Consider the following 72,089-nt stretch of genomic DNA (forward strand, 5'->3'; position numbering starts at 1 on the left):
ACCAAAAATCCACTTGGCGGGAGCTGCGATCGCACTAGAGGTAAGCGATCTACCCTGAGCTTTCATGGTTCCACCACCGTCCAGTTGTGTAACTGCAATTTATATATATATATATATATATATAAAGGGGCGGATCCAAGGGAGGCTAAGGGGCTATAGCCCCGCCCTTGGCGCTCAGGTTTACACTGAATCAAATGGGCTTCAATCCTGCTTTACACTGGATAAAACGGCAAACTATGGTTTAGCCCCTCTCTTGATCATATCCTGGATCTGCGACTGTATATATATATATATATATATATATATATATATATCACGAAGACTACGCAAAAGACCAGTTTGTTTTCGGAAAGGGAATTTGGCTACGGGCATATAATTTGAAGTATTCACCAACTACCTCTATAAAAATTGTTGCAAAAGTACCGCAGGATTCTGAAACATCGATATTTGGATAAGGTACATACTAGTTTTTAAGTAAAGTCTTGACCCGACTACCTTAGGTCCCATAGTTTTGGAACTATGCATCTTTAAAGCTCATATTTTACATGTTTTCAGAAGCCTATAATTCCGGAAGGTAGCATTTGTCCACTCAAGTTGGTCTATACGCTTTGTCTTTTATTTTGGTTCAGGAATAACATCCCAAAGGTTGTGGGTGAGTCAAAATAGGTGTTACAAGCCAATATCTCGCGAACTATACATCATATAAAAAAATATTAAGAGACAATGTACAATACAGAGGGGCCTAAGAAATGAGTCAAACATTAGAGTTCCCCCGCCCCCCATTTTGAGGGGAGGGGGTGAACGTGAAATTTTCAAATGGGAACATAGGTCGAGTGATACCAAGTTCGAAAGAGATTGAAAAATTGAACAATTTTTGTAGGAAACAATTTTTTATATGGGGCACCGTTTTCAAGATAGACCCCAAAATTGGTCCTGTAGCAGATAAAATTTCCAGTACTTATAAATCGGAAACGTATGAGTAGGAAAGGATTAAGCAAAAAATGAAAAACGAAAACATCATAGGCAATGTGGAATGATGGTGGTCCCCGGGACCAATTTCAAAAGGTAATATAGGTTGAGTGATACCTTGTTTGATAGATCGTGGAAAGTCAAACAGCTTCGTACAAATTGTTTTCATTTTGGGCAAGCCTGTTTCAAAATGGCCGCCAAAAATGGTTCCACATTCAGATAGAAAGTGCAGTGTTCAAATTGAGTATTACACGCCAATATCAAGCGAACTACGCATCAAATAAGAAAAGTGTTAAGAGTCAATGTACAATACAGACAAGCCTAAAAATATGTCGAACACGAGGTTCCATCATCATACTGTAAGTGAATAACAAGTAAAATGTTCGGGGGCAAAATCGACCTATAAGGGTTAACGTAATAATAATAATAATAATAATAAGAAGAAGAAGAAGGATACTACTACGAAAAATAATAATAATAATAATATGTATGAAAATAATAAGACAATAAATAATACTAGTACGTATGCGCAAAGAGACGTCGTTCCTCAATCACTGCAATCCTATGAGAAAGGGATAGGAAGGTACCTATTAGGCTCTACTTGTAGGCAACATCTCAACATGTGCCCAGTTAGATTAAGGAAAGCCCGTCAACGTCATTGCCTGGGGAATGGAACCGATGGCCTTCGGAACATAGTACAACGATAACGTGTCAATAGAGCCGATCACACAGGGGACGAGGAATGTGATTTTCATTGTTCTACTGAGAACATTTGAATGTACCTGTGTGTTGTTTGTTCATGCAGTGTGAATAGTATGGTATTATTTTTTTTCTTGTTGAGTAGTAGTGTTCAACGTAAAATCATAATTGATGTTACATTGCCTAGCTGTTCGTGAGAGTGTTAGTGACTTAAAGGGAAGTGGCAGTGTGGATATTGTAGGTAGGGGCTGTAGTTGTGTGTTGAACGGTTCAAAAGCGTAGAAAGAACGGGATATCAACTTTGGTGATAAGTTTTCCGTAGAAGGAAACAAACACTATCGCATTAATATTATTAGTTTGGGTAGCGTTTGAATAGAGCAATGGCGGTGTTTGATCATTGTGTAGATATGTTGCTGGTGTTGGGCGAATGTAGAAGAAACTATCGTAACGCGGCGCGAATGTATGAAATGCGGTATCCCCAACGCCAACAAACATCTCACATGGCATTTCTGAGATTGGAGAGACGTTTGCGGCAACATGGTAGTCTTGTCCGGGGACGACGTAAGGGTCGTTACCGCTCTGCAACCAATGAAGAACGTGCAACAGGAATATTGGCAGCAGTGCATGTAGACCCACATGTTACCACGAGACACCTCGCTCAGGCCAGTGGAGTTAGCCAAAGATCTGTAGTGCGTATTTTGCACGAGTACATGTTTCATCCGTATCATATCATCTTACATCAGGAACTATCTGGCAATGATTTTCATGCCAGATTGCAATTTTGTCTATGGTTGGAAGATATGGAAAACAGACAGCGCAACTTCATATCCACCATCTTGTTTAGCGATGAAGCTACATTTACAAACACAGGACACGTAAACCGACATAATATGCATTATTGGGCTAGGGAAAATTCACTATGGCAGAGACAAGTTGCTCATCAGCATCGGTGGTCTCTTAATGTATAGTATGGCATCCTTGGTAACCATATCATTGGGCCATATTTTTTTGATGGACGTCTTACTGGTGATACCAATGCCGCATTTATCAGTGATGTACTATACCCGGAGTTGTTAGAGAATATTCCTTTCGCTGAACGTATAAGAATGTGGTATCAACATGATGGTGCTCCAGCACACAACGCACGCCAGGTCAGAGCCTTATTGGACCACCGTATGGCGAATAAATGGATTGGGCGTCGAGGTCCTATTCACTGGCCTCCACGATCTCCTGACCTAACCCCACTTCATTTTTTTCCTCTGGGGTTATGTTAAGGATCGGGTAATGTCCAACGTACCAACAACTACTGATGATATGAAGGCGCGTATCCAAGGTGTGTGTGCATCTATCACTCCAGAGATGCTACATGATATACGAACATCCCTATGCCGCCGCTTACGGAGGCGTGTGGAGCAGGATGGAGGACATATCGAGCATCATTTGTAACATGGTAAGTGTTGAAATTATTTGCTTTACAGTGATTGAAATTACAATTTTTAACATCGCACATACCCGTAGAATTACTAAACGTTATTCTACTACTTTACAGGATATTAGGTTGTGGTAATGCTGTTGTGACAGGCTTGCCTGAAATCAAAACAACTTTTGTAGTAAGCTGTTTGGTATTTTACGATATATCAAAGAGGTATCACTCACCCCATGTTGCGATTTGAAAATTCCATGTACACCCCTCCATACAAAAGCAGGGCGAGGGAACTTCTTAAACACAAATGTCAGGCTTTCTGTATTGTACATTCACTCTTAACACTTTTCTTATTTGATGCGTAGTTCGCTTGATATTGGCGTGTAATACTCAATTTGAACATTGCACTTTCTATCTGAATGTGGAACCATTTTTGGCGGCCATTTTGAAACAGGCTTGCCCAAAATGAAAACAATTTGTACGAAGCTGTTTGGCTTTCCACGATCTATCAAACAAGGTATCACTCAACCTATATTACCTTTTGAAATTGGTCCCGGGGACCACCATCATTTCACATTGCCTATGATGTTTTCGTTTTTCATTTTTTGCTTAATCCTTTCCTACTCATACGTTTCCGATTTATAAGTACTGGACATTTTATCTTACAACGATATATTCTTATTATAATGGTATTGTCAATCTGTACCCGTTTATGTCAATATGATCAGAGGCGCAATAATCAAACATATACATATAGTTGAAAAGAGAAAACATTCTTATTGACATGTTGTCATGGAAAAGATTATTATAGAGATGATACATAAAATGGACGGATATAAATGCAAAATGTGTGTACAAACAGAAGAATAAATTATCAAATCCGGACACAATTCATGTTTATGGTCAGTAGTCATTAGTTGATATGTTTAATGTTATAATCTAATGATTTAAATATATATGGTAACGAATTAGGGCTAAAGTGAGTATATTATTCGCTTTATCTGGTGCCGTAGACCCGGGACTATACTGAAAACCTTTAGTTCCGAAGGATAGTAAGAACTGAGTTTATGTGTGTATATATATGAGTTTCACTACTTTGAGAAGTGGGAAGAAAATCCAAAGAATTGGCAATATGCAGGATTCCGAGATTGAAGAAGTACCCAGTATTTTAAATGAAACCATATCTGGAAATGCCGTAACTGTGTCCGAACGTTCTAATCTTATTGATATGATTAGTCAACTACTAGATGCTAAATTTGATCAACAGCAAAAATTGAACGATGAAAAGCTAGAACAGTTACTAGAGCAACATAAATCTCTTGCAGATAAAGTACAAAGTGTACAAGAAAATTTTGATCGCTTGCAACACAATTTGAAAGAAAATTTGCAAGTATTAGCTGATGAAGTCACCATCAAAATTACAAATGATATGACGCGAGAAGTTGATACCAGATTCCAACAATTCAGTAACAAATGGCAAGGTAGACAGGATCAACTAACTCTAGAAACTGAATCGATAAAGAAAGTCGTTGAAGCCATGGAATCGACTACAGCCCAACAAAAAATTCAGATAGCAAATATCACTGCCCAGGCCAACTCACATAGCATACTGATATCTAACATACAAGAGGAAATCAGATCGTTACAAGAAAGGGAATGTGACTACAATAATCCTATGTATAAGGAAGCTTTGGATACTCCCAATCAACAGGAAACATCGCATCACTGCCCGAGAACTCCATTAATAGAAACAGACGGGATATCTTCTTCTGAGAGTTCTACTGATGATGATTTAGTTACAGAAAACCACAGAAGACGATTCAAAAGTCGTGATCGCAAAAGGAAAAAGGAGATAAATAAGCAGGAAAGGGGTCCAGACCATTATCAACGCCAACGAAACCACAACGATAGCAAAATGAATGTCAAGGTCAGCGAAATCAAGGCCATGACAAAATTCAGCGGTAAGTGTGACGAAACCGCAAGCTCGTTTTTAGAAAAATTCGAAGCAGAGTGTGAAATTATGGGCATAGCTCAGTCTAAATTTATGAAGTTGTTGCCACATCTGTTACTTCCCCCTTGTTCCTTGTGGTTTAAAGCTATTCGCGACCATATAAAATCCTACGAAGAATTCAAACGGGCCCTGTTGGCTAATTACGAAAATGATTTCTTGTTAGCTAACCGCGATGCGATGGTGCGAACCCGACACTATTCACCTCGGGTCGATAAATCCCTTACGGATTTTACAATCAATGCATATAATGAACTCAAACTCGTCAATCCGTTTCAGCCCGAATCCAGAACAATCGCTTCCGTACGCATTTTATTGCCGTATAAATTACAACAAATTCTGTTGTCAGCTCAATGCGTAAACTTCAATCATCTCATAATCTTAGTTCAAAACTTTGAGAATCAATTCCCGAACCCTAGCGGAAGTAACCGTAATCCGCCTAATCCGATTCCCGTCAGAAACCTGAATATAACTAATGAGAATACCGAAAATCTTCGCAGCGATGAGAGATCACGTGATAATACTGGCATTGGAATTAGTGAAAGATTTGTTATGCGTACTGGAACTGGAAATAATGGGAGATTTAAAACCAGCGGTAGAAACGAGACGAATCATGGCAATACAAGGAATAGTTGGGTTAACAGAAGAAACTTCCGAGGAAGACGCAATTTCGATAACAATGTGATGCATGCCAATGTGACTCAAAACAGATTTAATTGGAGATCTCGAGATGGCAGGAACTGTCGAAATAGGACCGAAGTAATAAATGACACAGGAAATGGATCAAGAGAGAATAACCAAGATTGTGGTGTTCAATGCACTCTAATGGATCCGTTTGTTAACCCTAATTTAAACTAAAACCTGCTGGTATGGTTGGGGTTAATCCCATATCAGCTGAAGATTCTCGTAATTGTTTGTCCCGAGATTCATCTAATAATTTATTTGAGAACGATAGTAATTTAATTGAGGATAACAATTCTTAATTTATTCTCTCGGATGTTACGAGTTGTGTTATAAGTACTTCATTTGGACTTTATATTTGTGCAACATGTTATGATGTGATTAATTTATTTTACCTTTGTACTAACTTTGAGTGTTATGTTTATCTTTATTTTACCTTACGTGTTGAAAAAAGATTTGATTGTGTCAAATTGAAATTCATGACATTGATCTCAAATTGAAGTTTCTAAATGTAATTATTGCCTTCTGATCTTGTCGACATTTGATATGATAACGATCTTAATTATAAATAATGTTATTTGTATATGAATGTTATCCCTCGATATAAAAAAGGAACAATTAACTAGTAACTCTGCGTGGATCATCAGTTAGTTATAATTTTGAATAGACCCATAAACAATATTTTTAATGACTCGACGTTTTTTCTCTGATATGTGATTTGTAATGAAATAAAATGTTGTTATGAATGAATTAATATATAAATATATATATGGAGAAGGGAAAGAGAAGAAAAATACTTATATTGATGTAATAATGATTAATACGAGGATTGATGTAATAATAATTAATACGAGGGCTATTCAAAAAGTGAATGTTTTGAAAATATCCAGGGTTCTTTCCTTCACCGTAATACTGTTACGGAATTCCCGTTCTGGGCGACATTTTATACAACGATATATTCTTATTATAATGGTATTGTCAATCTGTACCCGTTTATGTCAATATGATCAGAGGCGCAATAATCAAACATATACATATAGTTGAAAAGAGAAAACATTCTTATTGACATGTTGTCATGGAAAAGATTATTATAGAGATGATACATAAAATGGACGGATATAAATGCAAAATGTTTGTACAAACAGAAGAATAAATTATCAAATCCGGACACAATTCATGTTTATGGTCAGTAGTCATTAGTTGATATGTTTAATGTTATAATCTAATGATTTAAATATATATGGTAACGAATTAGGGCTAAAGTGAGTATATTATTCGCTTTAATCTGCTACAGGACCAATTTTGGGGTCTATCTTGAAAACGGTGTCCCATATAAAAAATTGTTTCCTACAAAAATTGTTCAATTTTTCAATCTCTTTCGAACGAGGTATCACTCGACCTATGCTCCCATTTGAAAATTTCACGTTCACCCCCCTCCCCCCAAAATGGGGTGGGGGTGGGGAAAACTAATGTTTGACTCATTTCTTAGGCCCCTCTGTATTGTACATTGTCTCTAAATATTTTTCTTATATGATGTATAGTTCGCGAGATATTGGCCTGTAACACTTATTTTGACTTACCCTATATATATATGGGTAATTCCTTATTATTTTTTAACATCTGAGTCTCTTGAAAATTTTGAGAAGTATATGAAGCGTATGTTTTTGATTCTTTTTTTCCTGGATGGGATATATGGTTACCTACAAAACACATGGTAAGTAATCGTATTTAAAATAGATTTTGGTATTTTAATGAAAGGCAAGACATTCATATATCATGACCCTTCCCTGTCTCTTGCGTTAATTTTCAAGTACAAGTGTTTCCTGTACAACAATCCTTGAGTTCGCAAAGAAGATGTATTCTTTATAAATACTGGTTTAAGTTGCTTGTTTATTTTTTACTTCCAGTCTTGAATAATTTTCTTATAGTTGAGCTTTGGTTATCAGTTGTTTTTTGTCACCAAAAAATTGTCAAAAGCGTCCCTTTATTTACTGTTTATTTCATTTTCCGCCGTAAGAACTTAGCGTTCATGGCTTCAAGAGATACAGTTACTATTACAATTAATAATAATAATAATTACAAGAGAAACGCTACAATTAATAATACAATTATTTAAAATATATATATATATAATACAATATATAATAATAATAATAATAATAATAATAATAATAATAATAATAATAATAATAAAAATATATACGTAACAATAAAACTTAAACTAAAAGTGTATTTTTAGAGAAAATATAAATTGTATCTTGTTTTATATATATTTCAAAATTCAAATAAATCTTGGAATATTTACATTACAAAGAAAGATCACACTGAAGATATTCATCTAAACCATAGAAAAGATGTTTAAGTAACAGTAATTGAGGTGTCTTTTAAACTGCAAGAATGGCATTCGTTTGACACGATCTGGTAATTTATTATAAAGTTTTGTTCCCATGTGGTGTAACGAATTTTGAGTTCTTGTTAGATGGAAATTTTTTATATGAATATGATTGGTTGTTCTTGTGTTGTATTGGTGTAGGTCCGAATTGAGTTGAAAGTTTCTTTTATTCATATGTATGAATGATGTTTCGAGAATGTATATACACGGCAATGGGAATATTTTAAGTTTCTGAAACAGTGGCCTAGTTGGTGTATGAAACGGAACTGATAACATTATTCGTAACATTTTCTTCTGCATTGTAAATACTTTCTTCGCATAACAGGTATTACCCCAGAAAATGATTCCATACGATAGAATTGACTGGATCAACCCGAAATAAATTGTTTTCAAGGTTCCTGTAGTTAGAATCTTACTAACTTTACGTATAAGATATATTTTCGCGCTTAGTTTCCTCAACAAATCATTCACGTGATCATCCCATGTTAGAGTCTAATTTTAACCCTAAAAATTTACAAGTGTCAGATACCTGTATGAGTTCCCCGTCTATACGTATTTGATGTAGGTGCTGATAGCAGTGCAGGTAGGAGCACATCATGTGAGAAGCTAAGGTGGCAGCGTGTAAGGTGCACATGTAAATTTGTGTGAAAGAAGTGGCTCTTTTCAGGTAAGTAAAAAAACTTATGTTGGAAATTTCATGCATGTTTTTATTGCTGTCAAGACCGTTTTAAGTGTTTTCAAAATAAAATTTAGTACGCTTATGCAGTTTTTTTTCCCTCGTGAAATTGTTCTTTGTAGTGGTAGCTATTGGCGTAGTAAAAACGAAAGTTTGAACTGAAATATATAAGACAGTTTTATGCCAAAATGGAAGTTTTGTCACGGCCGTCCTCATCAAGACCTTCCACTCTTCTGACAAGCAATGATGGTGACGGTCGTAATTAGTACTGAACGGTCTTGACCAAGAAATATAAGGCACCAATATAAAGGTGAAATTAAGATGAAAACACGCGTAACAATGTTCATTTATTTCCAATTGTAGCAATAGATACATTTCGTAGTACTTACTTCCAATTATTAGGATGTGTTCGGGGTTCCAGTTTTATTTCCCAGTGGGGGAGTATTTGAACGATTACAGTGGTTCAGGCTCCGGAAGTCCACGTCTCATATAGCCTCGTTGCTGAAAGAGACGCTAAAGTCTAATCCGGCCAAAATTTATGACCAAGTGCGTAGATTCAAAGGCAGATAAAAAGTGACTTGGATAATCATACAATTATGTGGTTCCGCCTATTAGTTTGGCATGCCACTCTTTAAACAAGTCCTGAGTTTCATGCAGTAAAATGATGTAACAAACGGTCCAGATTGATGTTTACATTAAACAACGTACTTAATTAGTATTTTTCGCATCTCACTGGAAATAACTAATCTTTAAATCTTCGTCTGACTTTTGACTGAAAATCACATGACAATTTGAAATATTCTTTGATACCGAGAGGGTTCCTTTTCACTATTTTTCAGGTATCTAATTGAAGAACAAATCTTGCATTGGTAGGCTATTAGATTAAATGAACTGTCCATAGCATGTGCTTATAATCATCAAGGCTGACAAAAGTGATTCAAATGTGGAAAATGTGAAAGAGAATCATATTATCAATTGTAAATTGGAACAACTGTCCGACAAAGAAAAAAGCCTGCGACGCGAGAAAGAATGCACAAAGAAAAGATCAAACAAAATCCACCAGAAAGTACAGCTCAAAGACAATATGAAAGAAAACGAAGTGCGTGTAGAAGGGAAACTGGAAAATTGAAGAAGATAAGTGATACGACAGAACGGGAAGCAAGAATCCAAAGGAAGAAATGGCGGGAGTCTCATAACCGTAGTCGTGAGACAGAAACAAATTTTGAAAACTGCGATGTTGCTTGTGGAGAATACTCCTCCTGATTCACCAATCAACCAGAGGGATGTTCCCTCAGATGAGTTATCAGACCACGTTTCGAACAATGATAATCCGGTTTCAGCACCAACATCATCATGTGGTTCTACTGATGTGCCATTAGCATTAAGTACTCCAATCAACATAGTACCAGCTTGCATAAACAGTAAACATGTAAAAAAGGAAAGAAAGAAAGAAGAGACAGGTTTATAACATACAGGAAATTCAAGGAATCACAGAAGCAGATTCAAAAACTGATTGCGTCAGTAGAAAAGCGGAAAAAAGATACTATAGGCTTGCTGAAAGTACAGCGAAGAAGCAGTATTCTCCAACCCCAAAGACGAAAGTAAATAAATAAATAAATAAATAAATAAAAATCTATAGGTACAGAAGGTGTTAGAAAAAAGGCTAGAATACGGTGAAACCACTTCAGTCAGCTTAAGAAAAGTAATAGCACTTCTTTTGAAATCAAGAAAGCAGTTGGCATGAAATTTGGATGCTCCATTGCTAAAGCGATATCGATACTTGTCGTCAGTTGCCCTAACTACCTTCAGATATCTGCTTCACAAATATGGTAATATTTTTGGAAGAAGAAGAACTTATGATATGAGACAGAGACGAAATGAAAAGAAATATGAAGAAGACAGAGTTCTTATAATTCGTTTCCTTGAAGACGATTTGCATTCATAAATTTTATCGGGAAAAAAAGATACAATAACTACATCAAAAGTAAAGAAACAGAAGAGAGAATTTTTAAATACAATACGAAACCTCCACAGAAAGGTTTGCAGTACAATCAAGAAATGATCCTTGTCTTATTATTCTGTTATGAAGCCTTTCTGGATAGTCAGGAGAGAAGTACAAGATAGACAAATGTGTCTCTGTAAAAGATGTGAAAATTTCAAATTTATGGTTAGAAAGTTTCATAATCTGTCGCTTGTTCCAAACCCAGAAATGAAGAATTTAGTACAATCACTTAAGTGTGATTCAGAATCTTCTCATTGCATGTACAATATCTGCACAAATTGCAAATCAAATAAACTGATAATAGAAGACTCTGGAATCGAAAATAAACCAATAACCTACAACCAATGGTTGACAAAGAAGATAAATCGGTTTTATACTATTGGAGGGTCAAAACATTTCGTTGTATTATGAAAGAAAATGCAGCTTCTACGGTCCACCAGACCAGTACGTTTCAAATATTGTTGAACAACATGCAACCTAATGAAGTGCCTATTGTGAGTAACTTTTCAGAAAATTACAGCTGCAAATATGCTTCTGAAATTCAAGCTGCTCATTTTGGTTAATCTAAACCTCAATTGACTCTTCATACCCAATGTGTGCTATTATAAAGGCGCTGAAGAAATAATAATAATAATAATAAAATCATTCTGTACTGTTTCTGAAAACTTACATGACCCAAGCGCCATATGGGCCCACCTAAAACCAATTTTGAATAATATAAATCACATGTGGCCCCATGTTCAAGTGTTGCACGTACGCTCCGATAGACCTCTCTCTCAGTATCGAAACAGGAAATGCCTGCATCTTCTTCCAATTATTGTCAAGGAATTCGGATGCCAACAAGTTTCATGGACGTTTTCCGAAGCAGGTCATGGCAACAGTGTTGCTGACGGGGTAGGTAGATTTATGAAACGTACTGCCGATAAAGTAGTTGCCTCTGGCAAAGATATCCTCAACGAAAATTACTTCCTTTCCAGCATCGAACACGTTAATGTTGTGTCTTTCATAGTGTCAAGTGAAGATATTGCTCAAGTTGATAAATTTCTAAAAAAGTTGAAGTTCCACTGATTTCAAGAATCTTATCTGTGCATCAAGTTGTTTGGTCTGCAAGAGGGGGATGAAGATTTTCTGAATCTCAGAACATTAACTTGTCTTCGTTGTGCACTCACAGAAACTTGCAACCGCTTTCCTCTGGTTTCTCATCGGGCACATGAGTCTAATCTGAAAGTGACCAAGCAAAACTCACAACGAGAAAGGAAATGCCTTAAAACCAATCAGGATGGTTTTCACAAGGATGAATTTGTTGATACCCTTGCCTGTGACGAAGTTGAGCACTGTGTAACTTCAAGAGCCGCAACGCAACTATTCGACTCTAAAAGTAAGTCGGTTCTCAGTTCATTACTCAGTTCTGTTACTTAATTCAGTATCGATCAGGAGGAAATATTGAACTTATTTTATAGATCCGGGCTGTGTAGCACACTAGACAATAGATTCGTCTCAATTTGGACGGACAAGGGAAAGAAAGTGAATGAACAGAAGGTGGAAATAGGGTTCCACATTATAATAATACACCAAACAATCCTTTCCCTGAGAAACACCAGTTCTATCACTAATATTAACTGGTGCCGACATTGAAGCCCCGGGGCTCCGAATGGCAACTTACAGTTTTAACTTCTTAAGTTTGCTAAAAGAAAACTGAATATAGAAATTTACTTATTAATTCCATTGTGCTTATGTTGTACAGGACTTCATTCTCAACGAGCCTTGAGATGTCCAATGCAATTCATAGTTTCTTGCAAAGTTGTGACGTCTTGTTTCAACCAGGACAAAAATATGAAATATTCAACAAAATAGTTAAAAAATTAATATATAACTGTGCGCGCAATATTGGTAATATTTGATCTTGTGTGACTCATTGAATTAAATTAAACCTGAATCTCATATTTTTTTATTTATTTATTTACCTTTTCAGGTTTAACAGAAATAAATTTAGTCTTGTTATGTATGATGGTACTTGCTATTCAGGAACAATCACTGAACTTCATGATGGTGTTAAAGTCAAAGTTATGTATCCCAGCACAACAGACTCAAAAAAGTACAAATGGCTAATGACTAATGATGAGTGTGTGTATTCCTTCAAAGACATTATTAAGAAATTGAATCCACCCGTTTCAACAACCAGAAAGCGAAGATTTGCTTTGTTACCAGATATTTAAGAATTTCTTAGTAATTATATTTATCAATATTAGTTGATTGAACGTAAAACATACTGAATGTAATACTAAATTATTTTGACTAGCATGCGAAAAATATAATCAAAGAATTCTAGCATACATTTATCTTTTTTAACTGATTATTTTTATAACAGAGACAATGAAAAATATTCTAAATTAATTTTGAAGAAAATAGTGTGAAAAGTATATTTCAAGGTTATACCTTATAGGATTAAACTGACAGCACTGTTGGTAACTGTAGTATACAGCAAACATAAATTTCAGACATATAGCATGGAATTTATAATTTATTTGGTACTTACTTAACCCAAGTGTCATGTTTGTCAAAACCATTTTCCTATGTTACGACCTATCTGTAAGTAGTCATGACCGCCCCTTTCAAGTCAAGACCGTCCATCTTGAACAAATAAATCATAACTGTAAAATAGTGTAAGAGCTAAGACCTGATATGCTTCAATCATACTGTTGTCGGTATATATCTACATAATACTGACAATATTAAGATCTTTTGAAATTATTTTCTACCACAGAAAAAATAAATTATTTAAAGAGTTCTTTTGAGGGAAATGAAGGAATCCAGGAGTTAATAACACACTTCACTAATTTTATCGTTATTCACTACGTTCTAAATTGAAAGCTTGAATTTATCTAAGGTATTTGCGTTCGTAATAGTTCAGATCATTTATATATTCATTTTATAAAAATGCAAAAAAAGGGACGGTCTTGACATATTTTTCTACTATTGTAGTGACTTGAGACTATATCACTGTTAACAGTGACACAACTCCGTTATTACTTTGCAGGATAATTGAGGGCATATGGCCCTATCTTAAAAATATAATGGCTTTATATCCATATGAAGTTCAAAAAATGAATGTCATTGACGCTAAAATTTAAAAAAATAGCGAGGAATTACCCATATATACACATGAGTGTTATGGTTTGATCATTTTGTGAATTGACATATGATGAGAGAGGTACTTTTTCAAACTAAATGACTTCCCACACTCACTGCAAACATATGCTCTTACGTCCGAATGAGATTGAAAATGATGTGTTAATGACTGTTTCTGGCGAAATAATTTACCGCATTTATCACAACAATAGTCTTTCACTTTTGAATGGACCAATAAATGATCTACTAGACCTTGCTTATGACGAAATGATTTAGCACATTTATCACAAGAATATGGTTTCACTTCTGAATGAATTAGTACATGGTTTCTTAAGTTAGTTCTATTTATAAATGATTTACCACATTCTTCGCAAGAATATAGTAAGAAACCAGCATGTGTTTGTAAATGAGACTTTAAAGTTTCTTTGTGATGAAATGACCTTCCGCAGTCTACACAAGTAAATGGTTTTACACTTGAATGAGCTGTTAAATGTTTTGTCAAACTATACTTCAGATTAAAGGATTTACCACATTCCCCACAGACATGCGATTTTGTATCTGTATGAGATAATAAATGCTTTTTCAATGTGTAGCTTCTGGTAAATGACCTTCCACATTTGTCACAATTAAATATTTTATAGTGTAGATGATTTAGATAGTGTTTCTTCAGGTTATCTTTCCTAGTAAATGATGTGCCGCATACGTCACAAAGATGTGGCTTCGCACCTTTGTGTGCTAACAGATGTCTTTGCAAATCGCTTTTCTTAGTAAATGATCGAGCACACTTCTCACAATGGTATGGTTTAAGCTCATTTAATAAGTGCTGCTTTAACCACTCTTTGCAACTAAATGATCTCCCACATTTATCACAAGAATATGGTCTCTCACCTGTATGATTTGTCATATGTATATTTAATTTACTTTTTTTTCTATATGACTTTCCACATACTTGACAAACATAAGGCTTCACATCTGTGTCAGTTGAATACAGATCTGTGGTAGGCTTGTCATTATCACATGCCACACTATATTCCTCGTAAGATAATGAGTGATTTTCGGAAACAAAATCTGTGTTATATGGTTGGTCATTTTGCTCAGTAAAATGCACTTTCATATCCGAGTAGGTTGATAAATGTTTCACTAAGCTTCTTCCCTTGTCTGATGGTTTGTCACATAATTTACACGCAAGTGATTCGATACTTTCCTGAGTTGAACATTGTACCTTTAAATGAGTAGGATCAGAAAAAGGTTCGATACAATTTTTATAATTACATGTATTTCCAAATGTACTAATACGCTTCTCTTCTCTGCCTTGGATATGACATCTAAATCAAATAAAATAAACACATGTGATTTTAAGTTGATGACTGGCATAAATATTAAACATACTATAAAAATTTATACATTATCGTACTTTTTGTCATTTATTAGGTACAATTTATTTCCTTTTGTGTGTGGAAACAATACACGCAGTAAATATTTTGCATTAAAGTTAAGAGAAAAATACAAGATAAATAAGTACTTATAAATACAGAAGTTCTTAATAAAGATAATTAGTTAAATGTACTGAAACAGAACAGGAGATGCCTTTACCTAAAGAAAGTAAAGAGTTGGTACAATTTATAAAATTCTGGAAACTGCTAACTTTATTAAAATGTTAGGGAAATTTTAAATTGAAAGTGGAAATTTAAAGTCTCGTTTCTTCTATAGAGTAGGTTTTCCCACCCTCCGCTAAGAGAATTTTACAATCGAAGTAGCTTTTATCGGCTGAAATAAAGGTTTGGCCGTGCTATTTTACACTGTTAGTTGGACACTGACATCACCCCTAGCAGAACTAGCAGGAATGAAAGGTATAAAAATATAGCAGTATAAGCTTTCATACAAAGCTGTTGCTTCAGAGTGACGTTTTGTTTGTGACAAGTGGGTAGCTGCAGCTCTTGTTTAAACGAGCTCAGAGAAATTAGAGAAGAGAATGTGTTATTTAAGAGAGCTCAGGAGAAAACTATGGTAAAGCGGAGTAGCTCATAGCATAGTGCTGCTGTTGAACGACATATGATTTATTGGTTTCTTAAAAAAGTGTCTGATATACAGAGTGGGCCATTTTAATTAATCCACGGAAATATCTGAAAAATGATAAAACATAGAAGAAATGTTTGAAGTACACGTTATATATTGCTAAGGGGGAAAACCGTTTCCGCCAAAAATACCCCTCCCCACCCCCCGGAAATGGGGGTAACGGAGGGTAACTTTGAAATGTCAAATGGGAACATGGGTCGAGTAATACCTCGTTCGAAAGGACTTGGAAAACTAAGTAATGCTGTACCAAAATTTGTTTCATATGGAGTACCAGTTTCAAAATGGCCGCCATGATATAGTTCGGAAACTCCAGTAGCCGTAGTATGAAAACCATGGGAGGTAAATGAATGGAACAAAATTATAATACGTAAATATCATAGGGCATATCGAATGATGTGACCCCTGCGATCCCAGCGGCTTCCCTGAAGGGATCTTGTGAGCTAGCTTCAAAATTTCAATGTCCGACCGGACAACCCAATGCTGTTTGGAAAGCAGACTTCAGGGATATTGAATTAGTGCACTCAGTTAATGAGGATGGCCACAGTCAAGGGCGCCCATAAAGGGGGCCAGGGGGCTCTGGCCCCCCTAGAGGAAATTGTGCTTCGGAATATCGAAAACTCAATAGAATTTTTAGAATAGCTACAGCAAAATTTGAAACTATATTTGAAATGTCGCTTTTTCTTGCCTCCCTTGGAAACCACAACATGGGCGCCCTTGGCCACAGTTACATTTTGATTAACTATTAGCACTCATGTCATATTGTGAGCTTGAGGGACGAAACAGTGTGTACGTATATCCCCGAAATGCTTTTCGAATAACCAGCACGCATTGCATAAAAGTTTCTGTGGCGACGGAGAGTAGCAAATTCACACGTTTGTAAGTTTCAGCAACTGCATTATTCGACAACTTCTTTCATATAACGTTCCTTCTGTTTTCGCATCAAATCATACTTAGCCATACAGATATGCGTTACCATTCAAATAAAATTTCACCTTTTTTAGTCACTACAGCGTCATCCTTACAAACAAATGTTTCAACCATACCATACCTATTTCTAAGGTAGCCTTAATTTCCGAATTAAAGTAGAGTTCTCATTTGAACTTTCACTGTTACTTTCCACCCCACTCACATACAGAGCACAGGAAAAGATTATTTTGCAGGACTTGGATATCTCTCTACACATTATGGCAATTTTACTCTAACACTTTTATCATTCTCGAGCCTTGGAACGCCTCCGTGGTTTTCCTATTTAATTTTCGTTATTTTCATTTATTTCTACCCGTATTCATACTATGGGCACTAGACGTTTTCTTAGACACATTCACTATGTCTTGGCGATCATTTTGAAAACGGTGTCTCATGTCGAAAATATTCTTACAGAAGCTGTTTGATATTCATTTGTCTATGTAACATGATGTTACTCGCTTCAAGTTGCTATTTGAAATTTTTAAGTTGGCTCCGGTTACCTTTCAGTGGAGTCACCCCTAGAACACCTCTCGATGTGCCTTACGTCAGTTACCTACTCCATTTTTTCTTCTATTGATTTATCTTCAATTGCTTTCATACTACGGATACTAAACCTTTTCTCTGACACTGATACTATGTTTCGGCGGCCTTTTGAGAACACTGCCATTTCACCTCAATCGTTTTCTCCTGCAAGATGTTTGATTTTGCAAGATTTATCGAACGAGGTACCACTCGCCTCATGTTACTATTTGAAATCTTGAAGTTAGCCCCCAAGACCCCTTCAGGGAGGCCACTGGGATCACAGGGACCACACCATTCGATATGCCCTATGATATTTACGTATTATAATTTTGTTCCATTCATTTACCTCCCATGGTTTTCATACTACGGCTACTGGAGTTTCCGAACTATATCATGGTGGCCATTTTGAAACTGGTGCTCCATATGAAACAAATTTTGGTACAGCGTTACTTAGTTTTCTAAGTCCTTTCGAACGAGGTATTACTCGACCCACGTTCCCATTTGACATTTCAAAGTTACCCCCCGTTACCCCCATTTCCGGGGGTGGGGAGGGGTACTTTTGGCGGAAATGGCTTTCCCCCTTAGCAATATATAACGTGTACTTCAAACATTTCTTCTATGTTTTATCATTTTTCAGATATTTCCGTGGATTAATTAAAATGGCCCACCCTGTATATATATATATATATATATATATATATATATATATATATATATATATATAAAATGTGTAAATTACTTAATTTGATTTCTTGATTTTTTAATGAAAGTGCTTTCCTGTAGCTTTTTCAAATGCAATGTTTTCTAAACAGCTTCATAAAACTGCATTTATAATATGGTGCTAGTGGTGGGTACACACAAAGCAGCGATACTCTGCTTCAAAGATGGAAACATTAATACCGTTAATATATTTTTACATTTTTTTATTCTGTTGTTATTTTCATGTTCACTGTAACTATCTGTTGATGGGAAGCTTTGAAATTAAATGGAATTTGTTACACAAACTAAATACAACTTTCTTACAAGGCTGTCAATAATCTTTATTATAAATTAACTAGAAATGTTACAGTTTCGGAAGTATATCACTTCCTTCTTCAGACTACTACTACTACTCAGAGTTGGCTCTCTACTATTTGACTGGGATACTTAGATATCGCAGAATAAATTGATTTATTGTGGTAGAAATTCCCTATGTGGTCGTTTCTGTATTATATACTATAATTAATATGTTTCTCTTCTCGGGTAATCCTGCCGTATAAACATGCATTTATTTTATATAGCCATGAATATATACTGAATCTACTGTCAACGACAATTTAGTCATTATAATTTACAACACATGAACTACATTTACTCTGCGATGGGGAGGATCCTGAAATATAACCTTGGACGCTAGTGTGTGTCGATTTGGGCCTGTACGTGGCCCTGTTCGCTTCAAACATTATATTTCTGACCTTTTAAGGCTAGTTATGTAGTAACTTCAATATAATACTTTCCTATATATAGAGGTTGGCAAAAAAATTGTTACCACTGATAGGGAAGAGTTTGAAATACATACACACTTAATATACTCCTTCAACCTGTGAACCACAAGTGTTAATACATATGAGTGTTCTGTCGCCCATACAGTCCATGACCTTTGAACACATGTCATGCGGTATAGAGTGTATCACGAAATATATCTAAAAAGAAAAAAGAAAATATCGCATACCAGTGGTAACACTCTTTTGCCAGGCCCTGTATTATGGACAGGCCACGAAATTTAAGGTCTGAATCCAATAACCAAATCAAAAAGTTTGATCGCCATTTTTCTCGCACAGATGGATGTAATTTATGCAAATGCCTATCATCAAACAAATATTTAATAACCAGTAGCAACATGACGACCAATTTGATACGTAGTCGTACATATTTTAGCTTTAAACTAGATAGGCGCCAGACTCGTATTTCCAGTCGCCATGGCGACCTGGTGCATTGCACTTTTCGAGATTTGTATATATGCTTATTTGTATGAGCCTTCCTCTTGATAAGCTTCTGGCTCGCTATTGCATTCAAGGGTCACGATTTCTTTTCTATATTTCATCTTCCATCAAAGACTAACAACCGCTGTTTCGTCAAACCTATATTTTTCACGTGAACCAAGTTGTTCCCTGGTGTGTATGGCGACACTGTAAGACTATTTAAATTTTTTTTTTTCAGACTTATTCGAGCCTTTTCTATGTATCATTTTTTAAAATTATTTTATAATTTCATTTATGTAGGAAAATATTATTATACGGTGAATTAGAACCTCCAATCCTTGGTTTTACAGATTTCATTTTCTCGTTACCCTATCGCTCAATTATTACTATTATTATTATTATTATTATTATTATTATTATTATTATTATTATTATTATTATTATTATTATTACTTGATATGATGGCTAATTTGTTTGTTTATATTTTAATATAGTTACAGAAGTTTGCTATTCACGTTTGTCGGCATAAAATTTTCATGGACTACTTCACAAATCTGTAAAGCAATGTTTAGATACAAATACTGTAATACTGCGGCTAATATTTATAATACTTTTATGACAAAGATAAGATTTAGTAATATGTTTGGTGCGCAAATCTGAATCCACGATAACCTTCCTATTCGGAATAAAGTTGTCATCTTTAGACTTCAGAAGAAAGTGGTAAGGACACTAGCAGGAATATAATGGAATTCTCCTTGCAGAAATGTTTTTAAGGAACTTTAAGTAATGAATCTTCCCTCAATGTATTTGTTCGAAATATTAATATATATGAAAAGATATAGTAGTGAATTTATCGTTAACAAAGACATTCACAGATACGGCATAAATATATACAATAAATCAGTTACTGACAAAAGTACTCTATTATACAATCTACTTTCATCATATATAAAACTATCAGGTCTCTGTAAACAGCTTTAGAATCTTACTTAAAAGGTACTTGATAGAATACTGCCTTTACTTGGTTGAAGAATATGTGCAAAAGAATTTGTATGCGTAAAATTAAATGTATAATAAGTAAATTCGTGAATCTTTAAGAATCCATATGTAATAATAGTATATATATATATATATATATATATATATATATATACAAGGGCGGATCCAAGGGGGGGCTAAGAGGCTATAGCCCCCCTTGACGCTCAGGTTTACACTGGGTAAAATGGGCTTCAATTCTACTTTACGCTGGATAAAACAGCAAATTATGGTTTAGCCCCTCCCTTGATCATATCCTGGATCCGCCACTATATATATATATATAGGGTATTTCAAAACAACACCGACAACGTTTAGGAGACATATTATTAGTTACACCGACATATGATTAGTTACACCAAGATAAGACAAAAAGTATAGATCAATCTGGGTGCAGAAATCCGTCATTTCGGAGTTATGGGCTGCCGAAAACATTAAAAAATGAAGTTTAAAGTATGGGACCTAAAGTCCAAAGGTCCAAAAGTGTGGGACCTACCGTAGTCGGGTCAAGACTTTGTTTAGGAACTAGTATGTGCCCTATCCAAATATCCATGTTTCAGAATCCTAAGGTACTCAAGCAACAATTTTTATAGAAGTAGTTTTGCTACGGGCATATAATTTGAAGTATTTACCAATTACCTCGATAAAAATTGTTGCAGAAGTACCACTGGATTCTGAAACATGTATTTTTGGATAGCGCACATACTAGTTCTTAAGTGAAGTCTTGATCCGACTACGATAGGTCCCATATTATTGGAGCTATGGGCCTTTAAAGTTCATATTTTCATGTTTTCGGCAGCCTATAACTCCGAAATGACGGATTTCTGCACAGAGGTTTGTCTATACTTTTTGACATATCTTGGTGTCAGGAATCACTCCCCAAGCGTCGTCGGTGTTGTTTTGAAACACCCTGTATATATATATATATATATATATATATATATATATATATACAGGGTGTAACATAAATACATGGCTAAAAGTTACGAGGTGATTGTGAACATTCAAATAAGTAAAAATGTTCCTTTAAACATGGGTCCGAAGCCGCTTCGTTTCAGAGATACAGGGTGTTCAAATGTCGACCCTCCTATGGTTCACTATGGGAAAGTAAACAGAAATGTTCAATATTGCAGGAATAATACAATCAAGTGGAATTATGTCTGTGTAATTACATTTATACTAACATAGGGAATGAAACTAATCAGCATTTGAGGTTATTGGATTGTCAATGTTTCCAACATGGTACAAAATGTTATGTTTTTAAATAGCACTATACGTCCACACGTTAGCATATTATTGACATCAAAACGTTTCTAAACATGGGGTAGATTCCGCTTCGTTTTCGAAAGACAAGGCATCCAAGTGAGAAGTCAATTAACGGTTCACAATAGTAAACAACGGTTCATAGATCACAACTATTGCAAGTTTTCAAACATAAGTGATTGAGAACGGTATTCGGAAAAGAAATGGAATCTGCCTCATTGTTTAGGAACGTTTTGATGTCAGCAATAACATGCTAACGTGTGGACGTTTAGCGCTATTTAAAAACACAACATTTTGCACCACGTTGGCAACTTGACAACCCAATAACCTCAAATGTTGACTAGTTTCATTACCTATGTTAGTATAAATTAATTCCACTTGATTGTATTATTCCTGTAATATTGAACATTTTCCTTTACTTTCCCATAGTGAGCCATTGGAGGGACTCGATATTGAACACCCTGTATCTCGGAAACGAAGCGTCATCGGACCCATGTTTACAGGAACATTTTTACTTATTTGGATGTCCGCAATCAGCTCGTCACTTTTGGTCATACATATGTTACACCCTGTATATATACAGGGTGTTTCAAAACAACACCGACAACGTTTGGAAGGTGATTCCTGACTCCAAGATATGACAAAAAGTATAGACCAATCTGGGTGCACAAATGCTTCCTTTCGGAGTTATAGGCTGCCGAAAACATGTAAAAATGAACTTTGAAGGTCCATAGTTTCAAAATTATGGGACTTACCGTAGTCGGGTCAAGACTTCACTTAGAAACTAATAAGTGTCCTATCCAAAAATATAGCTTTCAGATTCCTGCGGCACTTTCGCAACAATTTTTATAGAGGTAGTTGGTGAGTACTTAAGAGTCGGCAGGAGTCAAGTGACCTTGACATATCGAGGATCTATCAGCCTTCCTGCTTCTCTTTGCAGTGCAAAGTGTTTCCTTATTTTGGCAACAGATGGGGTTGTTGCTGAAATGCCGTCAAAGCAAATGGCACCCCTCCTTTTCCTTCGTTTTCCCCTGCATGTGGTCAAAGTTGGACAGCGCAGGAGGGGATGGTTACGGCTGGAAATGGGGCAGAAGAGTGAAATTCCTTTCTTTTGGCTAAAAGAGAAACAGAACTGAAGAAAAAAATAAATAAGAGGGACCAACATGATTATCAGCCGTCAGCTCCGTGTCTAGAGAGCCACTCAAATATCTACGACGGTTACAAACATCTCTTTCTCAAAGGATTCTACCTATGGTAAATAACAGAATAGTGCGAGAAGAGTCTGATATAAAATGAAAAACCATGCCAATATTAAAAAAAAAAAAAAAAAACGGGAGAGTCAATAAAACTATTCTAATTTATTTAGGGCCATCGTGGTTAAAAAAAAAACTTTCAACTTAAAGGCAGAAAACCCAGGCAAAGATCTGAAATGTATTGACAATGTGACTCTTTTCTAGTGGGATTTATTTCCTTATTTTCTTTTCAAAATATGACCACCAGATTTACCCTCTCTCTTCACATTCGAATGGTCCTGGGTTCGATACCAGTGGATGACCATCCTGAGCTTTTCCTATTACAACAGGAAAGGGCTGCAATATTACATGCAGCCTTGGGAACCGGATTGATTGATTGATTGATTTTGAGTTTTACGTCCCGTTCAGCAGCGAGGCTATATGAGACGTGGACCTACTGATTAACGTGGAATCCGAACCACATGAGCTCTCGCCGGGAATTGAACCCGGGTCCTGGGGAACCGGCTTGGATGGACAGGACGGAGCATATGCCCTGCTTGGTGTTGTTTTTTATTTTGGGAAATAGACCACTTCATTAACAATATAATTAAAACATGTGTCATCTTCTTTAGGAAGGTACACTCATGTCCAAAATTATTGTTGCATGTCTATAAATATGTTGTTGTAGGAATATAATTTGATAACGAATTCATCCGATATTTCTTATCATGTTGGTATGTATACAATCGGCAGAGATATGTATGTGGCAAATTTCATGTCAAAAGAGCAGTAAATAAGAGCAATAAAACGAAAATAAAACTTTCGCGTCCATTTAGCAACATTTGTTTAGTCATTCTAATTTTCGTATTTATAAATATTTTCCTATGAAATTTACCACATATACATTTCCCGATTGTACACATAATTAGTATCAGTATTAAAAGTACCCAGCAAAATCATTATTACATTATATTCTTACAAGAAGACAGTTATAGATATGCAACAATCATTTTGTACATGAGTGTACAAGGACATAACAGGTGTTTTTCAAACATTGAATTAGTGTTCGTATAAATTGAACTTATTTCTTGACGTCATAGAAGTAAGAACTGTTGCAGAGTGACATAAGTCCGGTGACAATACAATATTCCATTGTTACTTTCATACTTTGCAATATATCTATTTATTTTAAAAGCAAATTTTAATATATTTTTATTTTCAACTTCTTTATTCTAAAATAAATATTAGCCTTGAACCAGCCCTGGTTTCCCTGGTTGCATATCACTTTAGGATTTGGAATATGTGTCTAATGAATAAAAAATGATAAAACACCTTTTAAAGACATTCTTTTGTTAATCAATTCGCACTAAAAAGTTAAAAATAATTTTGTTTATGCAAGACTAAATAAAAAGAATAGTGCGCGTCATTTTAAGAATTTATAAAGTAACTGTAAGCCTATATTAGAGCGCATCCCATTTTTTATTTTTTTGTCATGCATAAACATTTTTTTTTTTTTTTTACTTTTAAGTGCGACTTGATTAATGAAAGAATTTCTTTAAAATGTTTATTATTATCTTTTTTATTATTGTTAATGTTTGAATCCTTGGCATAGGGTGTTTATTTTGGTAAGGTACCATCTGGTGCGTTTCTATACTACTAGGGTACCGGTATATTAAAATTTAGTTTCCTATGCGTTACTACCAAATTTCACATAAGTAAATCCCCACGCTAAGCGGGTTTGCATATCCAGGCTCCTAACTATGAAAATATTTACGATCACTCCAACCCCAATCATTTCACAGATTCAACCTGTTGTATATAAGTTATTAGGACATAAAATTGAATGTAATTTATACGAAAAACCCTTTTATGCATTGCAAGACCTGTAACGTCCAAATATTCACCACAAACTTATAGTTGTATCGACATAAACAAACAAACAAAATAAAAAAAAAAAGTGTGGAGCAGGAAACCACTTTACACAAAAGTCAAAAGACGTTATTGAAGGCATACGAACTGGTCGAGCGGTTTGGGTGACTAGTCTGTCAATCAGAAGTTTATGTGTTCAAACCCTGTAGAAAATATTGGTTTTGTTTTTTTTTTTCTTAAAAGTGTGTTCCTATTTTCATCAGAGGACTGAGAACATTTCTTTGAATAAATCTTTGGAAACTACTTTTCTCTCAAATTCGATTAGAAGCGAACATTATATGAATTGCTAATCTAACATCCACAGCTGAGAACAAAATATTAAGTATGTTCAATATGTCATTATTATCCTTTGATTTGTAGTGAAAAACTAATTATAAGCATTGACAATTTCAGAAGATTCTCCCCCGGTAATGGTCAAGATATGAATGAGAAAAAACTGATAAAACATTATTAGTCCATTTGAGCATGATCGAAGATAACTTATGGCCACGAAGGGGAAATTTATGTCGACAGGATCTCAAATTCTCCGACAGGTCATGCCCTGAAATCTTCACTGTTTGAAAGGTATCCTTAACAAATAGAATATTATATTTATTTCTCCTTCTACGTTTTGAAATGGAAAAATCATAATTTTAAATAGAATTATAATACGATAAGCATAAAGATTTATACAACTAATGAAGTAAATATCCTTGTGTAAGTTATCGATTTCTATTCGGATTAAAACTCGAATATTCGTTTGCATCACATTTTAAAGTAAATCCTCTCTATATATAGTTCCTACTGGAAAGCATGTTTAACTCCAATTACTTAATCAATATTTTTAATAATATATTTTTATTGTAATACTCTTACTATGCAATGTTGTATGCACTTAATTTCCCAAAGCAAAACCTCACAAATGTATAATTGACTAGTAAATATTATCAAATAAATTATCATTTAGTTTACGTAAACATTGCATCGCCTGATTTGAAACTTCGTATTTTAAATAATAATAATAATAATAATAATAATAATAATAATAATAATAATAATAATAATAATAATAATAATAATAATAATAATAATAATAATAATAATAATAATAGTAGTAGTAGTAGTAGTAAAATCATAGCCATATCTTTATCAGAATTTCAGGCTTAGTCAATAAATGAATTCAACATAGTCTCTATTCGAAGCTCTATTTAATCGAATCAGATAGAAATACGAAGAGGAACTTCGAGAACAGGTAAAAGAAAAATGTTACTTTGGTGGGTTTGAAAGTAACTTTTAAGAGTTTTTTTTTTTTTTTTTTTTACAATTACAGACAAATGCCTTGGACACTATTTTCTTTTCTTTAAGTTAACTGATTCACCGAACGTATCTGACATATGAGTAACTTGTCTCTATTTTCTACTCGGTTATACACGTTTTACAATCTTTTCCATTAACCTTGAACGACAAGAACACGAACACAAAAACATCCACGTAGGTATGACAGTTAAAATTCCTAACTTCCCCCACGGGGAATCGAACCCGGAACCACATACACCTGAGGCACACGTGCTAGCCACTAGACCAGCGGGAAGAACAAATAAAATGTATTTTGTAGTGTCTGAAGTTTATAGCTATTTCACCCTGTTGTAGTATGTCTATTGATTTTTTAATGTTTACCGTATTCGTTACTTTGAGGAATGATATATATTATTGATATAGGTTTTATTACATATTCGGCCATAAATATTATATAAATTATCAGAATTATTCATGATCTTCCATGGAAATTCACTGGTGCATGCGCAGTAGAAACAGAAGAACACAATTTTCTGATGTTGGTCAGAACGCAAATTTCTAACAGGCTGTCTGAATTCCTTGGTGGAAAGCAGTAGTTCCCAACCTAGGGACCTGCAGCTTCCTCCTGAGTAAGCATGAAGAGCGAGTAATGTGGCGAAAGCTACTGGCATAAAAGAATTGTGCAATAAGTAAATAAAGCACTACTTATTATGACTTTCAAATTCAGCTTGACAATTTTATAATTGCCGTTTTACAAAAACATCATATTGCACTAGGAGGGTATGCAAAAGTTTTGCTGGAAATAAATATAAATTCCTGGGATGATGATGATGATGATGATTATTATTATTATTATTATTATTATTATTATTATTATTATTATTATTATTATTATTATTATTATTATTATTATTATTATTGGTCTCCTACTTCTTGGCCAAGATGTGAAATATTCACTACCTTCTTCATACCGCTAAATCAATTTCTTCACTGTTTTCTCGTCACAGCTCATACCCCTAGCTATCTGAATGGCAATTTGTCTAATTGTTGCTCGACCTATGATTTTCCCTCGCATAGTAACAGATAGTTTTCTACAGCTTTTAGAGCGAGGTATTTTGACAACCTGTAGAAATTTGCATTGTGATTCGTATTAGCAATGACAGTAAAGTGGATATTTCTGTTCCTACTGTGCATCATCAGTATCATTATATCAGAAGTATTCCGCCATTACCAGCGGGTCACTTACCGCAGCTGAGAAGCTGCCATGCTCCACGATCTTCTGTTAACCTCTCCATCTTCACATACGATTTTTCTGTTTTGATATCGCCAATAGCCTAATTCTGTTTCTATATAGTCTAATTCGTCCTCTCCCTCTCTTCCCTGCCACCATACCCCTCAAAATACTATTTCCTCCATCCTAAAGGCTCTTTTCGCCATTTCTATCCTTGCTTTTATTTCACGTTCGCATGTCAAATCATCACTAGTAATAGTACTCAGATATCGAAAACTAATCACTTGTTGTTTTTTCCCGCTCCTACTTCTATATTTCACACCGATCGCTTCGTTTCAATCACCACGGATTTTGTCTTTCTAACATTTATTTTCATCCCATATTCTTCACAAGCCTTTCTCAAGTTTTCTACATCTTATTAATTTTTTTTTTAGATTCTACAACAACAACCATATCAACCCCAAACCGTATACACCTCACCATTCTATCTTCTACGGAAATTCCATCTTCATTATGTAGGCTCGTTTTCGTTATCTCTTCTAAATAGTTATTAAATAAAATATAATCGGCGGAATATAGCCCTATAATCTCTGTTGAACTCATCTTCCAATTACACTGTCTGTCTACTGCGCATGCACCAGTGAATTTCCATGGAAGATCATGAATAATTCTGATAATTTATATAATATTTATGGCCGAATATGTAATAAAACCTATATCAATAATATATATCATTCCTCAAAGTAACGAATACGGTAAACATTAAAAAATCAATAAACATACTACAACAGGGTGAAATAGCTATAAACTTCAGACACTACAAAATACATTTTATTTGTTCTTCCCGCTGGTCTAGTGGCTAGCACATGTGCCTCAGGTGTATGTGGTCCCGGGTTCGATTCCCCGTGGGGGAGGTTAGGAATTTTAACTGTCATACCTATGTGGATGTTTTTGTGTTCGTGTTCTTGTCGTTCAAGGTTAATGGAAAAGATTGTAAAACGTGTATAACCGAGTAGAATATAGAGACAAGTTACTCATATGTCAGATACGTTCGGTGAATCAGTTAACTTACAGAAAAGAAAAAAGTGTCCAAGGCATTTGTCTGTAATTTGCAAAAAAAAAAAAAAAAAAAAAAAAAAAAAAAAAAAAAAAAAAACTAACTCTTACAAGTTACATCCAAACCCACCAAAGTAACATTTTTCTTTTATCTGTTCTCGAAGTTCCTCTTCGTATTTCTATCTGATTCGATTAAATAGAGCTTCGAATAGAGACTATGTTGAATTCATTTGTTGACTAAGCCTGAAATTCTGATAAAGATATGGCTATGATTTTATTACTACTACTACTACTACTATTATTATTATTATTATTATTATTATTATTATTATTATTATTATTATTATTATTATTACTATTACTATTATTATTATTATTATTATTATTATTATTATTATTATTATTATTATTATTTAAAATACGAAGTTTCAAATCAGGCGATGCAATGTTTACGTAAACTAAATGATAATTTATTTGATAATATTTACTAGTCAATTATACATTTGTGAGGTTTTGCTTTGGGAAATTAAGTGCATACAACATTGAATAGTAAGAGTATTACAATAAAAATATATTATTAAAAATATTAAGTAATTGGAGTTAAACATGCTTTCCAGTAGGAACTATATATAGAGAGGATTTACTTTAAAGTGTGATGCAAACGAATATTCGAGTTTTAATCCGAATAGAAATCGATAACTTACACAAGGATATTTACTTCATTAGTTGTATAAATCTTTATGCTTATCGTATTATAATTCTATTTAAAATTATGATTTTTCCATTTCAAAACGTAGAAGGAGAAATAAATATAATATTCTATTTGTTAAGGAAACCTTTCAAACAATGATAATTTCAGGTCATGACCCGTCGGAGAATTTGAGACCCTGTCGACATAAATTTCCCCTTCGTGGCCATAAGTTATTTTCGATCATGCTCAAAGTAGACTAATAATGTTTTATCAGTTTTTTCTCATTCATATCTTGACCATTACCGGGGAGAATCTTCTGAAATCGTCAATGCTTATAATTACTTTTTAATTACAAATCAAATGATAATAATGACATATTGAACATACTTAATATTTTGTTCTCAGCTGTGGATGTTAGATTAGCAATTCATATAATGTTCGCTTCTAATCGAATTTGAGAGAAAAGTAGTTTCCAAAGATTTATTCAAAGAAATGTTCTCAGTCCTCAGATGAAAATAGGAACACACTTTTAAGAAAAAAAAAAACGAATATTTTCTACAGGGTTTGAACACATAAACTTCTGATTGACAGACTAGTCACCCAAACCGCTCGACCAGTTCGTATGTCTTCAGTGACCTCTTTTGACTTTTGTGTTGTAAAGTGGTTTCCTGCTCCACACATTTTTGTTTTGTTTATGTCGATACAACTATAAGTTTGTGGTGAATATTTGGACGTTACAGATCTTGCAATGCATAAAAGGGTTTTTCGTATAAATTACATTCAATTTTATGTCCTAATAACTTTTATACAACAGGTTGAATCTGTGAAATGATTGGGGTTGGAGTGATCGTAAATATTTTCATAGTTAGGAGCCTGGATATGCAAACCCGCTCAGCGTGGGGATTTACTTCTGTGAAATTTGGTACATACATTAAACAGCACTTAAAAAAAAAAAAGGAATTACTACCGAATATAGAGTGTTTCTCCGCTAATAAGAGGGAGACAGATTGAGGGTACCAAACACCCCTACCGTTGATTGAGAAATATTTAGGTGTCGACACTGATGAGCAACATCTACATTTGAATTTGAATGTTTTATGGGCTTTAGACAAATGATTCAGACCGGGATACATGGGGGATGGGGGACGGACATAATGGCAGGAGGACAAAATGGCAGAGGACGAAATGGCAGGAGGACATAAAAGCAGAAAGTATAATTTGAACTCTCGGGTTTTAAACTATTTTATTTCTTACTTGGTAAATGAAGATTTCAACATAAATTTTCGATTTATTCATTATGTTCCAAAATTGGAACTGCTAATAATATTTCAATTCTGAGAATTGTGATGTCGTGAGAATTAAGAGAGTGCCACCAAGATTTCCGCCGGAAGTTTGGGATGCTCATGAGGCAACTCTATTTAATAATCCTCGCATAAATAACTTATGTGAGGGGTGGAATCATAAGTTTTTCCATTTGGTTAGACACAATCACCCAACGGTAAGGAAACTCATACAAACTCATACATACAAGAAATTAATGTCCACTCAGAATAAGCCTCAAATCTGTCCATCTCCCAATGTTGAAGACAACTCTGCTCCCAATTCTCCACAGCATTGTTTTCGACTACAGAAATATTTTGAACATCGCTATATATATATATATATATATATATATATATATATATATATATATATATATATATAATATGAGAACGATCTTACCCTTCCTCCCCTTCCCCCAATGATGAAGACAGATGTGCACTGTTGCATACATACCTGTCGTTTCTCGTTTCTTTTTTGTCCATGAACTCAAAATCCTGGGCAAGGCTTGCATAAACTTCCCGCCATGCTTTTTGCTTTTCAATTCTATCCTTGAAAGAGTCTGTTATCTTATCCCATATGTAAGGTCTACATTCCACAAGTTCAATAAGGGTTAAAATATTGAATGGAAAAATTCCTGCCATCTCTAAAAATCTAAGCAAAACTAGAAAGGTAAGAATACAATAATACACAACCTTTTCATCCAGTCACTGTAGCTAAACTGCGGAACTCTATCAGGGGGTAAGCCGGTACAAAGGGGAGAGGGAAAACTTCGATACATAGCTTTGGTCTTTGTTTTCAATTGCCATTCCACAAATTCTTTTAAAAATGGGGGATTTGGGATAGTTTTGGAAGTGAGAGAAAAAAATCTGCAACAAGTGAAGCATAAAGTCACATCCCTGTTGTTGAGATCACAATCAAGAAAATGTCAAATGAGTCACTTGTCCTTGGAGCTTTGCAAAGAGTGTTTGATTGTGCTGGTTTCGTTTCAAAATAATGATAATTCTACTTTGACTTGTCAACAAATATTCTATTCAATCATTGCTTATTGAGTGGGACCGGGAAAAGTGATCTGCACACAATTTTGATGAAAATAAAAGGAAGTAATAATAATCAGGAGTTTTTTCCATATGCTTATGTTCACAGTGTATCAAACTTTGAAAATTAAATTAATTTCCAGAATGTATTAAAATTTATGTGCATTAATAGATTAAAAAATATACCATCAAAGAGTGTGTGTGTGTGAGAGAGAGAAAGAACAAAAATTTAAAAAGGAGTGGAAAATAATCAAGAAATTAGTTATCTAAATTTCCTATACTCTATTTGGTAATAGCTATTTAGAGGGAAACCAGTATTCTTCAGACTTCCCACATTTTATACTTATTTAATAAAGGGAATTAGCTACTTCAAAACAGAGACTGTAAAAAAATAATAAGCTGTTCCGAAGTTGTTTATAGGACAATAATAATAATATTAATATGCAATTGTAATAGATAAAATGGAAACAAAAAAAGTTCCAAAGACATGAAACGAAACAAGAATACACAGCGCCTTGTAACTCACTCTCTTCATCTAACCCATTGGCCGGCCGATATTATAAGCCGCATGTGCATCCAATCATAAGAAAACATTGCCCCCGACAAAATCGGTGTCGGCGATATCGCCGACAATATCGGGGGCTTGGCCGACAGCATCTGCGTGTCGGAGGATCAGCCGATAATGTCGGTGGCGTGTGCAAGCTACGATTTGAAGTCTATTTCACCGCCATTATCGGCACTTCCACCGATATTATCGTTGCCGTGTGCAAACGCACTTAGGAATCTTTCCCCCGTGGTAAAACCTGCCGAAATTGGAAGCAATATCAAAAAAACACTGCTTTGAAAAGAGAGGGAGCAAACATGCATAAAGAGATAGTTAGAGTCGGATTTAGGTTTAGTGGGGCCCCAAGCTGTTTAAGGTAATGGGGCCTTTTATGTGTGTCCAGATCAACATAGACACCCTACATACAGAAATGGAGAAACTAGAGATAATTTAGGAAGCAGACTAGCAGAAGGAGCTCCATTAATTACATGAACCTAGGCTACATAGCAGGAAGCACTGTTGCTATGTATATATAAATTTTATTTTTTTTTTTAAATTTTCTTATATTTTAAAAATGTATATCCAGTTTTTCTTTAGATTTTGGGTCCCCCCAAGAGAGCGGAGCCCTAAGCTATAGCTTGTTTAGCTTATACGTAAATCCGGCGCTGTAAATAGTATATATATACAGGCACGGATCCAAGGGTGGCTATAGAGGCTATAGCCCCCCCACCCTTCCGTGATGCTCACGTATACACAGGATAAAATGGGCTTCAATCCTGTTTACTCTGGATAAAGAGGCAAACTATGGTTTAGCTCCTCCCTTGATCATATCCTGGATCCGCCACTATATATATATATATATATATATATATATATATATATATATATATATATATATATGTGTGTGTGTGTGTGTGTGTGTGTGTGTCTAGTACACATAAACGAAGACTTTGGTTCGGCTTCTCCTTCACAAATCTTTGTCGAAAGGTTGACTTTATCGCTACAAACACAAATTATTACTTCTCATAGAAACCATCTACAAATACACTGTACTGCTGAAACAGAAACCATCAACTAAAGAGGTCATAAATTTTGTCATTCCTCGTGTTTGAAGTTCCCGTTCTTTACAATGATTTCCTTCCTCCCGCCCCTGTTAAGAAGCTCAAAGTAGGTTTTCAAAAGGACTGGCTCCCGCTGAGAAGGAAAGTGGGATGAGGAATGACTATAGTGACATCTAGCAGTTAGACGGCCAAGTACGTGAACACGAAAAAATCTGATTTCTGAATTCTGTAGATTCAATGATGAAGGATATAATTTCTCATCGATTGTGTAATGGATGTCTTTGGAAACAGCGAAAAAATAGTACAGTAGCGCACAAATACAAAGATTGTACTCCATTCTCAAAAAAGTCCGAAGTTTTTAGCTCTTTTCCTTACTGTAAAAAAACAGAAGATTTTCCCTCTAATTTTGATCATTTTCTTATGGGAATTTGGATTATAATTATCTGTATTTATAAGAAGAAAATATCACGCACAGCGTTCAAATTGCACCTTTAAAATGAGATGCATCATATTTAGTGAGCTACTGAGACATTTTTGCAAAAGAACGAAATGAAACGATGATTTGCCTAAAAAATTGTTGAGATCCCATGTTAAATTGAACACCAATATTCCGGTCGCTGTAGGGCACTCCTTCTCCCTCTTAAGGTTATATGCCCGTTGTCAAACTCTTTCTCAGCCATTCCAGGTCAAATCAACACAATTTGAATACAAAATTTACCTTACCATCTCAGATTGTCACGAAATTTTGCACAGGGGCACTGTTCATATACACTAAGAAAAATTCCAAATTTCAACTTTATATATCGACCTGTATTGAAGAAAGGGCTATGTAAAGTTTGGAAAAAATGCCCAAAATAACATGTTCAATGTATTGTGAAATTGGAATTGCAGCTCTCCTAATTGAACTAGCGAGCTGGTTGAGGTGTCATTTTACAGCATTTTTCTCGCCCTTAACTGTGGTATACAACATCATATAGGCTAATACAAATTTTTATTTTCAAAATCAAAATCAAAATTTTACTTCAAAATTTTTCAAAAAGCACATATTTTAAAATTTTAAAATTAATTCCATGAATAGATAGCATTATTGTAAAGCACCTGGCGAAATATGAATTTAGGATGATAATGGGTTCATCGTTAAAAAAAAATAAAACTAACACTATAGTTTTCATCAATGCTCTGTACCTAGGTGAAAAATACACGAATGCATTTATTTATTTTTTTAGCTTGTGGGAATAAATCTGAACACTAACATGAAGAGTACAGTAATGGGTCTAAAACACATCATACCGACTTGTAATCTGCTGGCTATACTTATTACCTCATACTTGAAAAACTAATTTAAAACTAAGTTAAAGTGCTGACACTTTTGAACTTCAAAATAATATGAATACAAGTTTTACAATTAAAAATGTTACTGTAAATAAACGTAGTTTGTAAAAAGTATACATATAGCACTGGTACAACAGCAGGGTTGGCTGGTTTAAAACATGTTTTTTTTTTATTTAAAAAAAAAAAACAATTGGTGTAAACAAAAACAATGCAAAAATACCACAAATCGTAATCATAAATGCCACGTGAATTTCATAGTGACGTTTTCACATATGTCGAATCATCGGTGTTGGTTGAATCCAATTTTCGCCTTGTAATTAAGAAGACCGATGAGCCCACAAAATTTCTCCCAAGTGGAAACCGAGAAGTGGTTCAGATGCCACTTCAAGTAATATGTCGAGTCCTTCATAACCTCGCTGTTACATAAGCACGTTAAGCCTAAACAAACCAAACGAATTGAAGCACCTTTAGCAGGTAGGCATGAGTTCATTGCCAAGCAACAGGAAGGAAGCCTTCCTTAACTATACAAAAGAAAATCTCAAAGAATCAGAATTTGCTGTCATCTGTGATTTTTCTGAAAATTACAGCACAGCGCTACAAGATGAAACACAGAGCTACCACTGGACAAGCTAACAGGTCACAATCCATGTTTTTGTTTTATATTTCAAACAGGAAAACAAAGCTGAACATGTTAAATATGTAGTTGTTTCCGATTCCTTGGAGCACAATACAGTTAGTTTACAGTTACAGTTTACACCTTTCAAAAAAAAAAAAATCATTTCTGACATCCAAATTTCAAAAACTTTCAAACATGTTTTTTTATTTTTCCGGCAGGCCTACCATACAATACAAAAATAAGAAAAACTTTTTGAATCTCTGCTTGCATGAGGCAGCTTTTAAAGTGAAAGGAAGGTGATACATCTCGGCTATATCACACGGAAAAGAGCCTTGCGATGGAGTAGGAGAGGTTCAGTAAAGAGACTGGCAGCTTGTGCTAGTTTGCAAAGACCCTATGACAATCAAATTCAAACCCCAAGACAACTTTTTGAGTGGACAGTAGAAAACATTACCAAAGTAAATTTTGCCTACTCAACCCAAGAGGAATATACTGAAGCTGAAATGATCCTGGAAAGTCGCTTCGATCAAGCATTGCCTATCAAAGGAACACAGCAATATCATGCATTCATTCCAATAACTACATCAACATTATTGGCGAAACACTTTTCAGATGGTTTACAAGGTTGGGAAAAGAAATTGTCACAATCCCCAAATAAACTTCAATTAGAAGACATATCAGGCTATGTCACCGCTGTCTATGAAGGAAATTGGTGGTTCGGGTATGTTTTACAGAAAAATGAAGAACTTGAAGTAAAAATAACTTTTCTTCATCCACCTGGCCATCTCCATCATTTTCATATCCAAGAAACGCTGATGTTCTGTGGACGTCTGTAGTGGACGTTCTGACAAAAGTGAATCCTGTAACCCCCGATGGAAGAAGTTATGTTCTCCTTGAAAGTGATGTATGTCGAACAAATAATATGGCTTTTTCAAATTTCAAGTGATAAACATACCCTCCTACTTATTGAAAAGTTTTACAATGAAATCATCTGTACTCTTTCTTCAGATTAGTGTTCATTTTTATTTTCACAGAAGTGTAAAACTTAGTAGTCTTGTGTTATTACCTTACGTACAGAGTATTCTTTGAAAAATAAGTATTAGTTTTGAATTTTTTAAACAATGAACCCAGTATCATCCCAAATTTATATTTTACCAGGTGCTTTACAACAATACTATCTATTCTATTCATGGAATTAATTTCAAAATGTTTAAATATATACTTTTTTGAAAAATTTTGATTTTGATTTTGAAAATAAAAATTTGTATTAGCCTATATGATGTTGTATAGCACAGGAAAGGACATGAAAAATGCTGTAAAATGACACCTCAACCAGCTCGCTAGCTCAATTAGGAGAGCTGCAATTCCAATTTCAAAATACATTGAACATGCTATTTTAGGCATTTTTCCAAACTTTACATAGCCCTATCTCCAATACCGATCGATATATAAAGTTGAAATTTGGTATTTTTCTTAGTCTATCTAGAGGGTATCTATGTACCAAATTTTATTAAAATCTGAGATGGTGAGGTTAAGTCATTGTGTTGAACTGATATGGAATGACCCCTCTACAAAAATTGTTTCGTGAGTACCTTAGGATTCTGAAATATGTATTTTTAGATAGCGCACATATTCGTTCCTAAGTGAAGTCTTGACCCGATTACTGTAGGTCCAATAGTTTTATTAGAGTTAAGGACCTTTAAAGTTTATTTATTTATTTATTTTTATGTTTCGGCAGCCTATAACTCCGAAAGAAAGCATTTGTACACCCAGGTTGGTCTATACTTTTTGTTTTATCTTGGTGTCAGAAATCACCCAAATGTTGTCGGTGTTGTTTTGAAACACCGTGTAGAACATATAAGAAGTAAGTAAACCAAACTTATTATGCAATTAGATGTGTAAGAGATAAGATTAATGTCAAAACTGATAAGTGTATAAATTACTCAAATTTCCATTCTATAATAAAATATGGCTTGATTTTCTGGGGAAATACACCTAAAAGTCTTGTCATCTTTAGGCTACAGAAGCAAGTGATAAGGATACTACCAGAAGTAGAACAGAACTTGAAATAATAACTCCTCCGTCAATGTGTTTGTTGAAACGTTAATGTATATGAAAAATATGGTAGTGAATATATTGTTAACAAAGATTGTCAACATTCATAGATACAACACAAGAAGGAAAGAAGACACTCACTTAAATACACATAGAATAAACATATACAATAGAAGTTACTCACAAAGGTACTACCTACTTCCATCATGTATAAAAAATCAGGTCTCTGTAAACAGCTCTAGAATCACATTTAAAAGGTACTTGATACGATAGAAAATTGCCTTTATTTTCTTGTAGAATATGTGCAAAATAATTCGTATGCGTAAAATTAAATTTATAATAAGTAAATTAGTGAATTTATAAGAATCCACATGTAATAATAGTATATATATATATATATATATATATATATATATATATATATATATATATATATATATATATATATATATATATATATATATATATTTATTTATTTATTTAACTAAAAAACTGAAAATATTGAATTTGTTCTTTAGCCTATATTTTGAATGCTTTTATGATACATTTCTATGAGACTAAGCGCTAATGCTGGGTAATGAACATTACTTCAGTAACAGGAAGAGGATGTCCAAAGAAAAGCACAGTCAACATAAAAGTCAGGACAGTGAATGGACCATTCGGATATAATATAATTTGCCATAGGTTAAATGTGACGTGTTTCATTTATGACAATCAAAAGCACGCTAGAAATAAGAAATCATCAAGACAATTAATAAAAAACCGTTTATCAGAGTGCATTGTTCCCGTCACATCCTTGTACAGTCAGCAACAAAAGTTCTCTCCGTTTGGTAAAATTTATTTTGGGAATAATGGTGGAACGTACAGTTTCACCGAATTTCAAGGCTGGAGCGTACAGAAAATTACGTTTTTTTTTTGTTTTTTTTTAATTTACTGAAAACTGTATTCAAATTGTCCTTCCATTCTGAAGTTATTTACGAAACTAATTTCATCAAACGGAAAGAATTCTTGTCGCTGACTCTACAGTACATATATAAATAAACAATAGGTTACTGCTCAAAACACGAAAATAATATTACCTTTCAACTTCACTTCCGTCATCATCACTGACTTCATGTTCTGTTGTGTTACTGAGTAATAATTGACATGAGGGATCATTCACTTGGGCTTCAAGTTTTGGATCTACTTCATAATTTTTACATCTATCATCATCACATAGTTCATGCTTCGTTAAAAATGATTCACATGAAATAGAGTCTTCATTTAGTTTGGCATCATATTTCGGCTTCACTTCACGATTTCCATGTTTACTAACATTACTTAGTTTGTGTTTCATTGGTAATAACGATTCGCAAGCACTTGCCTTGGCATCACATTTCGGTTTCACTTTATGATCTTCACGTTTATCAACATTATGTAGTTCATGTTTCACTGAGAATGATTTAAACGATACAGGATTTACTTTGGCATCACAGTTCGGCTTTACTTCATTACCTTCACGTTTATCAACATCTCGTGAGAATGATTTACTTGAAACAAGGCTTCTATTTATTTTGGCATCACATTTCAGCTTCACTTTAGTACTTTGATGTTTAGGACATATATTTACTTCGGCATCATATTTCGATTTCATTTTACGACCTTCATGTTTATCAACATTATATAGTTCGTGTTTCACTGAGAATGATTCACACGAAACAAAACTTACTTTGGCATCACATTTCGGCTTTTCTTCATGACCTTCACGTTTATCAACATCTTGTGAGAACGATTTACATGAAACAAGACTTGTATTTACTTTGGCATCGTATTTCGGCTTCACTTCACGAATTTCATGTTTATCAACATGACGTAGTTTGTGTTTCATTGGTAATAGTGATTCACATGAAACAGGGCTTATATTTACTTTGGTATCACATTTCGGTTTCACTTTATGATCTTCACGTTCATCAACATTATGTAGTTCATGTTTCACTGAGAATGATTCAAACGATACAGGATTTACTTTGGCATCACATTTCGGCTTTTCTTCATGACCTTCACGTTTATCAACATTTCGTGAGAATGATTTACATGAAACAAGGATTGTATTTACTTTGGCATCACATTTCGGTTTCAGTTCACAACTTTCACGTTTATTGGTATCACGTAGTTCATGTTTTACTGAGAATGATTCACATGAAACAAGGCTACTATTTACCTTGGTAACAGATTTCGGCTTCACTTTTACTTTGGCTTCACATTCTGATTTGACTTCATGAATTTTACGTTTATCAACATGACACTGTTTATGTTCTGTACAGAATGATGTACATGAGACTGGATTTGTATTAACTTCGGTCTCAGATTTCAGCTTCCTTATCTGAATTTCACACTTATCAACATCACATAGTTTATCTTCTATTGTGTTCTTTCGGAATAATTCAAACGCGACAGAGTTCAAATTTACTTTAGCCTCATGTTCTGACTTTGTGGCATAAATTTCTGATTTCAAAACCGATAAACAAGTTCCAGTTTTATCATCCGCTAGATAGTCTTCAATGGTACTTGGTGCAATTTTATTTTCTTTGATTGCGAACGAAGATAATAACGCCTCTTTCACTTTTAGTCCATCTTCTTTAATGTCATTGCTGTTTACCAATTTCGAGTCAGTTTCAATTTTTTTGTCACTTCCATAATTTTCGAACTTCAGTTCTTTCTTTTCTATGCACAACGGCGATTCTATCTTGTCTAGTTTAATATAACAATCCTTAAGTTTAAATTTGAAATTCACTTCAGTTTTTATAGAACATGTTTCATCTTTCATCTTATACGGATTTTCCACTATGAAATGTAATTCCTAAGACAGATAGTGGTCTTCATTCTTTTATAGAGATGACAATATTCCTTTTGCATTTTGCAGTATGGAGTTTTACTGAATCTTGAAATTCAGTACCCGTTCATGAATATGACTTCTATTGTGTGTCTTCAGTGCTAGATGAAGAAGTTTCCTTCTACTATTACCTAAAGAAGATAAAATATGGTTTCATTCAATTATTAAAACAACATAGTATTCACCTCAATGAAATAAATATACACACAAATCTACTTTTATCTTAACACTGCAACTATAAATTGATAATAAATTTCAGAACAGTTTTATTTATTTATTTATTTTCTAATTTGTATGAAAACAAATCCGTGTATCTACACAAAACAGAATTGAAGACGGAGGCTAATAACCTAGAGTTAGAGTTTGTAAGATTTCAGACACATTGTTAATTAAGAATAATTGCACAAAGTGTTGAGAAATTGAATGACAAGTGAATAGCGTTACTATGTTAAGTTTATTATATGTATGAAGTTGTTGACAGTGAAATCCTTGTTGATGTTGGGATTTGGGCCATAAGTGTATGATGTGATTATAGAAGATACAAGCCATAACTGGCTGAAGCTTCGGAAAAATAAAAAAACAGAGGAGGGGGGAGAAACAGAAATAAATTTGAAATTGTGTCTCTAGACATTCCTACTAGTTCTGAGCAGAAACTATGGCTTTCACTTTGTGGTTTGCACTGATGAACGATTTACAGGCTCTCAAAATCCTTATATACAGTGTGAATTTTTAAACTTCAGACTGCAAAATATTTGGAAGTTTTTTCGATTCGATTTCGCTCTAACCAGAGAAAATTAGTTTTAATAAAATTTCTTCAATTGGGAGCTTGCATGTTTTATTCCAGAATAACCCGTCGGCAACGATACTAATATTTTATCTTGAACGTTTTCTCGACTCGTGAGGTGGCGTGAAAAATAGCACTATAGTGAGTGTATTCAAATCAGTGGTGGCTCCAGAGTTATGCAAGAGAGTAGTCACATTGACAATGGGCGTAAATCCGCCTTGCAGCTTCTCCCTCAAAACCATCCTCATCTTTGGTTCCTTCAGTATTTTTTTTTTTTTTAATACTCTGAAGGCTTTTTTTTTTTTTTAATTCTGATGTGAGCACTGGTCGGGACAAGATGTTATGAAATAATCTACATACATACAACACACACACACAGACAATCCAGCTGACGGCCTGAGGGATCGCAAGCTACCAGTGAAAGCCATTGTTTGTTTAGCATTTAATAAATTAATTACGCCTCTGTACAAGACATTGAGATTTCTCTCCATATATTCCCTGCTCTCTATACGTTGCTGAAAACGAAATTAAGAAGAGTGATATTTATTATTACTATGAAAAGCGAACAGCGTGACTACTTGCAACTCTCGTACACAATGAAAAAGACTCTTTCCCACTGTACTAGGTCCTTTCCAAGATCCTAAAGTACTACAATCATGCCGAAAGAGAAAAATTCAAGTCACCATTGAGCAATTGAATTGAACTTGATGTCTGATTAATACTGGGACAAGGAAAGGGAGGAGTCATTGCCTCGGCTGATACCAATATTAATATTCTTGCCTCTGTAACGGAACTTCTGCTTATAGTCTCTATGAGCAACATAGTATTAGACAACAAGTGATACTAGCAAAATGTTAGGAATGACTTCAATGCTATTTTTAGTTAGTCGTTAGCCAGTGTATTATTGTTTGTTTTTTAAAAAAGTTTAGCATCCATTTTTAGCATACAACGCTAACAGAAATATGTTGGGCTAGAAATGCTTAAAAATCCACAATAGCTGGAAAGAAAAGAGAAAGATAATAACATGATATCTATATAAACAGACATTGTTAAAAAGTATGTAAAAGTTGCCGACAACTAATGGTTCTGACAACAATAATAAATCAATTCCAAAGAAGAATCTTATAAGTTTTACTCTTAACCTTACTTTCACACGTACATGTGTAAACAGAATTACATCAAAACTTAATGTTAACCGAAACATCCTCTGTTCCGCTATTTATTTCTTCCACCAATGCACACAGCTGTTCGTCGACGAACAACGTAACGTGACCAGGTGCTAATTCTGCACTTTCTGCCAAATGCTTTGGTTAAAGTGAAAGTTACAACTAAATACCTAAAAATTAGAAAATAAATAATTTAATGCGTTCAGAGCTGCACTTTCGAAGTCTACTTTCAACACAATTCTGTCGTGCTGTTCAGATCAAGCCTTTAAAATGTAAACAGGTGCCTGTATGTACTTGTTAGTCCTGTCTGGAATGGATCATACAAAATTGGTAGGATCAAAGTGCTCTTACGTGGATTTGCTATGTCTGCTCTTACGCGAACATGAATTGTTACGAGCAACTCTCAAAGAAATACTACTGCCTGCCCCTCGGCGCTAACCTCAGACTATCATATACAATATACAAACTCTGTTTATTCTGTTCCAATCTATCACACTGCAGAAACAAAGTGCCGCTTTCGCAGTGAAGAAGATTATTCGGAAAATCTACTTCATTAGGTATAGAACTGCCTTGCTTGAGGCTATTTTTTTTTTTTTTTTTTACTAGAGCTGTTTAAATACAGTAACTTTTTTTCTATTTTTGTTTTCTTTTAAATTATACAATGGAATTATAAAATCCACTCCATGGTTTATAGGAACAGCAGCTCATCTCTGAAAAGTCCTGTTACGTAAATTTTACTGTAATTCTGTTCTATACATGTACGTGTAAAAATATCTCTGTTCATCCTCCCTTACCCAAAAGCTGTTTGCCTTAGGTTCATGGCAGTCAGTACGTTAGAGAGGTAACATCTATTAATGATTTTTAAAAACAACTATAATAGCAGTTAGGTCGTGGCAATCAGCACTATACCCATACTAATGAACATATAAAAAAGAACAGAAAGAAAAGAAGAAAGGCAATATCATTGGGTTAGTGCGATTGAAATGCTAATCACTTACGCATTTATAACCTTCATTTATTTTATAACATTGTCTGGCCGGGTGTCACTTTCAAAGGAATAAGAAAAACAACGATACGTGATCATTCAATCGCTTAGTCAACCACTGGAGTCTTTAACGAAAGAAGTCTGGAGTCTGCGATGACAGAGTTGCATGGCCCGGTCATCAGAGTTCTTCTCTTCCAAGAAGTGATCAAAATGTCGGACAATGTGGCAGTCAATAAGAAAGTAGTCAGGAGAATATGATGGGTAAAGAAGAATTTTATACTGCAACTGATGGAAAGTATGCACTGATCTTTGAGTGAAATTTGTATTGTCGTGCAGCATAAGGACACAAAATGTACATTAAACACTCCTGGATACTTGCAATACGGTGCATTAAATAGAGCTCTGCGGTATGACAATCCACAGTGATGGTTTCGTCACAAGAAAGAGAGATCCATCATAGACCACCGGACCAGTAATCTGCATAGACCATCATCTACAGGAAGGGGGAGGGGCACGATGGTTCAGTGGTAGAGTGCTTACCTCTGGTGCGAGAGTCCCTAGTTCGATCCACGGCCAAGTAAGTTTGTGGTGGACTACATCGTGTTTATGGGTTTTCTCGGAGTACTCCCGTTTCCTCACACATTCTCATTCCACCAATTTTTCCATCACCTGCCTTAATTATCCGTCTCCCTTAGCCTAAAGGGCATATTTGTGGGACGTTAAACTAAAAGATTTTATCATCATCTGCTGATGGAGAAGTAGTTTTAGAAACCATATTGGACGCTGAAAATGATCCAACCACAGTCGTGATGACTTACGATCGTCGTAGCAGTTTCATTTTTACTTTTGAGCGATGACAGAAGAGAAAAATCTTCGGTGATCGTGACAAAAATCGGTAGAATTCGATATTTCAATGGATTTGCACGTTTCATAACCCCTAGATACTGAAAAGTGATTTGTCGATGTTTGTCAGTCTATTCGTTCTTATGTCTACTCGCCTAGAGGACATCTATCAACCGTTCAACTATCGACACTAAATCTTAAACATTTACGATTCTTCACACGAAACTGTAATTGAATTTTCTTTCTACTCTCAGAAATAAGTTTGCAAAAGTGTGAAAATTTAAAAAAAAAAAAAATAGATTTTCTCAAAAACATCTCTAGCGATTTTATTTATTTTCCATGAATCAATATTTGATTAACAACTCTTAATATATTTTTGGGAGAAATAAGTCGTTTCTCAGAGAGAGAGAGAAAAAAGGAGAGGTAATTTCCTTTTCGGGTGAGATTCCTACGGCTGATTTTCTCTCAAGAACGAAAAAAAAGAAATCTTTAAGTTTTACGTCCCACGTTATGCCAATTAGGCTAAAGAAGACGGTCATGATGAGAAATGAATGAAATGGTGGAACGAAGAAACTGAGAGGAAACGGAAGAACCCCGAGAAAACCCACGCATACAGTGTTTGTCCACTACAAAGTTCATTTGGCGCGAGCTGGGATTGAACCAGGGGCCCCATGCACCAAAGGTGAACCAGGGTGTCTACTAAAATTCCAAAATGAAATTTCGTAACCTTTTCTTTACCAAATCATAAAATTTCCTAATATTTTCAAGAGCGAATTTGGGTGCGAATTAGGCCGAATTTTATCCATGCGATAGAAACGTACTTTGCTTGCGATTTGGTAGCGTCTAAAGCCGACCATAGACATTTTTGGTGATGAACTTTAACATTTTATGGAACAAAATTTTCCAATCTGTACTTACATTTGAACAGTTATGAAAGAAAAATTCGTGACCCAAAAGCTAAATTTCGTGACTTTCATGACCATTTTCTGATTTCGTGACTTTTTTGTGACTTTCGTGACCGATAGACACCCTATGAACGGTCTACCACAGCTACCGCGGCCCCCTTTTTAAGAACGACATATACAATTTCGTTCACATTTCATAAATGAAGATTGCGTTAAGAAACCTACAATAGAAGGTGAAATGAAATCTTTCAGTTTAACGTCCCATGATCATTCCTGTTAGGCTAAGTGAGACGGATGATTAAAGCAAGTGAATGATGGTGGAATGAAATGTGGGAGGAAACGGGAGTACCCTGAGAAAACCCACGAGCATGATGTTCTGCACCACAAACTTACTTGGCCGGGGATCAAATCAGGAACCACAAAGCCGCCATTCCCCCGAAACCTACAATAGGGTTAAAATAATTTTTCGTTGCAGAATTCACAAGAGGTAGTTTACTTTTATGGATGTTTCTTCAAGATGATTTTCTCAAAAATGACTCAGTCAGTTTGTGCTTATATGTCAGGAACAAATGTTCCATTAAAATATGTAAATTATTTTTCACTAAAAATGCACAAAAATTAGTTTACTTTTGGGACGAATTTTGTACGGCCGTTTTTATTTATTTATTATTTTTTATTATCTAAAACGACTTTTAAAAAATTCATAAGGGGTATGTTACTCTTGAAGGTTTTTTTTTTTTTTTTTTAATACAGTTTTCTGGAGGGCCTATTATAACTTTGTTCGTATTTTGTAATAACTATAGCATATGATTCAATTTAAGGGGGGCGACAAAATTGAATGCTGTGGTTATCATTCATCTGAACTGACAATCCGACGCAGGAAACTTTCCCGGTTGTTCTTTAGACTCAAAGAACTGCGCACTTTCAGACGGCGAATTTTATTAGCTGCTGACAATTTCATGTGGCAGGCATGAGTCCAATATTTTCAGCGCGGGGCAGCTGAACGACAATGGTACGATATACGATGGGCAGTCAAGAAGTTTTTGGAATGTTGTTGTAGTTGTGTCATTTGTGATGCAATCATAATGAATCTTGGGCAATACACTCTCTAGGTTACCTAATTCTGAATTTAACAAGTGCGAACACGTCTTAACAGGCATTGTACGAGCTGTGTAGCTGAACGGATGAATGTATGGTGATCAGTTGGCGCAATTTCACAGATAGAGCGCGTAAACATCAAGTTCATGTGCAAATTGGGGGAAATATCAGATTCAGAGAAACTGATAATCTTAAAAACAGTTTAGCACCATCGGATGTTTGGCTCTTCCCAAAGCTAAAAATGGGTCTTTTCCGTTTCGCCAACGTAAAAGAGATCAAAATTAACGCGACGGACCTTTCATCAGTGTTTCCACCAATCGCAGGAGCGATGGAACAAATATGTGTGTGTGTTCCGAAGGTGTCAACTTTGAAGGCGATTAAGTATATATGTAGTTATATTGTGGTAATAAATATCTATAACAGAATTCCACGAACATTTTGACTAGCTCTAGTACAGTCGCGGCCACCGATAAGCGACCCTTACCCATACCCTTCGTAAGAAACAGCCCCTTCCGCAAGCATGACCACAAGTGACCACAAAAATGTTTTCTGCACGTGCTGACGGACAAGGTTGTCACATCTTTTCTTGAAAATGTCTGGACACCATATGTTCTTTCTTCTAGAGAAAGCCATTGAGAAAACCGTAGTAGAAACATATTGACTCGTGAATTGTGTAATAAAAAGTGATCTAATAACAATGTTAAATGATCGAGTGCCAACAACAATTCAAATAGGGCGAAAATACCAAAACTAAACACGAATTATTTATGAGTTTTTAAAAAGATATATACACTACTATGTTTACTACACTACTATATTATCTACCTATTATGTATAAAAAGGATTAAAGTGACTTACTCATCAATAACTAAGACAAACTATTATAGATAGAAACATGAATTTGTAAGAATGTTCCTTTGTCACAAAATCAAGAGCTAAGAAAAGATTTGTTTGAAATGTGTCTTACAGGGAAGTAAAAGAGGATTCAAATAGTTCTTTGCTAAGAATAAAGTATCTCACGAATCCTTGAAGTTATTTTTTTATTTCGTTGCTGAGAAGGGGAAATACGGTCATTTTCTATAATATTATACGTATAATTTTAGTTTTATTAAAGAAAAAGTCTCAGGTAATTAAAAACAAACATTAGTGCAAAATAGCAGAAAGTTGCAGATTTGATTAGCAGTTGAATGATAAAGCTGCCAGTAAATTGAACTTAAAACAAAATTTAAAACAGGCTATTGTGAAAATGATGCATGTAAATACTCTACTATTGTATTGAAATTAATATAATTCAATCGCTATGAAATGTCTTACATGAAAACTATGAAATGTCCTAAGGTTAGTGGCTTGGACTAGATTTTTGGTTTTCATCACTGAAGCCAATAAATTGGCGATATTAAAGAAATGTTGTTTAGACTTATTGTATATTATTCCGATATGTGATCTCTTTTCACTTGAGGCTACTGGTTTGGGAGGTGCGAAAACGAGTTAACTCAGTGTTGCTCACGAGAAGAGACGTCTTGTTAAGCTTGAAGAAGTATTGTCTCGATTCTCAAAGAATTCTTTTCCGCCTCGTCTCGAAAAAATTTCATTTTGTTCAGTAATTTTATATACTTTTAAAAGTAATTTTGGAGAATTTTTAAATTTAACTATAAGAAATTTAAATGCTTTATTGATATAGGTGTTAAATAATTAACATTAATTAAAAAGATACATATCGCCCAGGTGTTTTAACCAATGTTCATATCGGAACCAGGTCTGTAGCTAGGATGGCCAGGGAGATTTCCTCCTCTTCGACTACCTTCAGCCCTCCTAAAACTATCATTTATTTGTTGGTGTGTATATCAAATAATTTCTTCTGTTATTTTCGGCCTTCGAGTAATCAATCATAAAAGATAAAAGAAATATTGAATTGATTGAATTGCCAGTGGTAGTTCTAACTGCCAGTATTATTCTAACTCAGGGTTTCTCAACCTTGGGGTCGCGAACCCCCAGGGTTTCATATGGGTCACTAAGATAAGCGGAAGAGATAAATCTAACATCGGAAAATATTTTAAATATTATTTTGAATTTTGTTCTGATAGGCATATTTTTATTTTAATCCTTACTGTTAACAACAACAACAAATAGGTCTACTAAATATTTTCAACAGGTGCAGAGTTGTTTAAAAATCAATTTAAATGAAAGAGGTATGATATGAAACTAATGAGAACTGCATATTGAAATACCAGAAAAATCAAGTCATTTAGAATACTCAATAACTTGTTTTAACAACTGTTCAAGCTTTTTCCACGAAAATTAGAAATTACTTTTTTCTTTATCATACATCCAAAATTAAGGGAGTTATAAAGTTTTAAACTTTTCAAAAGGTCTCCATTTTGAAACAGTATAACGGATCGGATTCAATATTTGTAATATGAATGAACTGATCAAATTAGGTTTTAATCTATTCGCTTTTAGGGAAGTTACTGTATCCACTATATACAAGAAATGGATTCTGCTATTATAGAAATAGATGGACGTCGTGAGATCTTCGCAATCGGTATATTAAAAATCCCATACAAGCTTATGACAAACCAGAAATTATCAAGGGGTCGTTGGTAAGAGGATGTGATAAAATGGGGGTCGTAACAGAAGTTAGGTTGAGAACCATTACTCTAACTGTATATGAATTCTAGAAGAGCATGTGTTATCAAACATATTAAAATAAAAACTTGCAATAAAATACATCAATATATTAATTTATTATATATATAATTATTAAAAGTAAATTGGGCAAACTATTTTTAAATAGGGGATTCTGTAAAAACGTGGGATTATGTGTTCGCCCGTTCGTGAATAGAAATATTTTGAACAAGAAAAAAATTCAACTGAACAATAATCAGCCAGAAATATTATAAGGTGCATGATCTACGAAAATAAGGGAATATTAAAAAGTATGGAATACTGTCTTACCTTGGAAAGTGCTACTCCTGATCTAAGTCAGAATCGTCTGTTGACGAATCTGTTATTTCCACTAAAACTCTGCTTGAGTTATTGAAAACCGACTGAAGATCTCTGTAACTGTCTTCAATATCCTCCACGTGTCTTATGTAATTTTTCCAATTGTCAACACTAATTCTGCTGAACGCACTATTTAATAAAGACACTAGTTTCGGTAGGGATTCACCTTTCAAATTTTGGGATGCTACCGTCCGTTTTAATTGCGACCACACCATTTCAATTGGACTCAATACGCAATGATATGGAGGTAATCTTAAAACAGCATGCCCATATGATGCTGCAAGTTCGTCTATTGCGTACCTTTTTCTTCTTTTGTTCGCAGGCAGTTGTTCATTAATAATTTGGAGAAGAACAGGTATTATCGGGACCGGACTAGGTATGGTGATATTGTGGATTCGCATATAGTTAAGAATAGTTTGTTTTCTCCACGATGTATTAGGTTTTGGATTAATTACACGGCTATGGTAAGGGGCATTATCCAAAACTATAACTGATGGCTCCTCTAAGCATTTCAGTATGGAGTTTTCAAACCAATTCTCGAAAATTTCTGCGTTTATTGTCCCATGATAATCGGCAGGAGCATCAGACATTTTTTTGTGGGTTATAAATAAAGCACTATCCACAAAACCAAATCGGCCACCACAGTGCATAATAACTATCCGTTCCCCTTTTTTGTCGGAAGTTGCAACTGTGCAATTGTCAGAGTCGTCGGACCAATTTTTCATTTGGCACGTGTTGCTATCGTACCAAGTTTCATCGAGGTACACGTCAGAGTATCCCGCGGAACGGTAAGCTTTAATTTCTTCGAGATAACGGTGTCTCCAAGCAATAACGTCATTGGACTCACATTTCGCGCTTTTTCTAGACACTGATTTATATGAAAACCCCATACTATGTAACAGACGACGTAATGTTCTAATCGAATATGGAAATTCATAGTTAGTCCCGGATGTCTTCTCACACATAATTCGAGACAGCGTTCTTGCAGTAGGTGACACTCCTTTCTTATAGCACTCATATACCGTACGTCGCAGCAAATCGCGAGTAAAATCATCTATTTTGCCGAACGGTAACTGTTTTCTGTTCACGTGTCGTTTTGTTGGCGTTCGATAAACACTGGGATTTGGAATTTGTAAAATATTTTTTACCGTTGTGAGTCCAATCCGCGTAGCATCCGCTGTTAGTTTCATAACGTTTTTGCTGGGTAAAACTCCACCTTTTCGAATAATTTCACGCAAAAACTTTTGTACATTTCGCACTATAAGGACGCTTTGCTTCCTCAGCTTTGCTCCACTTCCAAGTACACGATCCTCCTTTCTGTTACTTGGACTTTTCTGGCCAGAAGGACCAGGTTGCGGATCATTTGGTACCGCAGAACTACTTATCCACGGCCGAAAGAAATTGGACATTTTCACTCAGCGAGAAAATACTAAGACACCAGCACACTACAATCAATTTGAACAAAGTGTCGAGGGAAACTAGAGAACTCAAATTTACCAACTGACAACTATTGACAACATTGGTGGCCATAAACAATAAATTCAAGCGTTCTATAAAAAACTAAGTTTATAGAGAAAGCATTCTAAGCTAAGATTTTCCCTTCCTCCTATTCGTTTCTTTAAGTTTCAAAACAGTAGAAAAAAACTTTTTTTATATATGCTACTGCTCATTCATGGATGAAGAAGACCTAAGTCAAAACTGTCTTTCTTTTTTTTCTTTCCATTAAAAATTTCAAAAAATTCATGTTTAAATTTACAAGGATGTGATTCATTTTATTATGGTTTGCAAAATCCGGAAAACTGTAAAACTCAAGAGGAAAAAAAAAGGAAAATAACCCTACTGGTGTTGTAAATTATAGCACCAAAAGTAAAGTTTCTTGCAGGAATTGAGAATAAATATTTACCCTTTTAAAGGCATTTACACACTTCGCTTTTCCCTTTTTTAATGTCATTCTGAAGGAAAGAGGATCCTTTTAAAAAAGTGAGACCTTCCTTAGTTCATTTTTCCGTGTAGATCTTTTATGGGCAATACATAAATATGTCACTTCACCCAAAACTTTCGAACAAAAACATTATGCAAGTTGGTGTGTAGGGTAAACTGAAAAATCAGTTCGTACTTTTGCTGTCCTTACATGACAATCTGGACTAAAAACCTTAAAACAGGAAGGAACAAGGTCATTCAGAAATCTGGCAGCATTGACTGCTTCGCGAACCCCAGTGAAGTTTGCGGTTGCTAAGCCACAGGGGGTAGAGGAAAGTCTTTCCTCCTCCAGGAAAAATAGTCGCTTATCCATGGCCCCGAGATTATGCCTACACTGTCTGCAATTAAACGAACACTTTTCCGAGGTCTGAGCTCTGCTTGCTCGGTGTTCCACAGCTCATCAGAACATGCTCCTGTTCTGTTGCCCAGACAGTAATTTTTCAATGTTGCGTCACCAGTACAAAGTTTTACAAACTAAAGCATGTGGTGCGTTTACTCGTTAACTTGTGGTCCAAATGTGCTGTTGATGATTTTGACGGCTAGATGATAAGAATGTTCTAGGTCTAATTGGAACTCATAAAAGGAAAATACTCACAATTGTTTTCCCTTAATGGTGCACTTTCACATGACCCTGTTCAACAATACACTGATTCATAATTCACTGGGTGCCCCAGCCTGCTTACTGAATATACATGGAGTTTCTGACATTGTATGCGTAGCCCTGGTCCAACTGCTTGATTTCACTACAAAGAGTGGTTTCTCATTATATATAAAAGGAATATTCCAATCGTACCAATCCAATGCATACATATAAAGAAAATACATAAAACATGCAATATAATCACCGAAAATATAACACGTTAAACAGTTCGATAAATGAGCACTAACTATGGTTGGACACCTCTACAGGAATTCTGCCTTTGAATATGGAAGACTGTAGCCACACCCATACTATGCTCGCGCAAAGGGTGTCGGAAAGAACTTGAACTCTTCGCGTATCATATATTTCCGGAACATTAGCATACCTTACTTAACAATCTATTGGCATTAGAAGCTACACTATTCTAGTAGGTTACATAATAAAAATAAATAAATATGGTCCAAATCGCACATTATTGTATGAATGGATTAATTAACAAGAGAAAAAAATAATATAACAATTCCTTGCAGTAAAACTGAATCTGAAATCGAGTATTTATTATTCGAAATGTCAAATAATGTACTTCTTCCAGCTCAGTTACTAGACGTACGAAGTTATCACCGCGAAGGAAACTTCCGGACTGCGATACTTATCGCTTCCGCCAGCTGAAGCAACACCAGTCTGCTTATCCTCCTTGGTGGAAAGAGGCCGCATCTTTCCAAGCACTATATTCGTTCTTCAACTCAAGTTATAAATCCCTTTCATTCATCCTACCACAATTGCAGTGAACAACTAATCAATATGAACTGAAAATTAAAACAATCGGAGAAGTCACTGTGATAATGTATTTATTGCTGCTTGGTGATGCCATTAGAAAAAGTTTGTGTCAAAGTGAACGGGGAGACATCGGCTGATATCCCTCCTGCTATATGGAAAGAGAAATAAATGGAAGAAATGCAATTAATTATTTTATTATTTAATGTCCCACGCTTATGCTCTTTACGCTACAGGACACGGTTGATTATGAAAGAACTAGTGGAATGAGAATGTATAGAGAAACGGGAGAACCTTGGGAAAACCCATGAACACAATTTTGTCATCAATAACTCACACTGCCTGGAATCGAACCAGGGACCCCTCGCACTATAGGTGAACGTTCTACCACTACGCCACCATGGTAGATAGATAAATATAAGGGTATCTAAAAAGTATTGTGCTTTAGTGTAAGTGAAAGTGTTAGCGTCCCACATCGCAAGGTATATGAGTCGCAGCGGGCCAAGTCTAACGTCATTTGACAGTTGACAATTGAAGCTAGTACAAATGAAATGAAATGGAATCTTTCACTTTAAAGTCTCACGGTTATATCCTTAAGGCTAAGGAAGACGGATAATTAACGCAAGTGAATGATGTTGGAAGGCGTGGTATAAAATGCGGGAAGAAATAGGAATACCCTGAGAACACCCACGGACACGTCCACCACAAACTTACCTGGCTGGGTATCGAACCAGGGACCCCACGCACCAGAGGTAAGCGCTCTACCACTGACCCAATGTGTCCTCTTGAGGCTAGTACATGTGGAAAAACTGTTGGAATACCTGTAACCAGAGTGAAGTACTACGTCGTGAAGATGTGTGAACATTCCAAAGAACTGCGCTACATTTTACAATTTTAATTTTGTAAATGCACAAATACTGCGCTGGTTTTTGCAATTTATGGCTAAGATACGTTATCAAAAGCAACAGCCTAAAAATGATTCAGTTGCTTTCGTTCTGGAAATTTAGATTTCTAAGGTGTTGAAGCCCGGAGCCAGGGAGGGGTTAAAGTGGGCAATGTCCAATTGTCCATTCTAAATTATTGTATATTCCCTCTAAGACAGAACGTTGTAGAGAATTTTTAAATTGAAGCAAAAGTAAATAAAGTTCTGCCATGTTATATACCGAATTACATACAATTTAGTGCATTTGACTCACATGTCTATAATAAAAAAATTCTTGTTAGAACAGTGGTTGAAGTGAGACGGTATGCGGTGGTATGCCATACCGCCTCTGGTTGTTCAGTAATAAGGACATACCGTCTCTGGTTAAAGGCAATATTTAAATAGCCGGTATGCTGACTCAAAATCACAATAAAACATACCGTCTCTGCTTTTTTTCCACTTCGCACACTGTGTTAGATGCACCAAATACAGGGTGAAGCAGAGAAAATGCATGTTTTTCAAATCACTAGCATTCGACGACGAGTAGGAGTATTGATTTTGGACGACCGTTGGCAGACAGGTAGTTTTATTCGCTATGGAGCGTTGAGCATCGTGTGTTCGCGGTCGAGCAGTTCTTTAGAAACAATGATTTTGTAGTCACGGTTCAATGTCTTTTCCGTCGAAAGTTCAATGTCCAACGTCGAAGTACAGTCCCAGATCGAAACACCATACTCCGATGTGTTGCAACGTTCAGAAGTATTGGATCTGTGATGGAAAAGAAAATTTGAGATTACCATGTAAGATGCAATGAAGCAAACGACAGGACAACATTCAGCGATACAGTCTGTAGCCTAGCGGATCGTTTCGGACTAGCAAAAACTGCCCTTTTCACTCTGTCTACGTTTTCCGGAGTTCGAACTGAACGAGGAAGATCAGGTGTTTTCCTTTTCATTACAGATCCAGTACTTCTGAACGCTGCAACCCATAAGATTATCTGAGTTGTCTGCCCACGATCGCCCAAAATCAGTATCCCTACTCGTCGCTGAGTACTAGCGGTTTGAAAATCATGCATTTCTTCTGCTCCACCCTGTACTTCCCATTGGCCTTTTCACACTTCAAAAATTTCAAACTCAAGTACCCTATTGTTGTACCATGGCAAGTCAAAAGCGTGCGACCAAATACACTTTGAATAACAGCTGCATCAAGGTACAGATCGTTAACTGTAAACATCAACAAATTAAAGAGTAGACACATAACTAAGGGATTGCCAGGGAGGCTTAGAAACCTCCTGGGCCACCTGGAACCCCAACTGAAACTTTCATAAAAAATAAATTAAAAAAAAAAAAAACTATGTTCAAATTAAAGGTACGAGCCACCGCACTAAACTTCCTCCCTCCAATTTCTTAAGCTAAATCATGTTATGCTGCAGATACTACTAAAACATCTATTTATGAAATACGAAGAAAACTGAGCTCCAAAAGTAAACTTCCCTTTATGAAGTTTTTCACGAAGAGTGATTTATGGCTTATACTAGAACATTAACGAAATATTTGCTCATGAAACATCAACTAATAGGTAAACTGCCCATTTTGGATGTCGATATTTAGTGAAATGTTTTGACCCGTTATTAATGAAACGTTTATTTGTGAAATATGAACAAAATGGATTGAGTCCTTGTTTCAGAAAATAATAATAATAATAATAATGAGTAAATCATTGTTTGTGGACTTGTTCACGACAAATAAGCTGTGTTATATTCTCAAGTTAATAACCATTTTAAATTATGGCTTTTTTGAGTTATTTTGTAGACTTTCACTCAATCATCTATTGCGTCAAGACTATTTATCGTAGGATCATGGTTCATACCCCGTTTTGTTTCTAGTAAAGCAGTGCTTCCAACTGCGTCCGTAAAATCTCCATAAAGTGTACCAAATGCGGGAAATTTCCGCTCAAAGTGGGAAAAAGGGATTTTTAAAAATTCCTTTTTTATCGCGAATATATCCCCTTTGGTATAGGATACGATCATGCGAATGCTACTAAAAAACTTTGCTTTATGGTGAATGAGATACAAAGAGTGGCCCTGGGATGAATAGTTTTGATGCTACAGCCGATCTACATATTTTCCCTTGATAATACCTTTTTAGTGAATTTCAATACTATCATCATCATCATGAAGACTGTTCATTGTGGGAACATGAATTATACCTCGTTTTCTTTGCCATGAACCAGTCTTTCAAACGGTACCACTCGCATGTCTCTACCATGTACCATAGTGGAGAAAATTCGCGACAACGGGAATTTTTTGTCAAAAAATCCCTTTCCCCCCGATTTTCTCTGTCAACCCATAGAGCCCCAAAAAAATCTCAAACATACTACATACTATGTGTAATAACTGTACGAAGTTTCAATGTTATATCTTGAAAAATAAGAGAGGAAAAAAATATTGCCCCATGTGCAAACAGTATCAGCTTTCCCCTATGTGAGCAATGGATAACCCATTCTTATATAAAAATTTCCTGACTCATCCCTAATTATCGTAGAATCATGATTGATACACCGTTTCGTTTGGCCGAAACCAGTCTTTTAAACGGTACCACTCGCATGTCTCTAGAATGTACCATAGTGGAGAAAATTCGAGAAGGCCCAAAATCGGGGAAAAGGGATTTTCTGACGAAAATTTCCCTTTTTTGCGAATTTTCTCCACTATGGTACGCGCTAGAGACATGCGAGTGGTTCCGTTTGAAAGATTGGTTCATGCCAAAGAAAACAAGGTACGTATCATGACTTTAGAATAAATAGTGATAATACTGTAGATACTTTACTAAAGTAATTGACTAGAAATGTGTAAAAAAAAAAAAAAAAAAATGAAAAAAATAAAGAAATCGAGATTTTTTTTCACACACATCTGTTGACTCTAGCAACAAGAGTCATACCTCATTTTCTTCAGCGTAAGGCAGCCTTTGAAATGGTACCACTCAAATTTCGATATCGTGTACCTGTGAAGAGAAAAATGGGGAAAAGGGAAATTTTACTTTAAAAAAAACTTTTTTCATTTTGGACGAGATTTTTCCGCTTCTTGTACACGATAGGGAAGTTTGAGTGGTACATTTCGAAAGCCTGTCTCATAACGAAACCAACGAGGTACAAACCATGATTCTAGGGTAAATAGTAATGTGTCAGGGATTTTTTGAAAAAAACTTCTCAAATATCCCCTTTTTTAAAACCCATCGTCCATGTTTGTGACGTCACAACCCCCAGACAGAGCACGCGAGGCTGCAAAATGCCCATAAAATATGTTCTATGATGCTTCCATATTTGAATGAATGCAAAAAAAGCCGGTCTAAAAAGCTTTACTAGAGACTTATAAAGCAAATTCCGAAGGTCGACGCCATGGCACAGGTGTTGTGTCATCATAATTTGAAAGGGTTAAAGAAACATTTCTTTATGACATATGAACACAATCGTCTGAATTGGTTTCGAGAAACATGTCTAAAAATGACTCACCCCAAAGAGCAAACTATGAACAATTTTTTTTTCAAGAAAAATGAGTTGTGCCACATTATCAGATTATTAATTAATAATTTAATTATGAAATATAAACAAAATTGTCTGAGTTATTTTTGAGAAAACCGTCTAGAAAACGTAAATACATACTGTGGAGCTTTTCCGGTTTCTAGAGATTAGTTTTCTCGCTAGATTTTATCTGTATTTTTGTTTCTTCAGGTTAGGTTAGGTTAATTTAGTACACTACATTCACTTAGTAATTAGGGCCTTTGTTTAGCGATGGGTGACCAGCTTTTTCACCAACTTTTTTTTTTTTTTTTGCGATATTATATTCAGATTCGTTCGTTTTATGGTATCATACGTTAAATTAGGTTAGGTTAGCTTACAATATTTAATTCACACAGTATTGCCGACATAGCGTTGGCGAGTGAAGGCGGGTTAGAGTCCCGCTGGGCACACTGTTTTCTGTCTTTGTTACCAATCGTTCACTTCCTTTTTACACGTAACTCACTATAAAGTTTAAACTCGGTAATCTAGAGATAATTAGTTAAAATATTCATCACACTTCACTCAAACATCACTTGCCAGTCACCACGATCAATTCACTTCTTCTGTGAATCATCCCGTTTCTTGCCAGTTTTGGTCATCCATCTCTAAACTGGGTTTAGTTCCAAAGTTGGTTGTTCGTTTTTAGCAATATTTTGAAAATTTACTGGGAAGAAATGGATATGCTGGTTTGTGTGCTTGACAATATATAACGAGAGTGGAAGTTGTCTTTATTTTTGTTACCGGTATGAATGATTATAAACATGGATTTACTTTTGGCAAGCGAAAGAGGAACTACTTCGTGCAAGGTCACCAGTGGGTTGGATTGTGGGAAAGTAATTAACACTTATATCCTGAACATGGCTGCAGATGTACAGAGACACTCCATATGGTATCGTTACGCTGAGATGAGAAATTACACTATTAACTTTAACAAAATGGGTCAAAATTTCCCTAATCCTAAGCTAACACGCCCTTCCTTATTCCTAATTTACTCTACTCTACCCTACCCTACTTTATAATGTCCTTTTAAAACGACCTTTATAATGTCCTTTTAAAACGAAATTTACGATTTTTAAATTTCCTTAGGTGTTATTACGGTTTTTTGTCAAAACCAGGCGAACAACTAAATTCGGAATAAATTCCCTAAACTGTTACCATAATTAGATTTCTGTAATATTAACACATTCCCCCTGTAAAGTTTTTTTTACTTGATTTGGCCCTTCAAATCCAAACTATTCCCTCGTTTAGCTCTGAACCGAAATAGAGTCATTTATTTCTTGTAGTGGAACAGGCTGCTGCGTGATTAACGTGCTAAAATTTCGCATAGGTTTACTTTTAGCGCCCCACTAGAACGAATTGTTGAAAAACTACAATTCTTTCACTAGTTTCCTTCTTATTGTCTCCTAAAAGGTTTGCACTGGACGGCATGAAAATATCTCACATAGCATAGATAAAATTTAAGGGGACAACCAGAAGTAATTGTTAAAAAAATAAAATTCTTACGATTTGTGTATAAATACGGCTTTGGGATTTGTAGCATAAAAACTACAGTGCAAAAAACACAAACCTATCTGGCTAGATGCCCACTAAAAAGCAGGAATGCTATCTAACCGAGTCAATCAGGGCGAAGCTAGTGGGTCGGCGTGGGTGTGTCCGAAGGGAGCAGGCGCGTCAGCGATAGTGGGTATGCTCGCAAGCAAGGATAGTGGAAAGCAATGGGTTTTGGCAATGATACGAGTTTCAATATCACTCTAAATGGTTTCAAACTAGTAACGCTCCACTTGTAAATACAAAATACAGGTCTTGTACACTGTGCAGAAATATGTCGCCGGTGGAAAATAGCATCTAATAGAGCCACCTTTCATATGCACTTACTTATTTTATTCGTCGTAAAGCATGATTTTAAACTGGTAACCCTACACTTGTAAACCTAAAATACAGTTGTATTATTTGTATGTGATTCTGTCACCTGCAGAAATTTGTTCCTGATAAACACGCCTTTTCATGCAAAGTATTGAATTTTACCTGTAAATCTTCCAAAATGTGGTGCGCCAAAACTAAACCTCTACCAAATATTTTCACGTAGTTTTCTTCAAAAGCGCTGCTAAGAAAAGGCTACATTTATAACTCTGTGCGCCCGTAAAGTAAAATTCCACCGAAAAATACAAGTTGCCTATAAACAATTTCTTAATGGTACTAGGAGTCAATTTTGTGGAAAGCGGACATTATGTGCAGTTTCCTGTTGGAATACCGCTTGTAAATCTGCAACAGTTTACTTTTCAATAATTGTATCCAGCAATATCTTTAAGATGAAAGGCATTTCTAAATACAATATTTAATAGCGAAATGGAATTTTGAATACGGAAGTTTCAAAAAATCAGTTTTTCATAGAAGTCTATGTCTATTACAATATTGATTATGTCTTGCCGATATGAATACAATAAAATGCAGGCTGGAATGGCATAAGCTATTACACAGTCATACTCACTCACAGAAAGTGGAAGCAAATTCAAGTCTGTTCATGCACAGGCAAAGGATCTTGTCTGTTTTTTCATGATTTTCGTACTAGGCAGTGCAAGGAAAATAAGTTATCGCTCATCACAGCTGTGGTTTTGTTTACAAATACCTACGGGTTGGAAATTATTCGAATCAAAATATCGTTATCATCAAAATTATGTTTTCTTTACCTAATGAATTATCGAAGGTTTTATTCGCCTTACCGCAACGCTAAATATACCTTTCAGTTTGCGATAATCGGTATAAAACTTACAATTGCTTTTTCTAGCTTTTGCGTTACGTTGTAGTTCTCGAAATTTAACAAAAACTGGCAAGGGCGCCCATCAGGGGGGCAAGGTGGGACGATTGTCCCCCCTTTAGAAAAAATGTGATTCGGAGGATCGAAAACTCAATCGATATTTTAGAATAGTTAGCGCAAAATTTGAGACTACATTTAAAATTTCGCTTATACTTGCCCCCCTTGGAAACCACAACATGGGCGCCCTTGAAATCTGTTGCATAATGGGTCCCCAAACAATATTCTTTCTTCTTCTCCTTCCTTTTGACCGATTACCAGTCTACAGCCCTCATTTCGTATGTTTTCGATAAATGTGCCGAACGAAACACAACGCACAATATACAAAAAGGAATTACAAGTGTTATGCCTAACATAAAAAAACAAAACGCAAATTTCGTGTTACAGGACGGAAATCATTACAGAATTAGGCCTCAATTGTAATAACTCATAAAAAGGAGTTTTGGTTCTGGGGGCAGTAGCGGCGCTACATTCGTAATAATAGGGGGCAAGAGGGGAGGCGAGCCAGCCACACTTGTATTGTTTTGAATATTATTATTATCGGTTGTACATATTATTATTATTCATCTGTTATACATAGAAAAATGGGTGGACGAGAAAAAGTTTGGGCTAGCGGTCGCCCCTCCTCGACCCCTGTAGCGCCGCCACTGTCTGGGGGGGTGTTCGAGCATCCCATTATAAATTTTATGGTGGTGGTCAGTACCCACACAACAAACGAAAGAAGAAAATAGGAAAATATAAAAAATAAAAGAAAAAGTATACTCTAATCTTTCATCGCATTTCTTAAACTTGACGAACCAATACCCCGACTCTACGTTACCTTATTTTTTCTCAAAACGACGAGGGGGGGGGGGTAAAGTTTTCACAGAGATTTACCAGATATAAAATCTCGTAAAATTCCAAAATTGAGGTGTTTAGGATCAAAAGTGTCAACATATTTTTCTTTTTACTTTTTTTTTTTAAATTCTTGACGAGGTGACGAGTCCTTTCAAATGACAAACTGAAGAAGTATTTCTGAGTGCTATTTCCAGTTAAAAATTGTCAGTTCTTTTATCAGAAATCGTCAATGTTCAGAACGCCGTGACAAGCACTAAGACAGGGGAATAGAAAAAAGAACCTCTTTGGTTAAGCCTTCACACTCTCATTCAGCAAATTATATTTTCCACTTGAAAAAAATATAAAAGAAAAGAAAAAAACTCACGTGTGGAGGGGTGGGTTCTGGAACTCCAAAAACACAAAATTTCTACTTTTCTTTAAATTTATTCTAATTCTAGGGATAATTTTACAAATTTTAGTGTAGTTTCTCGTGCTATTGAATTTGGACCTCTGCCAAAATAAATTCCTGCGTACGTGCCTGCTCCCAAACTTCCGATTGTGAACTGTGAATTAGAGCACTCCCTCTGATTTTCGAAATCTGACACTCCTGTCATGAAATATTTTCTTTCCTTCCAATATTGTCTCATTTTTTCCTGTAGTTTATTCTTTCTTCTGTCTAAATTGCACATTTTCTTCTTAGCCTTTTCACTTGAAACTCAAATATTTTAACTTTTTCTCTGAAATCTTTTTAGTTATTTATTTCTTCCACATTTATCCGTATTTTTCTTATGGTTGCTTTCGATATCTTTGAACCAGTTCACTTGGGATTTATGGTTTTGATTTAAATACATCCTTTAATAGAATTTACACTTACCCTCATCATAAACACAATTCTCTTTATTTTGTTATATATTTCTTTATTGCTTCTCATTTGCTAGGAGTACGATTTTACCATCTTGCAAGACTTAAAGTGTTATTTAAGAAATCTGCTAGTAATTGTGTGCGTGTACCTATTAGAAAAATATGACCTCTTGAACTTTCGGGCAACAGGCAGATCACGTAGCATCTCACAAAACCTCTCTGAAGAAATAAGCGTGTTTCTTAATAGTCATTCAGATTAGGAAAATGTCAAACGTAAGTTTTTCTCAAACTTGTAACAGATTAATAGGTTAATATTCATTATTATTTATATCTACCGATGACAAGTATATTCCTTTTGACTTGGAAAGAATTCCTGTTTATATATATATATATATATATATATATATATATATATATATATATATATATATATATGTATGTGTGTGTGTGTGTGTGTGTGTGTGTGTGTTTGTGGGTGTGTATTGCTATCGTGTAAGCTAAAGCCTTTCTTTTTAATTTGTTTAAGACGAAAACTCAGATAATTTGTACATTTTTTGAAAAAATTCATATCTATAGTCAAATATCATAATTTAAATTCTTACTATAGTTTTCTCTTATATAGATATATATTGTAACTATTTTATCAGGCCTTGTTTCCATTTTGTACTAATACACAATAACACACTGAGCAAGGCTATGTGATAATATGTAAAAAAAAAAAAAAAAAAAACAGTATCACGTAACAGTTTCAACACAATAACTGTGTCTTCATCAGACTTCTGGCTGCTTGGGAGTTGATCTCCGGATAGTATATATAAGTGATAACGAACTCCCAAGCAGCCAGAAGGAGTGTAAGTCTGATGAAGACAGTTACTGTGTTAAAACTGTTACGTGGTTGTTTTTTTTTACATATTATTACATAGCCTTGCTCAGTGTGTTATTGTGTATTAGATATATATTATGGAAAAAACTTAGCTTTTTATTGTATGTCTCACCAGAGATGTCATACTTCAAATGTTGCAAAAATTACATAATCTCAATTTTTTATAAAAAATCATAAAAGTTTTAGGAAGCACATAGCAATATTGTTACTCTAGCTATACAAAATGTAATAATAATATCAAAAATCAACTCTGATATTTCCCCCTTCATTATAAACCAAAGCTTTAAAAACTGGAATTTGTTAAATTTCGATACTGTACTAAACTTTCCACGAAAAACCCTAATTGAACCCTAATATGTCAAACTTACTCCCTAAGAGACAAAATTAAAGAACAGAAAGTGCTGAAGAAAATGGCGTTTGTTGCAATGATTTTTTAAAAAATAATGCATATATTTTGATCACCCTCGAGCCTCGATCCTATAGGATCTAAATACAAGGTTCTGATTGGTTGGAGTTATTCGTTTCTCGTCATGTAGCATACATATAACACAAATCAAATGTCAGTTGTGTTCGATCTCGTAGCCGAGCATGCTAGAGAACGAGTTAGAAATGAAAATCGCCTTTGGCGTGAGTTCAAACCCATCAGCCCCAGGGAAGTTTATTCTATTCTTTTTTTTTTTTAATCATAGCACTTTTGTCATTAAAATAAAGTGAAAATAATACTAATTTCTCCTTGTACGTAATATATGATGCATAAATTATGCTTTTGCCACCATTTACCTACAGATTTCTGATAGCCCTTATAGACAATGACGTTATAAACCAACAGGAGCGTAAGAAATGGGGTCCTCGTTTTAGGGGGTAGTGGGGAGTTAGAGAGGGAGGAGGTGCCGGAGGCATCAGAAAGAGGAAAGGTATGCATAACGCTTTCCTTGGGGTGCAGTTAAATTTAAATTGAATTTGCACCATTTGGTCGTGACGTAGTGTCACGTGATAATTACTCCACTTTGTAAACACAATTTTATGATAAATAAAAGTAATTTACTTATGTTAAGAAACACAGCTGAGCGAGCGTCAGCGAACGAAGGGGTTTAGAAGCTCCGCAGGGCTCGTTTTTTCCCCACCTTTGCTCCCATGATAATACCACATTACATTACGTCACGCTCGGGTGGTGCAACTTTCATGTAAATTTAACCCTTCCCGATTCCATTGTGACCAACTTAAAAACGGTTGGCTAGAGTAGCGCGTAAAAAAAAATATGCTCCTGAAATACACAAGTTTACACTAATGTCTACAAAGTCAGTTACTGGTAGGCAGTCTCAATAAAAATGTCTGCCTCAAACAGGTTGCAACATTAAAAAAAAAAAAAAAAAAAAAAAAACTTTTGCGCTGCTGATGAATATTGTAATGGTATATAAAAATGAAAAAAATAAAAATGACGAAGCAACAACAACAACAGAAAAGAATATTGGCTACTTCATATGGATGTCTATGATGTTGAGCCACGGTGGGTCAGTGGTAGAGCGTTCAGTTGACTTGACTTTTATGAGTTTAGCGCCTTGTTCAGCAGCGAGGCTATATGAGACGTGGACCTACAGTTTAAAGTGGAATCCGAACCACATGAACTCCCGCCGGGAATTGAACCCGGGTCTCCCACGCCAAAGGCGCGTACGCTAACCGCTTAGTCACAAAGGAGCTCTACAGAGTTCACCTCTAGTGTAGGAATCCTTGGTTCGATCCCAGCTCACGCTAAGTAAGCTTTGTGCAGACAAAGACCGTGTGCGGGGGTTTTCTCGGGGTTCTGTTTCCTCCTACTTTCTTCATTCCACCATTTTATTTATTTCTGATCATCATAGCCTCATTTAGCCTAGCCGGCATAACTGTGGGACGTACAACTTAAAGATTTCGTTTTATAACTTAAAGGATCTCTGTGAAAATATCCATGTTTTACAATTACCCGGTACCGGCACAACGAATTGAATAAATTACGTTGAGGTACAGGGATACACCATTAAGTACTAATTAAATACTCTTTGCCTGGTTAGCTTAGAATTATTAAGTATGAATTGGGAATTAGAATTCTGGGTTATCGGCATCTAAGGCCATTTACCCCGTCGAGGGATGATGTCCCTCGGCGAGCACACTATCCAACGAAAGGGAAGGAAGGAAGCGGCCTGGGATCGTTATGTTAGGTACCATCCCGGCATTTGCCCGGTGTGAATGAGGGAAACCCAGGAAAAACCTCACTCAAGATGGCTTTGCTTAAAAAGTGTTACACTTTTTGTCCCCACCGGGAATCGAACCCGGGACCGCTCACACCAAAGGCGAGAGCATTAGCGACTACGCCACGCGGAGCCACTTATTAAGCATAAATATTTAGACAGAGCGCATACTAGTTGCTGTGTAATTCTTCGAACCGCTTTTGAGAGGTCCCACGGTTATCAAGCCAGGGCCTCTTAAAATGTAATATTTTACATTTTCGCGGTTCGTAACTCTGAAAGGAGACGATTTTCCATATTTACTACATTTTCACTTTCGCCATACGTTTAGAGGGCATTGTCTTTCGTTTGATTTAAGAAATCATCTTCTATATTTATGACACTATATTTAGCAACACCACCGTGTATAAATGAAGGTACCGTAATGCGTAGACGTGCGTTATCTACTATTCATTTTCAATTAATACCCGGGCTCGGACTGGCCAGGGCAGCAGGGCAAGGATCTCTGCCGGGGCCCTCTCTAAATATATATTATAGTTTGTTCCGTTCACAGAGTTCGGTGGCCCATCAGTATTGGAGTCCCATTATTGGAACGAAACTAACAGTATTATAAAGTCCTGTTTAGGGCCCTTTGTTTGTGACCTAGTAAGAATATATTTCAACAATATGAAGAATGGGGGCCCAGCATCATATTGTCTGCATGTGTATTGGGGTCCCATGAATGCCGAAAAGAGACTGACGTTTATAAAGTCCTGCTGGGGCCTTCTGTTAGTCGTTTGACAAGTTATTGCAACACTATAAAGAAACAGACCTGGTCCCATTACCACGCGTAAATGAAGCTGACTGCTTTATGAAGAAAAGCCACCACCCCAGAAGCGTACACAGGAATTTATTTCGGGAGGGGTCCAAACTCAATATCAGGGTTATATTAAAATTCCTAAAAATGCCCTTAAAATTACGCTAAATGTATACAAAAGTTGAAATTTCTGGAGGCTCCGGACCCCAAGGACCCACCCCCTGTGTACGTCCCTGCCCCCATTGCAAACGTTTTACAAGACTTTGTTAAACTTCTTCTTCTTCTTCTTCTACTACTACTACTACTACTACTACTACTACTACTACTACTACTACTACTACTACTACTAATAATAATAATAATAATAATAATAATAATAATAATAATAATAATAATAATAATAAGAGAAGATGAGGCCCTCCAAATGAGGCTCCTGCCGGGGCCGTATACGCCCAGTCCGAGACTGTTTATACCCACGTTTGGTACATGGTGTTCTGATAATTGTGCTTAAGCTATTGATGCTGTGCATTGTAGAAGTGAGAAGCTACTAATGCAATGCATTGTAGAAGTGAGGAGCTACTGATGGTGTGCATTGTAGAAGTGAGGCAAAGAAGTTCTCTCTCTTTTTTTTTTTTTTTTTTTTTTTTTGTAATTTCACATCACCTTAACTTCACATATTAAAAAAAAATCAATTTTACATCACCTTATCGTATGCAGTTACCATCCTAACCAACAGCAGTAATTATTTACCTTCTCAGAAAACAGGCACTTTGCTTCATGAAAATCAGAATTATTATTATTATTATTATTATTATTATTATTATTATTATTATTATTATTATTATTAATAATAATAATAATAATAATAATAATAATAATAATAATAATAATAATAATAATAATAATAATAATAATATTCGCCGAGATTACCCTGAAACATGAAGTTGGATAAGATAAATGCAAATGTATTGTCTTATATTGGAGTTAATAATGTTACTGTTTCTTTAATTTGCTTTTTTTTTTTAAAAAAAAGAAATCTTTTGTTCATGATGAATACCTAGTTTGTTTGGAAACTTTTTTAAATTTCAAAATTCTATTTACTCTTCATAGTGCTTTCTTTTAAATGTTCTCTAGATTTATTGTAAACAATGAATTGTTCTAATATGACAATTATAAAAGAAAATCGCTTCTCATCGTGGCTGACTGGTTCCTTGGACTTTCGTAGGTTATACAGTTCTTGGAAGTACGTGCAGAGACACTAATTTGCTTAGTCAATACCATAGTACTTAATATAAGAGGGTAAATCAAAATAACGGACCCGATTTCAGAAATATATTGTGTGAAATCTAATAGACTTATGTTATTGTGAGACATACGCTTCGAAAGATTAACTTTCAAAGCTTAGTTTTCACGCCGTGTTTCCACTTTCTACTGCTAAGAGTCAACAACGAGCAGTTACGGAAGATGACGTTGATACCGCAACATTCTATAAAAGATTTAGCAGGAGATAGGCCTACATAAGGGCGCCCTCAGGAGGTCAAGGTGGGGCGCTCGCACCTCCTAGAGGAAATCGTACTTCGGAATATCGAAAACCCAATTGAATTTTTATATTAGTTACAGCAAAATTTCAACCTATATTTGAAATGTCGCGTATACTTGTCCCCCCTTGGAAACCACAATATGGGCGCCCTTGGGCCTACAATATCGAGTTAATTTGTGCCGTGTTACGCAAGGTGTTCACACAGAATACTTGCAATATGTTTCAAGAAAACTTTGACAGCTTGTCTTTCTTAGCATGTCTCACAATAACATTTTTTTTTAGATTTCACACAATAATTTTCTGAAATCGGGTTCATCATTTTGACTTGCGCTCTATTTGTATTAAATACTATAATGCTATACCTTATTCACAGTATTATATTAGCATATAATATACGCGTAAATAACTGTTTTATAAGAGGTCTTATGTGCACATGTGCACCAAATAGTGTGTTTATTTGCGACTGTGCTTGTATGTCGATCTTTTGACCCTCCCTGGTATCGGTCTTTTGCCCCCTTGAAAAAAACTGCGGGAGTCCTGCTTCTTGTATATATATATATATATATATATATATATATATATATATATATATATATATATATATATATATATATATATATATATATATATAGGGTGTTTCAAAACAACACCGACAACTTTTGGGAGGTGATTTCTGACACCAAGATAAGACGAAAAGTATAGACCAACCCTGGGTGCACAAATGTTTCCTTTCGGAGTTATAGGCTACCGAAAACATGAGATAAATGAATTTTAAACATCCATAGCTCCGAAACTATGAGACCTACAGCAGTCGGGTCAAGACTTTATTTAGGAACTAGTATGTGCCCTATCCAAATATTTATGTTTCAAAATCCTGCGGTACTTCCGTAACAATTTTTATAGAGGTAGTTTGTGAGTACTTCAAATTATAAGACTGTAGCCAAATTCCCTCTCCAAAACTTGTTGTCTGAGTATCTTAGGATTCTGACACATGTATTTTTGGATAGCACACACACATTAGTTCCTAAGTAAAGTTTTGACCTGACTACGGTAGGTTCCATAATTTCGGAGCTATGGGCCTTTAAAGTTTATTTTTTCATGTTTTCGGCAGCTATCCTATCTCCGAAAGAAAGGATTTGTGCACTAGGGTGAAGTGAAATAGTGGTCAAAAAATTATTTTTGGAATTAATTTTTCTAATAGGGTGGAAAAGATGCCTTACCATTAGAGTACTGTGTCACAAAAATATTAGTCTCGTTAATTAATTTTTTTGGGTGCCACACGGGACTTGAAATTTGGCTGAAATCCAATATTTTTATCCGTATTGGTAAAAGGGACAAAATTATTTTTGTTTCTGTATTATTTTTTCTAATAAAGAGAAAAAGTTGCCTTACCATTAGAGTACTGTGCCACAGAAATATTAGTCTCCTGAGTCATTTCCTTTGGGTGCTATACGGACTTGAAATTTGGCTGAAATATGTATTTTTAACAGTATTGTGAAATGAGGCTTTTTTTTTTCTGTTCGGAAAAGTTGTTATACAACAATATTGTATCACAGAAACCTCACTCCTCTGAGTCAGTTCCTTTTAGTGTTATAGATATAGAGGGCTCGAAAAATTAGTTGTAACGTACTTATACTTTTTACATTATACTTGAATGGAAAAATGAAACTAAGTATCTTACATATATGCTATATTCGAATACAACATCTTTATAATTATTACAAATATTACACAAGTTTCATAACATGAACTTTTTTGTTTCTTATCTTAGTTTGAAAATCAGTTGGAAAATTTTTATAAACATATATGAACAAACATAAAAAAGAACACTGCTTTGTACATAAAATTGGACTAGATTTATGTGTAGTCTGTATTACCCTACGTATACATATACTCGACTACAGGCATCATTGATAAATACTGTATATTAATAATATTAGAGAAGTTAGTGATGCGATTTTTCATTCTTGTCTGTTTGAATATAAGCTAAGAAAGCTTTATAATATGATATGTGAAAAAAAAAGATGACAAAAATACACCACTCAGTACAAACATAAGATTTAGGTTTTTGTGTGGAGTGTATGTTACAATAGACATCTTCACACAATTTTTAGATTAATTGCAAATATAAGAAAAGTCATGTAATGACATGAACATTTCTGATCTCAGTTTGAAAATATCCTAGGAAATCTTAATATACAAATAATATGTAAAAGCATGACAAAATACATTACTTTCTATTCTTGAAAATGAGCTAGGAAAACTTCATATCAAAATAATATGTGGAGATACATGTCAACATACATTACACTCTAGAAAACTCTGACTTTGTGTTGAAAACAGGCGTACGTCTTCGTGACTCGAGTCTTGCCCTTATGTATTCATCTCGTGCACTTACACCACAAACACAAGACGATGCTTCTGTCACCAATTTTACACATCGTTCTACAGTTTGGCTAAGGCATGGAATTTTCGGAATTTCAAAATTTGTGGTATCGCCTTGAATGAATCTATGAATATTCGCAGCAGTGAAATCCATAATAAGTGTGTGTGTGTGGGGGGGGGCAAGTTATAGCCAAATCTGTCCAGTTTATAAGTTCTGTGTAGTCTTCAGCTTTAAAATTGAGTAATGGAATGTCGTAATTTCTGATTCCAGGCACTTGCGAGGTTTTTGCCTTAAGGACTCGTCTTAAGTCCAGTTCTCTGATATGTTTCTTCTCATCTGTCATCATAGAGAGGAAAATGTTTTCAGGATGTGCAAAGTATCCATTTCTTTGAAGTACAGGATCAATGACAGCCTTGTACTTTTCAGAAAGGAAGCGCGATAACTGAATTATTTTGAAGAAATGTCTTGATCCATTTGTGCAAAAACGTTTCTGTTTTATGCTGAACCAAACTGGCTCATACACTTTTACAACATACTGAGAGAGCACTTTTAATTCTTCTGAAGGGTTTGGTGTAGCTACATACAATCGAATAATTCTGTTTGCTGTAGGAACCCATCTGACGTGCGAAATGTTTCGTGGATAGCGTTTTGCCAAAGAATCAGGAAAATGTCCATTTGAAACAGCCCTGCAAATCTCATACAAATATTTCTGATCCGCACTGAGATCATTATAATTCTCGAAAGCTGAAAGATGGCTCTCAATTACATCTTATTCCACAACTGGTTGGTTTTCACAATTTAATAATGATCTTCTAATCTGTCCAGAAAATGCATGAGGACCTGTTGTCTTACCATCAATTGATTCTAGCAAATATCTTAAAGGGAGCTCATTTACGTGCAGCAGACAAACCAACCATTGCAAAAGTCTCTGAACAGACTCTTCTAAACGTCGTATTATTCCACCCTTTCTGTCAGTATTTGCAGCAGTCCTTGTATTTGTAGCACGAAAATTTGAAATATTTTCACTCTACGTATTGTAAAAGGCTTTGGCAGAATAAAAACACATACTCTCCATTTCAATTCTTTTTAGTTCAAGCTTATAAGACAATTAATTGGCAGGATATCAACCATTCGTCTGGCCTCCTTGCTCGTCAACCTAAAAGTTGGAAAATTTTGCGGAAGGAAAGGATTAACCATGCTGGTGGCACCCAAAGATAATAGATTTCCCCGTCTTATCTTGATGTCAGGAATCACTTCCCAAACGTTGTCGGTGTTGTTTTGAAACACCCTATATATATATATATATATATATATATATATATATATATATATATGTGTGTGTGTGTATATATATATTTATAATTTGTGTATATCCAAGGTAGCCCATAATTATGTATATGATGTTTGACTGACTGTAGTATTTGTAATCGTGGACAAAAACTTTCGATATGGCAACACTGTGTAACTTAAGAGTGGGGATAACGGTCACTGGACTTAGAATTGTTAGTGTATGCCAGGATAACGGAACGGTGGGGCTGAACGAAACATTCCCGAACCGCTGGATCGCTCGACGTGGATCTGTGGAGTAGCCAGCTTGATCTCCTGATTTAACACTATCTGACTTTTTCTTTAAAGGGGTGTTTTAAAGGGCAAAGTAGGCAAGGGTAAAGTATCAACATTACATATGCAATTTAGCTGAAGTACGGGAAGCTATCACAGAAGAGTTCCACAGGGTATCAGTACGTGTCTATCAACTATCAAACTGCTTGTGACAACGTTGCTCTTTGTCTCAAGGCATGTGTCGCTTTGGGTATGCATTGGTGGACCATTCAATGCAAAACAGAGATTAAAATTCTTGTAAGGAAAAGTGTGAGAGTAATGTGTTTATGTTCAAGTTACGTTCCTAGTTTCTTCACCACAACCTTTGAAACAGGATATACATAATAATGGGCCACCTTGTATATGTTAAGTTCAAGTTACGTTACTAGCTTCTTTACCGCAGTCTTTCAAACAGCATATACATAATTACGGGCCACCTTGTATATGTTATGAGGATATCTATTGTGCTTCAAGGTATCTATCGCGATTCAGTTCTTACTTCTTCAAAATAACTGGCTGATTGGGGAGGCTGCACAAATACTCTACAATACCTGGACCCCAAGGAGACTTTTTTGGCATTGGTGGAATGATAATGTGGGAGGAAATGGAAGAACCACAAGAAACCTCAAGGACAAGATGCGTACTACAAACTCATTGACTTGGGATTGAAGCAGGGATTCCATCAACAGAGGTAAACGTTGTACCAGTGAGTCCTCGTGACCATCCCTTTTCATGTTCTTAATATTAGGTCACAGAAGCCATAATATAAGTAAAGTTATTGGCAAGAGTAAAATTGTGTCAATGCCAGATATTAGTAATAGAATCTTTCCCCTTTATTAATGAAATTAAAAGAAAAAAAAAAGAAACAAGAAATTTAAGAATAAAGTCAATTTTCTGTTAGGAATTCTCAAGGATAATTCGTACTTTATTAATTGACCACTCGTGGCGCTACTAGTCTTAACGACAGCGCTTATGTTTGAAGAAGTGCAGGTCGTTGCTAGCTAACGTCACGCTATGCGACCGTGGCTATTCAGTCGCGCAAAGTAGTCTGTGGGTAGAAGTTCCGTGTGCTCTGCAGCCGGCAATTTGTTTTCCGTCATGGGAAAGACGCAGCATAGGAAAAGTTCTGTTCTCATTAGCTATTCATTTTTTGGAACATAGGGGAAAAAGATTTTTTTTTTTTTAATAAAATAAAATAAAATAAAACAGACTATAGATATTTGTTAAGTTGTTCAGAAAAGAATTATTAATTGTTTCTGTGATAATTCCGATTGGTGAAAACTTGGGAAGATTTCCTAGTGTACCTGTTAACTTGAAAGATACTATTGAATTCATTTGTTGATATGGACAACAATGGTGATAACTCAATGGAAAATGCGACGAAAGCGTAAAGTCCGGCGTCGTTACGACCGGACAAAACGAATTGGCTGCCTCAACACATTCATTTGCGAGTTTTGTTCGTAAATTCATAA

The 72,089-nt window shown here is 35.2% G+C and overlaps 3 protein-coding genes across 13 annotated transcripts in view; 1 reads left to right on the plus strand and 2 right to left on the minus strand.

Annotated features, from left to right (window-relative positions):
- Window positions 1-7,640: 7,640 nt before the first annotated feature.
- LOC145690785 (uncharacterized) lies at window positions 7,641-59,338 on the minus strand. Of its 4 annotated transcripts, none has more exons than XM_081766045.1 (4): window positions 59,198-59,303; window positions 51,413-51,560; window positions 38,261-40,184; window positions 7,641-15,304 (listed from the first exon to the last, which is right to left on the minus strand). In XM_081766045.1, the coding sequence occupies exons 3-4, from the start codon at window positions 39,985-39,987 to the stop codon at window positions 14,020-14,022; spliced, it is 3,012 nt and encodes a 1,003-aa protein (XP_081622171.1). In that variant the 5' UTR covers window positions 39,988-40,184; window positions 51,413-51,560; window positions 59,198-59,303; the 3' UTR covers window positions 7,641-14,019. The 4 variants fall into 4 exon arrangements, with proteins under 4 accessions (XP_081622171.1, XP_081622169.1, XP_081622167.1 ...); XM_081766043.1 differs by having other exon boundaries at window positions 59,194-59,303; XM_081766041.1 differs by lacking the exon at window positions 51,413-51,560 and having other exon boundaries at window positions 59,194-59,338.
- On the minus strand, window positions 48,801-50,246 carry LOC145689610 (uncharacterized). The gene has a single exon (XM_081763794.1). It carries the CDS (start codon window positions 50,244-50,246, stop codon window positions 48,801-48,803), a length of 1,446 nt encoding a protein of 481 aa, XP_081619920.1.
- A 12,266-nt stretch (window positions 59,339-71,604) lies between the features above and the next one.
- The window catches only part of LOC145690786 (osmotic avoidance abnormal protein 3-like), a 311,449-nt gene continuing 310,964 nt past the window's right edge, over window positions 71,605-72,089 (plus strand). For 4 of the 8 annotated variants that reach the window (XM_081766046.1, XM_081766048.1, XM_081766047.1 and 1 more), the window contains exon 1: window positions 71,605-72,089. This exon is cut by the window's right edge and continues 8 nt beyond it. The gene's annotated coding sequence lies outside the window, so the exon portion shown is untranslated. The other 4 variants (XM_081766050.1, XM_081766051.1, XM_081766052.1 and 1 more) reach the window with 1 other exon arrangement.

This window comes from Thermobia domestica, chromosome 7 (genome assembly GCF_964235325.1).
Source record: "Thermobia domestica chromosome 7, izTheDome1.hap1.1, whole genome shotgun sequence".
NCBI lineage: Eukaryota > Metazoa > Arthropoda > Insecta > Zygentoma > Lepismatidae > Thermobia > Thermobia domestica.

Excerpts from the sequence above, each read along its gene's own strand:
- LOC145689610 (XM_081763794.1), bottom strand. The coding sequence starts at position 50,246 with ATGTCCAATTTCTTTCGGCCGTGGATAAGTAGTTCTGCGGTACCAAAT.
- LOC145690785 (XM_081766041.1), bottom strand. The coding sequence starts at position 39,987 with ATGAAAGATGAAACATGTTCTATAAAAACTGAAGTGAATTTCAAATTT. Across the intron at positions 15,305-38,260 it reads GACGGAAGTGAAGTTGAAAG|ATGTCATATCCAAGGCAGAG; the intron begins GTAATATTATTT and ends TATTTGATTTAG.